At 39.3% G+C, this 60948-nt stretch overlaps 4 protein-coding genes, 1 long non-coding RNA gene and 1 pseudogene across 6 annotated transcripts in view; 2 read left to right on the forward strand and 4 right to left on the reverse strand.

Moving 5' to 3' along the window:
- The window catches only part of kcnt2 (potassium channel, subfamily T, member 2), a 26029-nt gene extending 14262 nt beyond the window's left edge, over positions 1-11767 (reverse strand). Inside the window, exons 1-11 of the mRNA XM_027030993.2 lie at positions 11673-11767; positions 10514-10593; positions 10210-10306; positions 7458-7506; positions 7174-7233; positions 4886-4960; positions 3972-4055; positions 3599-3693; positions 1514-1694; positions 1150-1314; positions 232-368 (exon numbers count right to left, since the gene is read on the reverse strand). Of these exons, the coding sequence (XP_026886794.2) occupies positions 232-368; positions 1150-1314; positions 1514-1694; positions 3599-3693; positions 3972-4055; positions 4886-4960; positions 7174-7233; positions 7458-7506; positions 10210-10306; positions 10514-10593; positions 11673-11767 (1118 nt within the window). The remainder of the gene's footprint in view (positions 1-231; positions 369-1149; positions 1315-1513; positions 1695-3598; positions 3694-3971; positions 4056-4885; positions 4961-7173; positions 7234-7457; positions 7507-10209; positions 10307-10513; positions 10594-11672) is intronic.
- Positions 11768-23603: 11836 nt separating this feature from the next.
- Positions 23604-26492, reverse strand: LOC118242974. The gene is made up of 3 exons (XR_004777142.1): positions 26477-26492; positions 24060-24122; positions 23604-23638 (listed from the first exon to the last, which is right to left on the reverse strand). It is a non-coding gene; the product is annotated as an uncharacterized LOC118242974 (long non-coding RNA).
- Positions 26493-27712: 1220 nt separating this feature from the next.
- zbtb41 (zinc finger and BTB domain containing 41) lies at positions 27713-37288 on the reverse strand. 2 transcript variants are annotated; one of them, XM_035536500.1, is made up of 11 exons: positions 37249-37288; positions 34547-35801; positions 34001-34208; positions 33668-33737; positions 32721-32868; positions 32484-32613; positions 30483-30578; positions 30141-30247; positions 29895-30000; positions 29504-29592; positions 27713-29377 (listed from the first exon to the last, which is right to left on the reverse strand). In XM_035536500.1, the coding sequence occupies exons 2-11, from the start codon at positions 35769-35771 to the stop codon at positions 28770-28772; spliced, it is 2787 nt and encodes a 928-aa protein (XP_035392393.1). In that variant the 5' UTR covers positions 35772-35801; positions 37249-37288; the 3' UTR covers positions 27713-28769. The 2 variants fall into 2 exon arrangements, with proteins under 2 accessions (XP_035392393.1, XP_026886800.2); XM_027030999.2 differs by having other exon boundaries at positions 37131-37277.
- Positions 37289-39107: 1819 nt separating this feature from the next.
- Positions 39108-43751, forward strand: LOC113590705 (annotated as a pseudogene).
- A 1784-nt stretch (positions 43752-45535) lies between these two features.
- Positions 45536-48059, forward strand: ahsg2 (alpha-2-HS-glycoprotein 2). The gene is made up of 7 exons (XM_027030990.2): positions 45536-45742; positions 46680-46790; positions 46876-46960; positions 47119-47276; positions 47377-47478; positions 47597-47665; positions 47781-48059. The coding sequence occupies exons 1-7, from the start codon at positions 45536-45538 to the stop codon at positions 48057-48059; spliced, it is 1011 nt and encodes a 336-aa protein (XP_026886791.2).
- Positions 48060-55031: 6972 nt separating this feature from the next.
- Positions 55032-60418, reverse strand: LOC113590710 (profilin-2-like). Its single transcript, XM_027030998.2, has 3 exons — positions 60090-60418; positions 58576-58768; positions 55032-57309 (listed from the first exon to the last, which is right to left on the reverse strand). Exons 1-3 carry the CDS (start codon positions 60216-60218, stop codon positions 57212-57214), a joined length of 420 nt encoding a protein of 139 aa, XP_026886799.1. The 5' UTR covers positions 60219-60418; the 3' UTR covers positions 55032-57211.
- Between the last annotated feature and the right edge of the window lie 530 nt (positions 60419-60948).

Consider the following 60948-nt stretch of genomic DNA (forward strand, 5'->3'; position numbering starts at 1 on the left):
GAGTATGCACTAATAGTCTAACTGACCAATACCATCATAGAGCCATTTAACAGCTCTTGATTTATTTAATAAAAAATCTAATTCTACTGAATGCCAATTTATGGATAATCCGCAAAAAGTAACTTCAATGAACAATCACTATATTTTATGACATTCTTACATTTACAAAAATCCATTCCTCTTTCACTCTGAGATGTTTCAGAAGTGCCAGACTGTCCTCCAAACACTCACTTGGACCTGAAGAGGTCTTGGTCTTTGAGGGCAGAGCCTTGCAGGTAGATGACCCTCTGAGACCACAGGGGGATCCGGAGCACCCGCCGCACTTGAGTGTCCATCTCAGTTGGGCATAGGATGATGACGTAGTGGTCCTGCAAGAGAGAGGCACTAATTGCTGGTTTCTGTAGAGGAAACCACAGCACTGCTGGCATGTCATAGCCTAATGAGTGCATCATTTTAGATGGTTTGATGGGTTGACTACATTCATGATTATAACCAACCCTTAGGGGCAGCAAATCCCTAAATGAGGGCATTATCGTCCCTGAGCCACAGAAATGAAAAACTATTAGAAGACCTGGAATTTAAAGCCTAAATAATACATAAACATATATAGTATAGACACTGCATCTAATATTTTTTTTCACCCACTTAAATTTGCTTGAGAAGTACCCATATGTAAAATACAAAATGTATATGTAATTATTTGGCAACATAAAATACTGTAATCAGTATTATATATTGTATACTTAGAAATGTTTTAGCTGAGTGATTTACAATAGCTTAAAAACACTTTTCATATACTTATGGAATATAAGAAATAAAACCAGCTTCCCCAATATATTACCATATTTTATTACAGTGCCTTTTATATATATTATGTAGGGGGGGAAATGGCACTAAGAAATACTAATATTTTTTAATTGTATTATTCATATTGTGTGTAATCACAGAAATGAAATGATTGGCAAATGTGCAAATTGCCATTAAAAATCATAACTTCAATTTTCACCAGTACCTTTAAGCAAATTCTTGTTTCATAATAAGGTGGCTTCCCTCGCATTTTACAACATCAAATCAGATGACTATGCAGTGAAAAAAGTGTTGTTTTCTACCCCACTTTGAAATTCTAGCTCCTGTAGTCAACTGACCAACCTGGAGCCTGGGGTGGGCATAGAACTCATTGAGGAAGTCCATGAGCAGTTCAATTTTGAGAGAGCTGACACATAGCACCACGTGCTTCTCTTTCTCAGCTCGGTGCCGGCTATAGTTCCCTCCTGACTTCTCACGTTCCATCCATAGGTAGGCCAGCTGCTCAAACTAGTGGGATCAGGCAGTACAGCATGGTTATGATATTTTATAGAATATGGATCATGTAACTATATTAGTATGTTATTTCAGTTATGCCCACAGTATTCCTTGGAACAGAAGAGACAAAGAGGCACTCTTACCTAAGTAGGATCCTTCCTCAGTGGGACTTTTACATAGAATCCTATACTGGAAGGAGTGAGAAGCTCACCTGGGCTGGAAGCACCACAAGGGCTACGAATATCATGATGACCACAAGCAGTTTGGAGGGCCAGATCTGGGGGTAGACATCTCCATAGCCCACTGTCGAAAATGTCACGATGCAGAAGTAGATGGAGTCAAATAAGTTCAGATTCTGCCCAGCACGCTCCAGGTGCTGGATACCACAGATGCTGCATTGGAAAGAACCCATAATGCTTTGTAGGGCAGGGGGTGTGGAACTTTTTCTGAACTTTTTAAAATTGCACTACTATTTTATTAATTGTCTAATTATAACAATTGTACTAACTGACTAAGCAACTAAAATTAATGTGAAAAAGAAAAGACCTGCTGGAATAAGTTTTCATTAACACTAACTGTGTGCTTTTCACACTACTGAATATCCCAGCTACCTTGTACTCCAAGAGTTACAAAAATCTTTATTATGTAGTGTCTCAGAAACCTTTGTTGATTTTTGTGTCAGCTCTTTAATGTTCAATAGATTTTTAAAAATTATTATTATGTGGTAGAACCTTGTCTTTTTGAGAACAGGCAGATTTAATAGACTAACAAACAGACGTACTGTATAGGCAATTCTTCAGAAAAAGCAAACCAAAAAATTCAAAACACCATTTTGGTATTGGCATTATGAGACAGTAATATTACAGCAACATTTATTCCATGCAATAAAATGACATCATGGTAACAGCTCTTAGGCTGTTAATGGCCCTGAGTACTCGAGAAATGAGGGAGATGATTGTGTCTCCGTTGGTGCTGCATTCCCCATAGTGGCACTCAGTTAACAAGGAAATAGCCACAGAAAAGCCACCAGTATTAAAAGCATGAGGATTCCCATTAGTGCGTGGGCTAATGGGATCATCATTGACATCACAGAGAGGTCGTTAATGTGAGACAAAAAATGACTCCTTTAAAATGAGCCTACTGAGGGGGGTTGAGGGAATAAGAGTCCTTTGTCCTGTTTCCATGAACCATCAAAGTCAGTCATTTGTTACCTTGTTGCTAGCACTCTGTTTTAACAAATCAGGCAGGTTATTTCTAGACCTTTGGTGGGTTTGTCTTTTTGCAGCAGGAAACAGACTCAATAGGAGTGATATTGCTGTAATTGATCAAAAGCATTAGCCAGAATCTACACTGAAATCAGAGGCAACTAAAACATCATTACAGTCCTCGTATACATAGCAAAGCCAGAGCAAACACATATAAAAGCTGCAATGACCACTCAGCTAGTTTTGATGAAATTTGTGGTTAAAAAATATGACCAGTTAGCATTGTTGAAACTCATATATAAACATAAGTGTATATGTCCAAAGCTATGTCCTACTATTATGTAACTAAAATAATTCAAGCTCAAATGGAAAATGTGAATCATTATCCTCAAATAAAATGAATTAACATAATTGGTGACACTGAGGATAGTTTAAACCAAATGCCCATTTATCTTACTGATACTATCAACATCAAAATAGGCTTTGAAATAATACAGAAATGAACACACAATAAAATGTTTATTATGCATCTTATAATTGCTGACAATTGTAAGCCATATTTAAAACAGAGCCAAGTCAAAGCTGCTAGTGGTTGCCAAGTTTAGGGGCAGTGGTAGCTCAGTGGTTAAACTACTTGATTAGTAATCAAAAGGTTGCCAGTTTAAGTCCCACAACTGCTAAGTTGCAAATATTGGCCCCTAAACAAGGCCCTTACTTTTTGATTGTGTTCAACCATAATTGTAAATCACCTTGCCCAAAAGTGTCAGCTAAATGCTGTAAATATGAATAATAAGTGATCCTGATTCTTCAGTATTTAAAACCTGTAAATAGAACATACATAAAGGTTGAAAAAAAAAACTATTGAAAGATTGCCATGTTTATTTATTTGTGTCCAGTTGTTATTTTTGTCTATCCAGACATAAGTTTACATTGTGGGTGTTAATGTGACTCTGGGGACTTGACGTGTACTGTGACCACTGGCTGTCAGTGTATGTGTGGACACATGTATGCTCTTCACCAACCACTCACCAGGTGAATATGAGGCAGAGGAGCGATTGACGAGGTGAATAGGAGGCAGAGGAGCAACTCACCAGGTGAATATGAGGCAGAGGAGCGTGGAGATCAGGATGAGGACCTGGTTGAACATGGCTGACTGCGTCCTCTGTATGGCACGATGGAAGTCATTCTGAAGGTACAGAAAGTGAATTATTTTGCTCAATTGCACAGGTTCAACATTTTTTACATTATGCTATATGTGAAATTCCTTCTTTGTCATGAAACCATTCTATTAACAACTTCATGTTCATGATCTTAATATTTTGGAAATATGTCCCATATATTTGTATTAAACTGTAACAAATAATCTTCTAACACAATACACAAACAGTATAGTACTGTTTAGTAATTGCATAATCTGCACCTATTATGTATATAATCCATCATGTCCAAAATCAGAGCACTCACAATCATGTTCTCCAGTGTATGTTTGGCCAGCCAGCAGTTGAGGAACACAGGGATGAAGAGGTACTGGAGGGGACTATATAGAAGCTGCCGGTAGAGGAAAAACCACAGGCTCAGCACACCTCCAGCAAAATGAACATTTTGGTAAAAAATAAGAGCCAAGAAATAACACCTGAAGGGTAGTAACACTTGCAAAGTCCTGCTCAGTACAATTTGACAATAGGTCAAATAAGGCACAACATGCTACTAGATAGATGTTCCTAATAAACAGGCATCCCAGTGCATCCCAGGGCACCCTAGTTCACATATATGTTCAAACAACTTACATTTTGCTATGTGCTCCACTGTTGGGAAAGATCTTTTTAGACTCCTCAGTTATCCCCATTTATTCCTAATCATCACTAACCCCCAAAACACTGACACAGTGGGATGCTGTAAAGAAGTAACTATTACTGTAAAATACTACAAAATGTGCTGTTTTTTGTTTGTTTGTTCACAGAATTTAGAATCTGGAAATACATAAAATAATGTTACACACAGAAATTTCCCCGGTTGTGATTTAGACCAGATCTGCCCTAATATGTATTACTGACCATTGAGAGTACCATGAACTATTTGGAATCTTTTAGCACCTGTAGAAGCTTGTCCCAAATGTTCTTTATATCTTATGTCTCAGCCTATTGTTCAGTTTAGTATAAAATTGTATGTACTTTAATATTTCTTCACTGCTGCTGTTCTCTTCCATGGCCAACTCTAACTACAAATAAACAATTTCCTCTATTAATTTATGTGTTCCCAGTGTTTACTGCAAATTTCTAGAGATAACCTATGCTGCAAGAACATGCAATATAATAATCCTGATATGCTATAACCCTGTCATTATGCATTGAAAAACTGAGCTCACAATCTATACTTACCGTTATCAGAAATGGCACCGTGTTTATAATCTCCAGGACAAATGTTATTCTAAGTATCCGTTCCAATAGATTTCCCTGGGTTAGGAAGGCAGAAATTAAGCAAATTACAAATTAAGCAGTCATCATGAGAGAGTTTAAATATGGTCCCAAGGTCACTGTGTGATTCAAAAAATAACTTCTAAGTACTTTATTGTCTGGTTATTTCATGCATCATAAGTGATATAATTTTATATTTTGCTCCTGGATGAGCTTCCTAAAAGAACTGTAGTATAAACATCAGTGAAAGATGACAGAGAAAATGTAAACTAGGAAAGTGATTGTTCTTTCATACACAACACAGTCTTATTTGTGAATCAGTACATTAGCAGCAACACCTAAAGCATTAACACAAACCACAAACACTGCATCAGATCTCTTCATAAGGGTTCCATAAGGGTCAGTACTGGGCCCCGTATTATTCTCATTATAGATCCTACAGTTGGGCACAGTTTAATTATTCATAAGAATCAGCTTCCATTGTTATGCATACAATACGCAGTTATGTATAACTGCTAATCCTGATGCCCATACACATAATACAATTTTAAAAACTGTATGGCAAATAACTTTCTCCTGAAGACTGAGATGCTACTGCTAAGACTCAAAACTGCAAGAGGCAAATTATCTATCTATTCTATTAAATCTTGATGGCCCAAAACTGTTGTAAAAACCTTAGGCATTATTATTGACTCTGATCTCTCATTTGACACTAACATATGTAATGTTGCTAATGTTCCTGTTGCATTTTTCCATTTACAAAATGTTGCTAACCTGACAAATATACTTTCCTTATCAGATTCATAGAAATTGGACCATGCTTTTATCTAATTAAGATTGGATTATTTTAATGGTCTTCTAATTGGATGCTCTAAAAGGTTATTAAAGATACTCTGACTGTATGAAATGCAGCAGCCAGCATCCTTACAAGAGCTAGAAGGTTTGATTACTTTATTACTTTTCTTTCAGTTTTACACTGCTTCACAGTTCAATTTTGAATTGGTTTGTTGATGTAGAAAGCATTATATGTTCTAATCCACCAGTGTCTGGTCCACCAGTGTCTGAGTGAACTCACTGTATACCTGCCTCGCCTTTTGCATTCTCAATATGCAGGGTTTCTCCTAGTTCTCCTGTAAGATTACAGCCAAGGAAAGAGCTTTATCATGTTAAGCCCCTCAGTTATGGAACCGTCTTCCAGGTTTAAATTGGGACTTGATTTCTAAATGCAGGCTAAAATCTTACTTATTTACTCAAGATTTTGGGTAACTTCCTGTATATCAAAGTGCAGACCCTGGGGTGCCAGGTCATGGAGTTTTCTGGTAATCTTATGTATTGGTGCTATCATCCAGTCATTTCATGTGATAACTCAAGTTTCTGACATTGATGTGGGTGGCATGCAATATATCAGAGAGACCTCAGGACTGTGATCACCCTCTGGTCCCACAGGACTGAGGTCACCCTCTGGTCCCACAGGACTGTGATCACCCTCTGGTCCCACAGGACTGTGATCACCCTCTGGTCCCACAGGACTGTGATCACCCTCTGGTCCCACAGGACTGTGATCACCCTCTGGTCCCACAGGACTGAGGTCACCCTCTGGTCCCACAGGACTGTGATCACCCTCTGGTCCCACAGGACTGAGGTCACCCTCTGTTCCCTCAGGACTGTGGTCACCCTCTGGCTCTCCCTGTTGGAGAATGCTGACTACTGGCACATCTCCTGTATATTGACTGTTTGTCTTTACAAATCTAATGACATCTTTCTGTTTAATTTCCATGTTATGGAGATAATGCTAACACTGGACTAGACCCGCTCATCAGTGACAAAGCATCTAAGATGATGGGAGAAAATGTCCCAGTGCTGCCAGTAGAGGAAATGATGCTGCCATATCCATCCAGCCACCCTACATACTGCAATGGATGCATAAACTGCTCGCCCACCCTAGATCCACCGGAGTTGCTGAATCTCCCACATCTATACTGATGTGGCTATGTGAACTAAAGATCATGTAATAAAGTATGCACTGTTAATTAGCTGGGTCCCCCATGAAGGATGGGTTCCCTCTTGAGTCTTGGACCTCCCAAGCTTTCTTCCGTAGTTCTGCTCAGGGAGTTTTTCCTTGCCACTGTTGCCTCTGGCTTGTTCATTAGGGACCTTGACCCATACATTTGTAAATCTGCTTTGTAGCAACTTGTGTTGTAAAAAAAAAAAAAGGAAAACATTCTTCATCACTCGTAGTCAGAGCTTCTTACCTTGTAACTGAGGTAGGTTAGCAGAATTGTCTCACACAGACATACGACTGCAACAACAACCTGCAGAGGCCACACATGCAATCAGAGGTCTCACACACAACATATTCAGAAAAATAACTTTTGCTCTCGGTCTCTTTCCCTGCCTTACTATAAGGCAATTTGTGCATTTTAGATGTATACTGGATGTTTCATTTCTGAGCTTAACATCCAACAGCAGAATACGGTTACACCTCCAGAATGATATCCACCTCAGCACATGACAATTGTGTTCATTTGGTTTTTACCTGCAAGGCCCATAAGTATCTATTACGTTTCACCCAAATTATTGGAGCCCTATCAGAGAGAAAAAAGCTTTAATTATGCTGGTAGACTACATCAGTACAGGTTATCCCATTTATTACATTCAATCAACATTTTTAATTTTTGTTAACACTTGCCAGTCTATCCCGAACAGGGTGTAATTTTGGTAAGTGCAGCCAAGGCTGTGGAGAAAAAAATGGGAAAACAATGGTTCTCAAAATACACAGAAATGCTCAACAAATGAACAATATAGCATCATAAACAGCCAGTGACAATTATTTATTTTAGTGTAATAGTGATTTGAAACAAAATCTTGATTTGCCATTGAAAAAGATCTTTGAAAATCAACCCAGGGATGGTGGGAAAAGATTCTAGCAAATTGCATGGCTGTTGTCTTAAAAGGCTGAAGTGAGCAGTTAACCATATCCTTTAGATATGGAACATCTCTGTCACACTGTGTGGGTAGCAGCTTGGAAAGATTGAGTTGAGTTCTTCAGACGAAGGAGAGAGACCATACCCACCAGGTTGTGACTTTTGACGCTGAGAGAAAATGGTTGGGAAGAAAAAATTTTTAATGTGTGATGAAACAAGCAGATAATTCATGAGGAGAACCTTATCAGAATGCCCTTCAACATGGTGGCAGGGATTCTCGTAAGGCCAACTTGGGAGGGAAAGTGTGGGAGTGGCTTTCTTTTCCAGAATTTGAACTAGGGCTTTGTAATAGCAACATGAGGTACATTGTTGTGACCTGTGGAAATGCTTAATTGACAGCACAAATGTTAATTTTCTTAAAAACAGAGCCTTGTGCAAATTATGGCTACAAGCGATACAGCACCCTGAATGCGGTAATAATACAGGTATAGAGCTAATTTTAAAAAAAATGGCTGAAGGGCCTATAATGACCATTTTCAGAGAGTGGACTACAGGAGGACCGTCTGAAACCTAAAGTTTAATCTACTGTTTTTACATGGCAAGAAACAGGGCTACAATCTGGAGGTAGTGTTCTTCTTGACTAAAGCTCTGAAGCTATTTGGCAAATGTAACGGGGCAACTCACTCTGTTGCATTTTTGGTAAATGTAACAGGGTGACACAAGATGAATTCAAAAAAAGGGTAAAAGTGAGTGGGCCACCAGCAGGGGCAAAGACCCTGGGTAACTAGAGAGGTTGAAAAACAAACCAAAAAGGAGTTGTCTCACAAATATGACGTTTTCATTGCTGGTGATGCAGGTGACTTATGCCAAAATGAATTAATGTATCAATGCATGCCATTTTTGAAGACAGATGCATTTACATTACAGACAGATACAGGTCAATGAAAATCATTAATATGAATCGTCAAAACAGGCAAATCCGATCTTAACAAAAATCGGAATTGAACAATATAACTTGTAATGTGAAGAGCCAAACTGGGAGAAAAGGAGGCAAAGAAAGGAAACTGAACAATTAAAGTTACGAGATCCATCCTATTCCAACTATTGTTCTGGCGGATGAATATATTTGAATGTTTCAAGTATGCCAAGGCAGTTGAAACAATTAGACCCTTTAGCCTTCTCGAAAGCCTTTTCATGAACAAGAATGTCGATGAAGTCATTAGGAGGAGCAGTGGTGTCTGTTTCAGCCAAGGTCTGTGTACAATACGTGTAATATAGATGCTGCAATTGATTGGAGCCTAATGGGTCCAAGTTTTAATGAATTAAAACGTTAAGAAGTTTTAACAAATTATTTGAGCAGTTGCTATAAAACTATGTGAGGTGCCTAGACATTCACCCTATAAGTGTTTAGATAGGCTCAAATGTGAAAAAACTTCCCCTTTTAAATTGAAACTCCTCACAACACCCCCATGGTGATGGAAGTAGTTTTTGACTTTGTGACTTAATGTCTGCCATCATTTTGTTTGTTTGTTTACTCGCTTTTTTACATATATCAGCACTGCTATCCTTGTGCCCTGATTACATCCCATATTGATTATAGTAACTATCCTCCTTATAATTATTTTTGTTATAAGTATTCTTATAAGTATTATTGTACTTATACAGCTGCTTGGATTGATTCATTGATGTATTGATACATTCCTGTTGTGATGCTTTTTTACCATGTGTTTGTAAAGTATCTTGAAAAGTGGCTATAAATAAAATGCATTATTATATTTTTATTAGTTAACAACATATTCCCTTTTACAGTTAAGGGAAAGTTACTGAAGTATACTTAAACATCTAACATGTCTGAATATAATTACCAATTATTAAGACATTTGTTATGTGACATTATGATAAATATCAGTAAGAGGAAGCTATGCCTTTGCTTTTTTGTGAGGTGACCATGAATAACATCAGTTCAGTTTAGTATAATATAAATTAGATTCTGTATAATAAAGCCAAAGCAGTTGCAGAGTACTTCCTTAGAATATCATACAATTAAAACAGCATCTCTTCCATCATTAAATAGCTAAAAGTCATTATCAGTGATTTCTTTTCATGTAAATCAGAGCTTTGAAAGAAGTGGTTGTTGTACCAATTAGAAGATGTTATTGAGCAGTAGATTTTCTCATCTGCTCCCCTCAGAATTCTGAAGCTATTATTAATCACTCAGAGCCTGATATCTTTCTGTGTAAGTACTTTTACCTTTGACATTCAAACTAAAATGTGGCAGGTAAAAATGGGCTCCCATAACAGGTCCTGGGAGAGCCACACAAGAAACAGCCTTCTGATGTGGCCATGCATTCTCGGTTACTTTACCATGTGTATTCTTGGGCAGAGTCTTCCAACACCCGATATATATACAAAATGCAGCTTAACAGCTTGAGTGAGAAGTGGAACAACTGTACTCTGAGACCTGAAAAAAGAAAATTGTGTTTTATCTGTTTACTGTTTCACTGTCACATCAGCAAAACAAAGGCATTATTCCATGGTGATATTCATATATCAATATAAATAGGTGAGTCCTATATAAGAAATGATCATGGATATTCTAAAATAGTGTGATTGAACACCTTTGGTGCACTATTTGACAAGATAATAGTACAGTTTACATTTGACTTACTTGATCTTTGATTTTTGATGAAGAACAACTTGAGTCTTTCTTTTAAAGTGTTCTCATTGGTACAGAGTTCAACCTGAACTCTATGGAAGTAATAATCATGAAATAATGGTGTAAATAATCATGAAATCACAGTGAATATTGTATTAAATAACTGAAATAAACACAGGGAAAATCAAAATTCACCAGCAGATCACAAAGACATTGTCTTATGCCTGATAATGTTTGCTTATAGTAAAACTGTTTAAAGCATTAATGACTATATGACAGTAATATAAATAGTTCAAGCCACTGTAACAGATGATATGCTCAACTCCAGAAAATAACCATAAAATGCTGATTTAGTTTAAAATATCTTTGAACTAAATAAAGGGTACTTCAACAGTTCATTTTAATCTGCAATGAGGGTAGAGTAACATTTGAAATATCCATTGCTGTGGCACATATGGATGCGGTTATAGCAACAACATCAGGAACCCTCATCAGTAATTGGTTATATTCAAGCTAAGTTCTGGCTTCACACAGGATCTGGGCATAGATCTCTAACCAGTGTCACCCATATACAGCTATTTAATCATATCAGCAGGATGAGGGAAGTACAATGATAGCTACACTACACTACTCTGCCAGCACACTTTATAGAAACATTATCTGGTAATATTAAGGTAAAAGGTCTATAGCTGCTTGGACCTGATATAACTCAATTGCAACATGAAATCCATGACCGCACAATATTAGACTAACCAATTTTATTTTTTCATATATATATATATATATATATATATGTGTGTGTGTGTGTGTGTGTGTGTGTGTGTGTGTGTGTGTGTGTGTGTGCATATACAAGGAAATAGATCATTAAATTTATCAGCTGTTTTCAATTTTTCCATCAAAGCATACAAACTAATATACCAATATATATTATAAATATTATTTTCTACACTGCCAAGTGTCTGAGGCATTAATAGAATGATTCTTTTTTTGTTTGTTTGTTATAACTGTACTATTATACATTTATTTATTATTAAATGTGACTATTATTATAACCCTGTTTAAAAAGATAAGGTAATTACAATGCGTAGAGTTTAATTGAAATTTGGCTGTTTGACTGTGATGCCAAGTTTTTTATAATTAGAATAATTCACGATTGGAGGAAAATACTTACTTGTTATTGTTTTGCCATGTCTGGTCGCCAAAGAACAAATCCTCCAACCTGTAGCTTGGAGGCAGGGGAAGGACTTCATTTTCAGCATCGACCATTTCGCTTTGAAGTGCAAATTCCTCTAAATCATCTCCAGCAGCGGGTTAAAATGAAAAACGCGGTTTTAACTTTTGCATGTCACATTTCTTCGCGTCTACGTGCAGGTACATAAAATTAGGCGTAGCTAGTTTCTAAGTGTACTGTTCAACAACTGAGACGGGCATCGCCTCCGGAGCTGCGGGATTCACCAGCGCCCAGTAACCGAGCACATTACATCACCGGGTTCTCCCGTTGTCACTAAATTTACTCCCTGGGAGAATACTAACATATGAAGTTGATCGTGTTCTTATTCGGGGCCAGAGTCTCAAAGGATTAAAGACTGATTCTTTGTCTTAATTAGTAGAAACTTGGATTCGGTGGCTTATCAAATTATCAAATATCAAACTGACACAACTTATTAGCTTTAAGCTTTCCCCGCCTTCGTCAAACTTGTTGAAAAATACTTCATTATATTTATTTGTAGTTAATTATATTTATTTGTAAATATCGTACGAATTTGATATACTTACAAACTAAACTAAACTAAACTATACTAAAATAGGGCCTAGAATAAAAGTATGTTAACTTCACGCTTTTGTCTCAACTTTTTGAAAATTCTATTACAGTAGGGGAGAGTGGGGTAAGATGAGACGTTTTTTACTCAAGTTGATCTATAGTCAAGGGAATATGAGACTATGGCAAGTGGTTTTAACATATAATGGGTTTCATCTGACTATTCGTAATACAATTTAAGATATCTATAAATGAGTTTTGACTAGTAAGAATTAGAATTTGACTACTGAAAATGACAATTAACGATATCTGTATTTACAATCTTGCTAGTAAGAAGGGCAATTTAAGATATCTAGTTACATTTTGACTAGTTAAAATATCTTTTAAGACCTATTCAATTATGTCAACAGAATCGTCATTTGAAGCGTCACAAATCCGAAATGATAATTAGTGTCTCGCTTAGTCCCTCCTAGCTTCCATGCTCCATGGTTTCCCTGTCGTACGAATTAGTTTGGTTCCATTGCTTAGTTTCGTTTTCTCCACTCCTCGTTTGGTTGTCCACGCCCGTCATTACTTTCACCTGTTCCTCGTTTCTAGGTTTGTTAAATTCATGTATTTAAAATCTGTCTAGGGGACTTTGTCTTGTCTGTATGGGTGTGTTTGGCCGTAAATACGTACTTCGTACTTGCTCTGTATGGGTTTTTTTGGGGGGGGGGGGGGCTTCTCTTATAGCCTGCTTCCCCCGTTTGCTTTCGTGTGCCTTTTGTCATGTGTTCTCGGAATCTCCATGTTGGCTCTATGACGCAGGGCTACCCTAACGACTCTGCATCTGCGTTTTCCCCTACTAAATCTCGCTCTTCTCCGTACATGCGTACATGCGCTCACCGTTACCAAACAAGGAGAGAGCAAGACTCTGGGACGAAACTCCGGCTGTTTCTACACAGTCCGAGTTCGTTACGTATCAGTGCCACCAAAGCAAATCCCTTGTCGCTGCGGGTACATGTCGTCGTCGTTCCCGGAAAAACCAGGAGCCCATGTATTTTGGCAACGAGGTCCCAGATAAGCGCCGAGAGTCTACCCGTCTTCACCAACGCTGCAGGGGGAGTGAATGTCTCAAAGGCATTACTCTTTTTTTTTTTTTTAAAGTACTAAAGTTCAGTTTAACAATGCACTTAACCTATGTAAAAGTATTTAAGAGTTGACTGCAATAATTTAAGCTATGTACTTGGTTGTTAGTCAGTATTTCCCTTACTAACATTAACTTTTTTTTTTCTGCATACTGGAAGACATGAGGTTGGAGGGGGAGGAAATCAATTTCAGCTCGATGGTGGTTTAATGTTTAGAGAACTTGAGTTTTTAATTAAGCCATCTGAGTTTTTCAAACAGCATCCAAGTTTACAGGACTGTTTAGTGTTGGTAGGAATTTACAGAAGAGTAAACCTCTAAAGAACTAGTGGACATCCTGGCTTGGCTATTGGATAGCTGCTGCCTTTTGGTGAGCCTAGCCTACACAATACCCAAAAGCTATTCAGATGTTTCTCACTTCCAGCCTTGGAATGACTGGGGGTGTTCCTTGCTCTGCCACACCTGATGGTGCTGATCTCTGGCAGAGGAGTTGAATCAGGTGTATTTAAGTGATTCACAAACACATAGTGTCCCTTCAGAAGCTGCTGCCAAAGCCCTTTCACAGTAGGGTCGGTGCAACTGACATCACGGAACGTTTCACAAAGCCAACATTACTGGATCAAACTGCTGACAAAAAGCAGGAAAAGCCTTCACCAAAAAAGTTGCTTCTGAAAAGGAGCTTTTCTGGGTGGCCTGTTGGGCAATGAAAGGCAGGGCAGTATTTGCTTGTTTGCAGTGACGAAGTCCTAGACTTGTGGTTTCTGGTAAGCAGTCAAAGGGCAAGTAAATACACTTGTTTTAAAGCTTTCCCATTTTTCAACTTGGTACACTGTTCTGAGGTGACGAGAACAACCACAAGAAAATGAGGACTGTAATTCTGCTTCTCTACATTTGGTCATCTCGGGCTGAAAGTGGTAAGAGCTTGAGTACTCCAGGCAAAGACTTCAATGTAGACTCTTGCAATTTTCTAACATTCTCTGCACAATTGGTCACAGTATTTACAATGTTTGCTGTAGTGACTAAATCTGTTTATAAAATTAAGTGATGCATTCAAAATGATTTGTGAAATATCAAGTATTTCCTGTTCAGCTTGTATGCATTATGCAGGTATGGTACCCTATTTCAGAAAGCTATTTATTAAACATGTGCCATGGGGGGATATAGCTGGACAACTACTTTTTTAGTTCAGCCGTAGCTATGCTCAAAATTCTATTAAATACTTTTTTGGAAGGGGTTGTTACTTGTGCTCTGTACATGTAATGTGGCAGCAGTGTCGGTTCTCTTTATACCTAAACAAATAAACTTGGTTCTGTACTGTTGGGTGAGGGGGACATTAACATTCTGTTCTTTGAGTTCTTCTGGAAGTGCTGCAATTTTTTTACTGAGCAAGAACACATTCAAGACCATTAAACTGAGTACTGATCCTCATGCACTTGCTTGCCTGCCTGATGTAATTAATGTTTTGTTTAACTTGACTGAACTACATGAATCACTAGTGTCTTTGCTTTTCCTCTGACAGTTCCAAAGCCATGTGTGCGCCCAGAACTTGAGGATGGTTTTTTGGTTCCTAAGAAGGATATTTATGAAAATGGTGCTCTTGTTTTTTATGCCTGTGACAAGGGCATGAAGCCTGCAATCCAATCATGGGTGCGAGTGCTAAAATGTGACAATAGCAAATGGTCACACACCCCTGCGTGTATCCGTAAGGACTCTTTACAGCACACAATTCCTTCAGTGTAAAATGGATGGGTCTATAGTAGAGCCTGACTGTTACATGAGTGTTTAGCTCAGTTATAGCTATGCTGTAACTTAATTGCAAAGTGAATTTTCAAACTTTTCTAAGGTTAGAATTTGCCTTGCCTCACACACGAGAAATTTGACACTTACAAACCATTTAAAACCATGAAGCTGTTTTGAGACAATTTGTATTGTAAAACATACCCAAATCAGTTTAAGCTGATTCAGTTTATCTATTACAGAATTGAAGTGAAATTAAGTGTACTGAAATTAAAATTCATGAATTGGGAGCTTCAGGTTCTTTAAACTGTTTAAGTAGAAGCAATATCTAGTTTTTCTTTTTTTTCCCCCCTCTGTTTTAAACTCCAAACCCCAAGTGCTTTAAGGTGTTTGTCCTCTATCCTAGCTCAAAGTGCATGCATTGCCACAGAGGTTCCACATGCTAAGCCAAGGTACCAGTTAGACGGGTGGTACTCTAATACTATGAAGGTTTATTATCAATGTGACAGAGGCTATGAATTTAGGGCAACGGACAGAGCAACATGCACAGATGGGAAATGGACATTACCTGAGTGCATACGTGAGTATACTTTCCCATGTCTGCAAACACAAAATGGCATTTAAAATCAATTGGTGAGTTTAATTATTAACATGCCCTGGCAATGTGTTTTTGAATGCAATTGTGCGGTCATTGAGCAAAGATGATGATTTTTTATTTTTTGCAGGAAAAGCTTATGTTTGTGATCCACCTCCCCGTGTGGACAATGCATTGATTTTAGAACCATACCAGGATGTCTTTGAACATAATCAAAGGGTTACCTATGCATGTAAAAATGGATATAAAATGGTTGGACATGCATATAGTTATTGTGAAGATGGAAGGTGGAGCGATCAATGCAGATGTGGTAAGATTCTCACTTCATGGTGGTATGTTTCTAAATATATTTGAATATAGACCTAATGCACTAAAGTCCCTCCATCAGTGTCTCTGTCCTGAACATACTTCATTAGTGCTATAATGACATTCAGCATCCATAGGGGTATCAACAGTGTTATCAATTAAATGAACAACTGGTTATTTTACCAAATGTATCTGTACACATACATTTTAAAAATGAGAGCTCCAAATATGTCCTAGTGGTGCTCTGATCCAAAACTGACCAGTGATGTACAGGGTACTAGGTGGTGAAATCACTGGGCAAAGTAAGAAGTGTAGTCTGTAAATCTTTAAAACACATCTCTTAGCCATGTGTACACGGTAACATGTATGAGTAGAAGTTGAGCGAATCCGTCTGCAAAGGGAGGCAAGTACATTTGTTGTAGAACGCTAGTTAATCTGAAGATCTGAGTGGAACGAGAAGCAGACCTGTTGGTTTTTTGCCAATGATCAAAACATAAAACCCATTTTCGTCTGTGAACAATGGTGGTGCAAGCCGTAAAGGATTGTAAAACAGAACTGGCTTACTGCCTCCTTGTGGCTTCCTGAGGTAGCAGCAGGATGGATCCTATGCTCTGCATAATTCTTATAAATGCAGGCTAAGGTTCTACTGCTTGGAGCTGAGCTTGAGTGTAGAGTAAGAAAACGACACTCCTGCACTGTGATGCGAAACTAAATGAAAATATGTAGTGACTGGTATCACCTGCTACTTTACAATCCTGAATTGGTATCTACTGTGCTACAGGTCAGATTTGTGGTAGTGTTGCAATGGTCACTCCAATCATTTTATTTCAAAGAAAAAAGTCTGTTAAAGGCCCCACAGCACAGAATGTCTCCATCAGGTAGTAGGAGCCAATTCTTGATGAGCCATTTCCATTGTCTGATATAAATGAAATATGCAGTGCTGAAAATGAATATCAGTGTTAAAAGGCAAAAGCACGGTAGTGTTACAGATCCGGCAGAACATCACTGCTGGAGGATATCCATCAAGTATTACTGTCAGACCCTGTGAGAAAAATGGCTGAAAATGGCTGAATAGCCTGAATAGCTTCTTCAATTGTTCAGTAGATCTAGAAACTGCTGAACTGCTTGCACTATATTATGGTTGCAGTAGAGGAGAGTCCAGCTCCTGAGAAAGAAAAGCCAACAGAAATATCAACGTTGCCTGGTGAGTTACAAGCATATTTGATGCATATTAAATTAAACAACTGAGGTTTTTATTTGTATCACATTATAATGGAACTCCAAAAAACAGAACAACCTTTGATCTAATTAAAATACTTTACAGGTCATAATGCTGGGACATCTGCCCTAGACAAAGGTATGTAGCTAATAGTTATTAACAGTTTACATCATAAATACTGAATAAAAATGTAGAACCCATGAGAGCTAAAAAAAAAAAAGTAACTTATTGCCATTGTAAAATGTAGCTTTCTTTGAATTATTTGATATATCCATTATATATATTTGATATAGGTTTTTATTTGTATCACATTATAATGGAACTCCAAAAAACAGAACAACCTTTGATCTAATTAAAATACTTTACAGGTCATAATGATGGGACATCTGCCCTAGACAAAGGTATGTAGCTAATAGTTATTAACAGTTTACATCATAAATACTGAATAAAAATGTAGAACCCATGAGAGCTAAAAAAAAAAAAAAAAGTAACTTATTGCCATTGTAAAATGTAGCTTTCTTTGAATTATTTGATATATCCATATTCATCCCTAATATTAAACAGGTATTGCATGAACACCAATATGTCTTATTTTAGTCAGACTTTGCGGAACCTATCCTGCTATCGAAAATGGAGATGTTTTTGAAGTACAAGATGGAAGGGCATTAACTGTTCAGTGTGCCATGCTTTACAAACTTGATGGACCAAAAAGCATAATGTGTGTTAATGAAGAATGGACAACACTGCCCGTTTGTAAAGGTCAGTTAAGACGTATGGCTTAACACAAATAAATTTATTTCAAATATAAATTCAACCAATTGGCTTATTTTTGCTTTTGGTGTCCCCAGCGCCATGTAAACTGGACCAGACACTATTTTATTATCAGCAAGCAGAATACATATCACATGGTGACCAGATGAATGGACACTGTACAAATTACTGGAATTATATGTATGTCATATGTAATAATGGAAGAGCACTCTACCGTGGATGTAAGTTTAACATTCCTATGCAACTTGGACAGGAATGTATTCTAAGCCTATTCAAGATTTCTCACCTCAGCACAGTTTCTATCAACTTCTTACTTACTATCACTTAGTCATCTTGATCAAAATTTGCTTAATTAATAAAATTCCCAGGGAACTTTTGGAAGTGCTGAGAACACTTTTGCACTCCTGCTGGATTTTACTGAGATTACCTTTGATTCACAAGACCTTGATCTCTGTTTAATTTGTTTACAGGTGGTCGTAATGACTGGGTAAGTACATAAACTCATTAATATAAAACATTTCAAAGGTTTTTGCTAAAACCTCTGCTATGAAGAGGAAAAATAGAGGCCAAGTAGAGTGTTAATTATTCCATTAGTTTACAGTACAATCCAGAGTGAAGTTTTTGTTTAAAACAGTCTTGTAATGGTATTTTAGATGCCTTGTTTTATCTTTTTATTATGACAGTGATGTCTGTGGCTGAGGGGAGATCTGAAACACAGAAATCTGTAGAGCAAGATTTCCAAGTCTGGAAGGCCAAGTCACCATAATGTTTTCACTATTTCATCAAAACGTGTTTCAGAGCAAAAGCTTTCAACCAAAATAAATCATATCCTAAATCAAAAGCATTGAAAATTTATTTCTTTCTGGGAATATTTTCCCTCTAGGAATTCCAAAATGTGGTATACATTAGATAAAGAACAGCAGGCGTCATGAGTGTTTTGGCCAGAGTTTCCCACATAAACAGCATGCAAAGGTTTTTCTTTGTTCTTTAGTCTAGAATTTCAAATGATACCTGTGTAGCCTTATTACATTTCCACAGACCATAAAGCTTTGGTTAAAAAACATTTTCAAGTACATCAGATAAACCATTTAGAAACAGTAATTCATTTTGTAAGAAGTAAATCAGTAAGAAAGTAAGTAATTACACCACAAAGTATTCTATAGTTTTTCACATGAATGTTTTGATACATTTATTTACAATCACAGTGCTTGTAAAAGACCACCTATCTAAAATGTCAATTTTAAATTTCATATTGATTTGCTTCAGTATGAATTCAATATATTATGCTGATAAATATGACAAATCTCAAAACCTTAAGGCATTATTAGTACTTCAAAGAGAATATATTATACTACCAGCAGTATCGAACACTTCAGGATGTTAATATATTAAAAGGGTAAGCAGCCAAATATTACACACTGTATAATTGGACTACTAAACACAGTGCTGGTTGTCAGAATACATTACATGCTCAAAAATGAATAGAATAAATGCAAATCTGCTACAATACTGTATATGTGACATGGTATTCATTTTAAGACTCCACAATGTTTGTTTACAATACTACCACTAGGTGTCACTGTGGGACTTGTCTGACAGCAAGGGAGCTTAAATGTTTAGTGCATTTCATCAGGCAGTGAGAATAACAGAGTAGGTGTCCTTGGTTGTAACAACCCCACACCATAATCCCCCCTCCACCAAACTTTGCACTTGGCACAAAGCAGTCAGACAAGTACCATTCTCCTGGCAACTACAAAATGCAGATTCCTCCATTGGATTGCCAGATGGAGTCCAGTGGCAGTGTGCTTTACACCACTGCATCCAATGCTTTGCATTGCACTTGGTGCTGTAAGGCTTGGATACAGCTGCTCTGCCATGGAAAACCATTCCATGAAGCTCTTCACGTACTGTTCTTGAGCTAATATGAAGGCCACATGAAGTTTGGCGGTCTGTAATGATTAACACTGCAGAAAGTTGGTGACCTCTGCACATTATGCACTTCAGCATCCGCTGACCCCGCTCTGTAATTTTACACTACCACTTCATGGCTGAGTTGCTGTTAATCCCAGTCACTTCCACTTTGTTATAATAACACTGACAGTTGACTGTGGAATATTTAGTAGCGAGGAAATTTCATGACGACTTGTTGCACAGGTGGCATCCTATCACGGTACTACTCTGGAAGTCACTGAGCTGACCCATTCTTTCACAAATGTTTGTAGAAGCAGTCTGCATGCGTAGGTGCTTGGCTTTACACACCTGTGGCCATGGAAGTGATTGCAAAACCTGAATTCAGAACAACTGAAATCTAGACCTTTTTTTGTTTTTAATTCTGCGTATGTATGTGTGTTGGGGTGGGGTGTTCTCAGTTTTCCACTACATTTTTACAACCCTGTTTCCGGTGATGCATAAAATACTAAACCATAGCAACTCCAACAACTCACAATATGCTACATAATTCCTACAATTAGTGACTACTTCTACATCCTACTGATCTCAGTTTTGGGCCATGGATGAAACCGCTCCATCAACCAGATGCAAAACCCCATCCAGCTCAACTTGGGTCCCTCATCCCCTGCAGTCTCAAGGTATTGCCATGCCTCTTGGTGCAGAGCAGCTTGCATGAGAGCCCACCATGCTCCTGTGCCACCAGATCCTTCTTTATGGAAAACACAAAAAATTACTGGAAAACAAGATGTCAACAATAAAAGGTGGGGGAATAGAAAACTGAAGACAGGGTGGAGACAGATAGAATAAAAATCTACATGGTTCTAACACCATGGGAAATGCAATACTAGGGGGCAAACAAGGAGTTTACAGATGTTTGATCCAACCTTTGCATAGTTGATAATCACTCCAGTGCACCAAAGCTGAGCAATACTGACAGTGTTAGTAAATAACACCTGGTAAGACTCAGGCAGTAAGCATAAATATCAGTGATTAATGCTCTACCAAGAGAAAATGTATATTGCTGGTGCATTTGTCCCAAATATACAACTAACCACTAGCTTGAACCTGCGCCTTTCCTTTGTTGTCACCATGTCCTTGAACAAAGTAAAAACATACAAGCAACCCCAGGAACTCTGGGGCATGATGCATTTCCTTGTCAATCAGTGCAGTCTCTATGGAATTCCCCAGAAGTGCAAAAACATTTAGCACACTTCTAGGTTTCCTGAGATATTAAGTACATAAACCCCCAACTGAGAAAAGTGACAAAGTAATAAGAATTAGCAAGGTCGTAGTAACTGTGCTGAATTAAGAAACATTGGATAAATGTTTATCACTCTCACAGTCTAAAAAGTACTTTGAGTAAGTTGGTTAGGACAGGAAGGGATACATATCCTCTGTAGAGTGCTTTTCCACTATGGCATCTGACATGCATATAATTCCAGGAACTATGACAGTAAACACAGTAAACAGTCCTCTCACTGCCATGTTTTCTGTCTTCCAGTTGACTATAATGAAATAATCAGTAGTCCATTTTATATGACGCATAAAGGGGACATAAAGAAATTAATACTTGTAACGTCATTCATTTATTAGTAATTTATTAGATTATTATGTATAATTATATTGTTTATTCGTTATATAAATACATAAGTAAAGTGTACATTGTATATTGTGTCACAGAACGTAACCCGTCCCACTGATCACGTGGTTCTGGCCGCCACGTACACTGGGAGTTCACTGTTAAATATTCGTTGTGAGTTGTTGTAACCACGCCCCCTTGTTAGCACATACCTGCTTCCGGTTCTTGGGTGCTTTTATGTATGTATTTAAACCCTGTTTGCGTGTAGTTCGGAGTTGGTCATTGTTCATGTTCGTTGCCTGTGCCTATGTTCACGCTGCAATGGATGCTACATTTTAGTGCCGTTAACTTGTATTTGTTTTGTACGTAATAAATGTCTGTCTCCGTCGAGAGAGGTCTGTGCGTCCTGCTCCTTACCCTGCGGCATTCGGGCTGTCATAGTAAGTATATGGAAAAGTTTGTCTCGTGTGTGTTCGACAGCGTTCTTCAATGCTCAGCTGCTATTAACTCTCTGGGCACAAGTTATTCTCTGTTGTCGCAGTAATTAAAATATAAGTACTAAAATTGCAGTGCATTACACTAGGCTTCTTAATGTGGCGGTATTATATGCCAAACAATTACTAATCTCACTAATAGCTTCTGTTTTGTCTACATCTCAGATTCATTCAGATTTGTCAGCCTAACTTTTTTTTTTTTTTTTTTACATTAAAACTTCTAAATGACACCTAATTACCATACTCCATGGTTTAGTGGTTACTGATACATTATCAGACTTAACACATGAAACTTTATTTTAATTTATTTCAAGAAGATGGTCTGTGCCAAACACATTTGTGAAAATTAAACCGATGTTCTGTGGAAAAGAAATCAGGCTCCAGATTTCATTTGAAATCTTACACTAAAGAATCAAGGAAAAATTATTACTGCATACATTTATTGTGGAGGTTATTACAAAGGACAAGTCTTTAAAGATAAACATGCTGTCTATGGGGGGCCAGACACTCATGAAACCGTCCAATGTACACCACATTTTGGAATTCCTAGAGGGAAAATATTCCCAGAAAGATATACAATTTTCAGTGCTTTTGATTTAGGATATGATTTATTTTGGTTGAAAGCTTTTGCTCTAAAACACATTTTGATGAAATGGTGAAAACATTATGGTGACTTGGCCTTCCAGACTTGGAAATCTTGCTCTACAGATTTCTGTGTTTCAGATCTCCCCGTCAGTCACACCTCAGCCACAGACATCACTGTCATAATAAAAAGATAAAACAAGGCATCTAAAATACCATTACAAGACTGTTTTAAACAAAAACTTCACTCTGGATTGTACTGTAAACTAATGGAATAATTAACACTCTACTTGGCCTCTATTTTTCCTCTTCATAGCAGAGGTTTTAGCAAAAACCTTTGAAATGTTTTATATTAATGAGTTTATGTACTTACCCAGTCATTACGACCACCTGTAAACAAATTAAACAGAGATCAAGGTCTTGTGAATCAAAGGTAATCTCAGTAAAATCCAGCAGGAGTGCAAAAGTGTTCTCAGCACTTCCAAAAGTTCCCTGGGAATTTTATTAATTAAGCAAATTTTGATCAAGATGACTAAGTGATAGTAAGTAAGAAGTTGATAGAAACTGTGCTGAGGTGAGAAATCTTGAATAGGCTTAGAATACATTCCTGTCCAAGTTGCATAGGAATGTTAAACTTACATCCACGGTAGAGTGCTCTTCCATTATTACATATGACATACATATAATTCCAGTAATTTGTACAGTGTCCATTCATCTGGTCACCATGTGATATGTATTCTGCTTGCTGATAATAAAATAGTGTCTGGTCCAGTTTACATGGCGCTGGGGACACCAAAAGCAAAAATAAGCCAATTGGTTGAATTTATATTTGAAATAAATTTATTTGTGTTAACTGACCTTTACAAACGGGCAGTGTTGTCCATTCTTCATTAACACACATTATGCTTTTTGGTCCATCAAGTTTGTAAAGCATGACACACTGAACAGTTAATGCCCTTCCATCTTGTACTTCAAAAACATCTCCATTTTCGATAGCAGGATAGGTTCCGCAAAGTCTGACTAAAATAAGACATATTGGTGTTCATGCAATACTTGTTTAATATTAGGGATATATATAATTTAAAGTTTAATGTATCAAATAATTAAAAGAAAGCTACATTTTACAAAAGCAATAAATTATTATTATTAGCCTAAAACTACCATTTTAAATATGAATTACATATGAAACTACTACTAATATGAAACACTACCAGCAACATATTAATTGGCTTGGTTCTTACCATGCCAATTCTCTTGTGTAACCTTTGCTTTCTGTTTTGCTTTTGGTTTCACTCTTAGATCAATAAATCTCATATGAGTATGTATAACAGTATTTACTGTGTTTCACTCGTTTTTTTAAGGAAGTAATCTAATTTTAAAAACTTTGTAAAAATTGTTTATAAAAGACTGTGATCCCATGACTTTTAAACTTGTATCTCACCAGTCTGCAGTATCCTTTCTGTTGGCTCTGGATTCTCAGGAGGTGGACCGTCATCTACTGCAACTGTAATATAGAACAGACATTTTAGCAGAATTTCTAGAACTGAGTGTGTCTGAAAAACTCATTTGGGCCATTTTGCTCAAATACAGGGGCTGACTGCAAAAAATAAAAATAAAAAATCAATGGTCTAATGTGGCAGAGGTTAAAACCGCTCTCTGCTGAACTGGCTCTGTGAGCATTAGTACTCTGCACTAGTACTAATGCTCTGAAAAGACACAACGAACATTGGTGTTAGAGGTCAACTTTTCGTGGAAAAGAATTTTCATAAATTGTAACCGTAGAGGCTAGGCAGGATGCAGGAACGAGCCGAATGTAACAAAGTGATGTTTATTAACACAAAACAACAGACAATGTAGCACACAGGCTAACACAAGGGCAAACACCGACAACATCCACAATTATATACACTCACGATAACGGCACAAAACGAGGAGCAGGTGTGATACACGGGGAGGGCGTGGCAATAGAAATAAAACACACACACACACACACACACACACACACAGAGACATCTGGGAGGAGGGGCCGTACCACGACAGAGCTCCTCCCCAACGGCACCACTCCCGGCGCGCCAGCCTATCGGACTACGGCCTCGAGACCAACACCAAACGGCGGCGCCGGAGGACCGAGCAACCCGACACGGGCCAGCATGAGCAGGACAGAGGAGACGAAGACAGGGACAAAGATGACACAGACACAAGGAAGGGCACGCTGAGGGGTACAGGCACAGACACAAAGGGAGACAAAGTGACAGGCACATTAAGTGTGACAGTACATGAACAAAATTATACAAAGGGGTGTGAAAAGGTCCGGGGAAGCTGGCAGGAGCCCCAGCCGGGCAGTCGTTGGCTTGGTTGAAGTCTGACTGGCCTGTGGAGGATCGCCCTTCGCCGGTACAGGTGGCGGTGGCTTTTCTGGTTTTGGGGCAGACGCCTCAGGAAGCGCACCAGCTGTTTTACCCATCTTGGGGGCGGGCATTGGTGACGCCTCCTTCTTGCCTTGTTGAAGCTTGCACGTAGGCACTGGAGCTCTGGGGCTGTGTGCCTTAGGTGAGGGAGTGTCTTCAGATGATGCCGCCGCCGGCTCTCTGTAAAAAACGTGGGGCAGCTTGCTGACTCCAACGCAGCATGCCTTGGGTGGAGCCTGGTGCCGGAGGCTCGTCGCTCTCGGAATCTGCTGACCACGTGTCCATCATCGAACAGTGATCCTCATGGAGGGCCTCCTCTACCTCCATTGATGGACCCTCCAGGCTGTCGACCTCCAAGTCTGACCAGAGGCTGACGTCGTGGTGCTCCTCACTTTGTCCGTACTCCCCATAGCCCTCCCGGTAGTCCCAATACGGATAATAGGACCCAGCGGAGTCCAAATCTGGATACTGTTCATAATCGTTCCTGTTTCAGTAGTCCATTGAGAGTCTGTAGGACTCCACAGAGTCTGACCCTGGACTACACTCAAGGTCCTCCCAAAATCCTCCAGGAGCACTCTTGCTTGTTGTAACAGTATAGAGAGTGCCCAAGAGTATGGGGGGTTTCCCCACAAGGGCTGGGGAGAAGAGGTTACGCGTGTTCTTCCCCCTCTTCTGCTTTTTGCTCTTCTTCCCTGGCATCCTTCGGTCGATGTTTCTGTAATGGTAGAGGTTAGGCAGGATGCAGGAATGAGCTAAGTGTGACAAAGTGACGTTTATTAACACGAAACAACAGACAACGTAGCACACAGGCTAGCACAAGGGCAAACACTGACAACATCCACAATTGTGTACACTCACAATAACGACAAAACGAGGAGCAGGTGTGATACACGGGGAGGCCATGGCTATACGAATGAAAACACACACACACACACGGAGATGTCTTGGAGGAGGGGCTGTATTGTGACACAAATATAAAGTGAATCATTTACAACTTTCAGCATGTTGTACATGTAAATGCTATTTATGGTATTTATTTAAGCATTTGGTAAGAAAAATATTATGGTCATTAACAAGTTACATAACCATTGCATATAATATACACATGTCTCTTTAATAGGTACAGCTGGTGCACCTGTATTGTGGGTGTATTAAATAGGTGTACAGTTACAGGCTGTAGCCCGTCTGTTGCCACACAATTTGTCAGCCACCCTGTGCCTTGCTAAAACTACTCAGTTAATGCTACACAGTTTCTGATGATGCATAGTGTACAGTACAGTACAGTACTAACTCCAATGATAACTCTAATAACTCAATGCACACGCAGTCGTTATAACTGAATTACTACTAAATTTCACAAATATTCTGATTGATGGCATTTTGTGTGTAGTGACCAGGTGAGCAGTCAAATGTATTTAAAAAGACATACTATGAAGTAAGACAATCTTACCACAAATAGGTGCAGGGGTCCACTCTTCATTCATACAGTAGTTATGCCGATGTCCAGCCAGTTTATATCCTTTTTTACACATGAAGTCAACTCTGTCAGTATGCTCAAAAACATCTTGGTATGGTTGTATGATTACTGCATTAGCAACAGGAGCAGGAGCATCACAAGTGCCCAGTTTTCCTGAAAAATTAAACAACTCCTCTTTGCTTTATGCCAAGACGGTGCTATGCGTATTGCTGATACGTACTGATAATCAATTACAGTGGATTTTCAATGATATTTTTTAACACATATGCAAATCTACACTCACGTTTACACTCTGGTAGTATCCACTTCCCATTTATACACACAGCCAACTGCTTTCCCACAAGCTCATAGCCTTTCTCACATGCATAGGGAACCCTGCTGTTATTAGAGTACCATCCTTCTAACTTGTGCAGTGGTTGAGCATGGGAAACAGCTGGTGCAGCACATTCACTTTCACCTAAGAGAAGAAACAGAACAGGTATTGATGTGTTTCATGTGACATGTTTCAAATTACAGTAACACATTACATGAAAAATCCAAATCAGATGACCTTTGAGCTAAAACAGCAACTAAAAACAAATTGTTTTTGTGCCTTAAAGGTTCGATTTTCATAACTTTGCATAGTTAATAACATTTTTTCAACATTCAAATACTGTGCATGTGACAGCTCAGTGGTGGAGAAGGAATATTAACATGTGAACAACAAAAGCCAATGCTACCTAAACAGTGTGGGGTGTGTGACCACACTCCATCGTCACATCTGAGCACCCCCCACCACGCATTGGCCACAGGTCTCGTGTTGGCGTCACAGCCATAGAAAATGCTTGAGCCATTTTCATAGTTTTCCTGCTGAGGGACTAAAAAAACATGCCTGAGTTTTGGACTCTGACAGTCTTTGGACCCTGTCAAAGAAAATACAGATGCATCAGTAACTCAAACAATTCTGTCTCAACTGTGCTGCTGTTACATGCATGGCCCAGCAATGACTATAAAAATACTAGAAACAAGAATATACCCAATCATTTTTTTAATTAAAAAAAGAGTAATTGTCCAGCTATATCCTCCATTTCACTTGACCTGTTTACACTTTACCTGTACGTCATGAAATAGAGACACGAGACAGTTTGTGAGCAGGGCTACATAATGCGAGTAGACTGACAGGGAATACATTCATATTGATCATTTTTAAAAAAAACAAAAAAAAAACTATTTACACAGAATAGGACCGATTTATTCACATCCACAAGCATTGTACTTTGTGACATTCATTTCTAAATGGGTTTCCAAATGACAAATTTTATTTTATTTCATTTTAAAGCAAACTGGACTGCTCCAAAGCGCTTACCTTTCACAAACTGACATGACCAAATGCAGAGAATCAGAATAATAATCCTCATTTTCTGTGAGTTTTTTTCCCCTCACATCAGACCCCAGTTGTAGCCTCCAAGTTAAAAGCATATATGAACAACTGAAATAAGCAGTCTCAATTATTTGTCCATTTGACTCTTTAAGTCAACAAGATTTCATCATTTGAAATTTCGTAATTGTGTATGCTGGCATGCCGTCATGTTAATTTCAAACACTTTTGTTTTTTTGGGTTTTTTTTACATTATTTATAGAAATCTAAAGGTTTTACCAAAATGTTCATACCTTTATATGGTATTCTATTCTGTCTCAATCAGCCTACCAATGGCTTGAAATCGAATCTGTCCTCTGTTGTCAGTGTGTCCAAAGTGCTCATACCCAACCAGCCCCAGGAGCTGCGCGACACAATGCTTTTTAATTACCTGTTCCCACCATTGTAGTTTGAAACTGAAAGAATCAGTGGTATACCTCCTGTTTCTCCTTCACTCTAAGCAAGGTAAGATGAATCATTTTAAAGCTGAAAAAATGTATCTGTACCAGTGGCTCAAACCAAGTGTTTATATTATTGTTGCACAGACATTGACATTTTAAAAACAGTTCTCACAAAGATCAAGCTTTTCCCATACTGCAACATACCAGAAAATTACATATCAAAGTAGTTCAATTGCACTTTTGTGAACAGAGTAAGACTCTGCCTTAGATAGATGCTACCTTTAAAAATTAACAAACCTTAAAACACATCTTAGAGGCCTTCACTGTAATTATAATACAGTGCTTGGTAGCAAAACAATATAGAGAATTGCATTTAAAAATATAATGCCAGTAATGTTCACTGACATGATTACAATTCACAATACTGCATGTTGCTCATTGGTAAGAGCATCAGACTGGCGGATGAGGGCTAGTGGGCATGCTCAGGAGCGGCCATGCCCTGCACGGCTGGGGTGGAGTCTAGTCCCAGCAGTGTGCCCAGGTACGACTGCTCCCTCGGGTCCAGCATCTGATCCGGCCTCACAGGGTGCACGATGTTAGCCGGCTGTGGCGTGAGTGTGTATTTTTCCAGGAAGACCAGGTCAGCAGGTGGCTGGTAGGCGCCTGGCGGCTGCTGCTGCTGCTGCAAAGGTGGCAGGATGGTGTGCGGTGCCCCGTGGCCAACCAGTTCAGCCTCTTCGGGCATCTGGACGGGCACGAGTGTGACGGGCACGCACACATCAACGGGGGCGCCCTGCAGGGCAGCCTTGGGCGTGCCGTGGTATGGTTTTGGTGGCTCAGCTGAGGACATGTGGCATGGGGGTTTGCCGCCTGACTGATCGGGTGAGGGTTGATTGAGCGAGCGGGCACTGTGGACGTGGTCCATGTGGTACTTTAATTTGTCCTTGCGTTTGAAGGTGGCACTGCAGTGAGAGCAGTTGAAGGGACGCACATCCGAGTGGATGACCATGTGCTTGGTCAAGGTTTTCTTGATCCGGAAAGTTTGGTTGCAAATTACACATCGGTGTGGCTTTTCACCTAACGGAATCCAAAAAACAGCAAGAAGAACAAAAGCTTATTTTTAGATAATTTTAGATCAAGAGGAATGTCTCTTTGACAATGATAAAAGTAAAGCACAATGCATCAAACAGTGACCCCTTTTACCTGAATGAGTTCTAAAATGCGTCATCAGATTGGTCTTCCCTCTGAACTCTTTCTTGCACACTTCACACTGGTGCACTAGAACCTTGTACCTGCAAGTTTGGAGAACACTTAAAATCCTTGTGCATTCAAAATCCCGACATGTAAGTTTAGGCCTATTAATCCTGACAGCATAAGGTCAGTCTCTGCAGCTGTAAAATTCCTTAGGAAATAGTGAAAGTGATAGTGATAGTAGGAGGAAATCTGATACCCATTTATATTTTTAAATTGCCCAGGCCTTTGACTTAGTCCAGCATGATCTCAGCATGTAGTTCTTCCATTTTTTCCTGATTTCTGCAGAATAACCCTGTGTTATTTTGTTTGGTGTGCCAGTGTGCAGTACGCAAGTTCTTACTTTCTCCAGACCTTCTCCCCAAGGTGAATACTTTTGTAATGAACGGTCAAGTGATCAGCCCGCCTGAAGCACTTTCCACACTCCTCACATTGGTGCGCCCTCTCCCCTGGGCAACACCAGAGACTGACATCAGGGGCATTTTAATCATTCTCTGCTAAACTCTTGTGTCAAATGGAACCACAAAATCAAATGGATCAGTAAGATGCTAAGGAGGAGAAAACATGAATGTGAATTTTTTTGCATTACCAGTGTGTATTTTCCTGTGTTTCTTTAGATGATCATGACGAATGAAAGTTTTGCCACACTCTTCGCATTCGTAGCGCTTGTCATTATGGTGGACACGAAGATGCAGCCTGAGGAAGGAGGAAATCGAGCACACGTTTTACTGTCGCAAACAGAATGAGCGGATAATTACATTACACTTTCATAAGGCTTCATCTTTAGTTTCGACTAGATTTTGCTTTTATTCACTTGGTACAGCATTAATACATAAACGCATGTCGGGTTTGTCCCCACAGCTTCACACAGAAGCTTTGTGGAACCTCCTGGAACACATCAGACCCACCCCTGCCCCCATGTCCCCCAGACCTGTAGGAGCTGCCATGGCGGAAGCTCTGGCCGCAGATGCTGCAAAGGTGTGGCTTCTCCCCACTGTGGATCCTCAGGTGCTCCCTCAAAGTTGTTCTGAAGTGGAGGTGTGAGGAAAAACAAACAAAACAATACACTGCCATGAAAAGGTTCTGCTGTTTCTAAGGCTTCATTGTGATAGTCTTTAATGTAAATACAACTAAAGAGTTTATAGTTACAGCATTTAGCTGACACTTTTATCCAAAGCGACATACAGTTATGAGTGAATACAACTTGAGCAATTGAGTGTTAAAGGCCTTGCTCAGAGGTCCAACAGTGGCAGTGGTGGGGCTTGAACTAGCAACCTTCCAATTACTGGTCATCTAGCTTACTAATCAAGCTACCACTGTTCAGCACAGGTATCATACAGAAGAGTATACCACACCGTTGTATACAACACCATTATATTTCATTAAGTAGTGACACAGTGCTTTGCAAAAGTATTCCATTCCCTTCAAAGTCATAATTTTTCTGAATTACAAATTACATTTAGATATCACCACACCCCTAGCTGGTAGCCAGCCAGTCCCTCTCGTTCCATGCACACCTGTCGCGACACTCATTCACTTCCCCAGTCTCCATCTCTTGTTCCTTGTTTATTTCCCCCTATCTAGCTTCCACAGGTGCCCTAGTCCAGTGCTTCGCACTCACAGTCCTGAAAGCCAAGAGCCAATACGGCATTGCAAAATTTTCTGAGATTCTCCCGCTACGAAATGTCTTTATTTTTGGTTTGTTTGTTTAAATAAAGCCTTGTTTTCTCTCCATTCATTTACATCACGCTTATTCATTACATCTCACAAGATACAGAGTGCTAAAATATCAAATAACTGTTTTTCTATTTCTCATTCAGAATTTCATCAGATGTTAGCAAAATGTATAAAATGTATAAAACCTCCGAGGAAATCAGAGAAAACTGCAGTAAGAGAAATAAGCAGAAAATAATGAGATATAAACTTCCCAAATTAAGCATGTATTTCAGATATTCTCAGTGATCATTTGCTAGTCCTGTTCAGGCTACATACCTATTATTTTTTGTTTGTTTCAATGTTCACGTTCAAAGTTCAAAGAGGTTTTATTGTCATTTCAGCTATATACAAGTACACAACAAAAATGAGACAATGTTCCTCCAGGACCATGGTGCAACACAAAACAACAGTGCAACAGACAACATGCTACACAAGTGCAAACAGTCCAATATAGTGCAAAAATGTCATTAAATAAACAATAATAAATACAGGACAGGACAAATTTATTTATTTTCCTATTGCATTATTATTAGTGTAGGCATACTGTATTGTGAACTGTAATCATTTTTATTGTGTTGTACTTGGCTATTCAGCATGAGGTCATTGTTTTGTATTACATACATAAACTCCTCAATTTAATGGGGCCCCAATGACATGATTTTATCAGTCCATTTAATTGGATCAGGAAAAGTGAACATTTCAAAACTAGCATGGAGTCAGATCTAGACTGCACTCTATAACTAAGAATAATGAATCCATGTTCGCAGTCTCTACCATGACACAGACAGTGCTAGATGGTCATCGGTTAGGTGAATAATAATAATAATAATAATAATAATCAATAATGTTTTATTGTATAACAATTCATTAGAAGACAGAGCATTGCTAAATGGCATCTATATATAAAAGGCTTTTAGTTATCTGACAGAATTGCCATATATATAAGCACAGTATTGACATATGGAACTGTGGAAATGTGGTGTGAAGGGAAGCTAAAAAAAAAAGACATTGTAACGTGAGACCCTCAAACAGTCATTGACCCATTCAATTTGTGTCTGTAGTTAATGACAGCTTTTCCATAAGGAGAGCTTTTCCAATAAATAAATAAAACTATTTTGTGAGACACTTGCGTAAAGGAAGAAAATAAGCAATACTCTGGACAAAAGTCATCATCTTCACTACTATGATGATGAAAACAAAGGAAGGTCTCTCTCACCTCTCGCGGACAGATTTCCCACAGAGCAAGCAGGTCCATTTCCTTTTCCCTCCATGGGTGCATTCAATGTGCCTCTTACGGTTACCTGTGTCATTGAACTGTCGTCCACAGATGTCACATGGGAAGGGACCTGGGGCCAGGCACAACCGGAAAACACACAACTGCTACAAGCTCTGGAAGCACCAAGCTTTCTCTACTGCTAGGAAAGCAAATTGAATAACTACAAATGTTCCTTACCCAAATGGTATTTTTCTTGGTGTTTCAACCGGGCAAAGCGTGACTTGAAGTAGTCATCACAGTAAGCACATTTAAAGGGCTTGTCCTGAGAATGTAGGATCATATGTTCCTCCAGGTGGGGTCTACGAGTGAAGGACTTGTGACATATCTAGAAAAAGACCAAAAGTACATCTACAACTACATATAAGACCAAAAGTACATCTACAACCACGTACAATACCATAAAGTATATCTACAACCACATATAAGACCATAAAGTACATCTACGAACGCATATAAGACCATAAAGTACATCTACAACCACATATAAGACAATAAAGTACATCTACAACCACATATAAGACCATAAAGTACATCTACGAAGGCATATAAGACCATAAAGTACACCTACGAAGGTATATAAGACCATAAAGTACATCTACGAATGCATATAAGATCATAAAGTACACTTACAACCACATATAAGACAATAAAGAACATCTACAACCACATAGCTACTGCTATTACAACTAATAATAATTATTATTATTATTATTATTTTCTTTATTAGAATGAAAACCATTCAACTTACAACACTGATAAGCCAGAACATGTTTAACCTGATTTAAAGGGGATACTAAATGTGTATATTAGGAGACCCTTCTCTCACTATTAGATCTTCTGGCAGTAATTTGCTCATTGTACCTCAGCTTCTATGGGTGGGAGGGCATTAGTGCCATTGCACTGAGACTGTGGGCTACCCTCCCCCTATTGCTCCATGACTGCTCCTCTGTTAAATCTTTCAAATCTAAGTTAAAGACTTACCTTTTCATTTAACACTATTCTACTTTCTTTCATTTAGTTTTTTTTCCCTTGAGTTATTTGTGACCTTGGGCATGAGAAATCTGTTATATAACTGTATCAAGCACACAAAAACTGTGACTGCAGCCAGGCAGAAAACTACGTACGTCACACTTCCACCCTTCACTTTTCCTCTTCCTCATATTCATAAAGTCCTGAACGTGGTCAGGATGGAACCTAAGAAAAAAATTTAAGAAGAGGGTGACGATAAAATGTAAACGTCACACTTTATCATATGACATTCAAACCGGTCTTCATTTCAATACAAGAATTCTTTAGTTAATACAAGAACACCCTCAAAACCTAAAATCTAACTTGAGTTAAGTCACAATAAACACTGTGTATAGGTGCAGATTTGAATGGCATCTGTACTGTCATGTGCCTTTAATAATTTACTGATACTAGTTAGATTTCAAATAACGTCCACTGCCCATCCTTACCTTTTGACATGTTTGCTCAGGGTCTTTTTGCTCGCATGAAGTTTATTGCAAAAGGGGCATTTATGGTCCTTCCTCTGGACAGGAGCATCACTAGTGTGTTTCTTCTTGTGCACTGTGAGATTTGACTTGGTGGAATAACACTGGAGACAAACATCACACTGGAATGGTTTTTCTCCAGTGTGGACTCTGGTGTGACTCTCATATTTTCCTATGGAAAAACATTGAAAGCAACAGTCTAGCAATGACACTATACAATCATTCTAAAGTCAAACACACCTAAATACCTAAATACAGATCTTGATTTTGATTTTTCACTTTTGGTTTAATTACACAAATACCTACAATTCAATTTTAAAAGGTTTAATTTATCAAAGACAGCAATTACGTGCAAGAAACCAACACAGCTTACTGTTAATGACTGGTTGCTAAAGTTGAGGTTAATTTGTTGTGCTAAATGCTACTGACAAATTGGACGACCAGTTTTTGTTGTTTAACCTCTGTTCTCCAGCATATTGGATTAGAACATACATAGGACAAGACTTTTACCTATACGATCAAATGTCTTGTCACACTTCGGGCATTTGAGGGTCTTTTTGCTGGAGCTCTGGATGACCACTGGAGCCAGGCCCTCTGGGTAGACATGACCAGTGCCATGGACCGCTGGAGTGTGCGTTACAGCCAGATGGCCAGAGCTCAGTCCCGCATCCTTGCGTGAGGTCATTTCAAGAGCTGGGCTCTCCTCAGGCACCGTGTCGTCCGCAGGATCCTTATGCCTCCTGCTCACCTGCATAGGGTTGGGAGTCTCTTCTCTGCTACTCTGCTGCAGTGGTTCCCCCTTCTCCTGCTGATGATCCTTCTCCTCCTCCTCATCTTCCTCCACTTCATCCTCTTCAATAGATATAGCAGCTTCATTTGCACACACTTCCTGCTGTGTGCTGTTCTCCACCATGGGGATCTTCTCGGTCCCCTCGTTCTCAAACTTGGCTGGGGTCCTCCTCTGACGGGCTGATCGACGGGTGCCGAAGGGAGGAGCTGGTGTTGTGACGATGGTTCCTGGGGTCTCCTCTACCTGGCCGTCATTGCTGTGCATCTTGGCCATGTGGTTCTCCAAAGACTTTCTGTAGCAGAACGTCCGGCTGCAGAACGAACACTGAGCCTCACTGGAAACCTGGCACTTCCGAGTGCCTTCCAATGAAGATGCCTCAGGTTCCTCCTCAACCGGCCGCTCCTCCTCTGCCTCCTCTTGCCCTTGGGCTGGGGTTGCCTCCCCTGCTAGAAGATTCACCGCTTCCATCATGTCAAAGAAGCAGGCAGCGTCTGTCAAGGAGGGGATCTGGGTTTCCTGCACCTCAAACTCGGATGTGTAAAGGAAGTCGAGCAAGTGCCCAAAAACAGAGCCCTCCACATTATCAATGGCAACGTGGTCTAGCCCCGGGTTTTCACTAAGCTTGGCATGGAAATAGCTGCTGCCGAATGCCAAGACCACCTTGTGGGCACGGTACGTTTTCCCACACACAGTGACCGCTATGTCACAAAACGATGACAGTGCCTGCCTGTCCTTGTTTAAGAACTTGAGGAAGCAGCTATCACTCTCGGAGATTCGCAGGTACCGTTTTCCCTGTGTGGCCTTGGCAGTGAATGGAGAGTCAATACCACTCCTGACTTCACTTTGTTCTACCCGGCCAATGGATGTTGTCATCTCAGCATGAGCATTCACTCTTTGCCTCACCATAGAATGACGAGGTGCATTTGCTTTCTTTTTCACCTTCATGACTTAGGAGAATCTGTTCATAATGGGAATCTAAGTATTAAAAGGAACAAAATATATAGTTATAGCTGGCCATGTGCTTTGTGATCTTTTGGAAGCCTGAAGATTATAATACTATTATTATTATATGTATTTAATTCAATTCTAGTTTGTTTATAGTGCTTTTTACAACAGGTGATGCCTCAAAGCAGCTTTATAGAAATCAGATTTACAGAGAATAAAGGGCCAAGCCCCTGAGCTAACCAAGCCAACAGTAGCAAGGAAAACTCCCTAAGAGACAAAGAAAGACACGTCTGGTTCTCATCTGGTCAACACCGGATAGCAAAGTAATAACAGATTGATTAAAGTTGCTTTTTTCCAACTTATAAGAGTAGTGACTTAAGAAATTACTAACAATCTTTTATCAGAGGCATTCAGATTAATCAGTAAAAAACAATGAGTAGTTCTAGTCCGTCAGTGCAGGATTCTCTGAAATAATAGTTTTAGAATAAACTCTGAAATTAATTTTAAATGTGCTTTAGGACAATATCTTCTACTATTAGAGGTGCTAAAATAGAGTGGTATGAAATTCCTTGCAAAAGACACTATAAGAATAGAACAAAATGGTCAAATATCATGGTTTAAGACCTAAATGTGAAATGACATCTGGTGCAACATATTTGAAATTGTACACACAATCTGTTACATCCAAACCACACATTTAACCTAACTTGATTTTTGTAGGCATATTTAGTGAAGAAACAAATAGGCCACAAAAGAATGTGCTATACACAATACACTCTTACGATAGTGATGCTCACAACATACTAATAAATGCATAATAATAATGTCTTTTCGAGTGATCTTGAATGCTCAGAGATTTACTGATTTACTTGGCTATTTGAAATGCGTTTTAAGGTTATGGGTCGTATGGTGTTTTAAGACAACAAGCATTTACAAAGACGTTACACACGCCAGAAATTCAAATCCATCTCAGGAGCTCTCCAAATAAAACTGCAAATAACCCGAATGATTTGACGGGACATTTAGCTTAGGCCTATAGCAACTTTTGTTAAAAATGAGCTTCGAAAGTCATTGAATTTCTTAGCTAGCTAAGTACATGGCAGGCCAGCCGTTGTTATACGAGACTGGGGCCGGTAAAAGAAAGACGCATCCGTCATTCGTCATCACAGAGAAAAAAAATCGACCGAGACACTTTCATTTGCATCCGCAACTGGGGACATCTCTGAAACCACGAGCTACCCCTTGCGGACCCCTCACCATGGAATCCAAAGGTGTCCTAAGAGGAGAGTGTTGACAACCGACCCTACAATGCCCTTTGAAAGGCTGCCATAATGCTCAATATATCTCTTTAGTTCCTACCTTGTGAAGTAGCTTCCCTTGATATTTTGTTACAGTTGTATTATCTTTGTCTGTACAGAAACAATACAATGCGTATTCCAGAGTATATACTTAACGAACAAAAAGGTTTTCTACAAACCAGAGGGTGCGCCACCTTCCCACATTCGATACGCTTGACGTCTCAATAATCTGCTTTGTCATTGGATGGGTTTGTTTTCTCTGTTGCTGTATATTTTCCTCTAAATTAATACATATATCAGTGTAACTCTATTGCCTTTGGTAATATTAGTGCTAAAAGTATTATAGTATTGATAAATTGGGATCTGTAACAAATGTGTGTTCGAAAACGAAAGTGCCTTTGAAAATTACTGCGTCCCATGTGGCATTCTGGGTAATGTAGTTAACGGTAGTTAGCGCAATGCGGGCCCATTTCCAAAGAGGGGATATGCGATAGCCTACATGACCAGGACTTCAATGTAAAGTTTCAGTCAAGTTTTGGAAAGATATACTTTTAACTCATTATACATTTAAATCATTAAATACTTTTCAATCATTATGTAACCAGTATTACTACTCATTTTTGAGGTTAGTGGAATTAGTTATAATGAGTCTTCTATTTCATGTTTTGATTAGCTATAATCATCCTTCTATTTCACGTTTTGATTCCACACCATTGTTTCCAGCTGTGTGGCAAGTATTGGTAATTTGTGTAGCGTGTTTCAATGATTGACCTAAATAAATATGTTTAATTCATTAACTAATTAATAATTAGTGCCATGACAATAAATTCCATTGACCATTTTGCATGCGTGTGTGTGTGTGTGAGAGAGAGAGAGAGAGAGAGAGAGAGAGAGAGAGAGAGAGATAGAGAGAGAGAGAGAGAGAGAGAGAGAGAGATTGTGATGTTGTGATCATTAGATTCATTATTGACTGCACATTTTCTCAACATTTTCCAAGGTTGCTTTGCTTGACCATAGCAGGATGGCAGATGCCTGGATTTGAATTCCAGCAGTAGTAAAAAAGGTACCAAGGAAGAACCAGACACACCATGCTGCGTTTGACTTCATTTTAGTCTTTTTATATTTTTTCCATTGTTATTTTAACCTGTAATGATTATGCATTGGGAGAGCCCTTGCTGACACCCAACTAATTTGTTGACAAATAGGTCTCCAACTAAGTAATCTAATCAAATATTGACAAAAGTCATGTGTGGCTCATTCTTTTGCTTTTTCCAGGTAAAATATTTACTGCATTGTCTTTGCATTGGTTGTGAATTATTTGCTTGTCCTTCATTTATGACAGTACTTGTTGCTGGATTTGGCATTAATAAAAATGAAATCACAGTGGTTTAATACTTATTTCATGTAGGGATTGGATTTTCTATTAAACAATATGACAGCCACAGTGTTAAATTGATTACTGTAATTGTAATGCATTGGTGGAATAACTTGTGCTTGTAGTCCAATGGAGATGATTTGAAATTAACAGATTTTGAAAAAGTGGATACTGTATTGTAGTTAAATTTAAAATATCATAGTTTGAATATGACTCTGGAGCTTGGCATCTCTTTATGACTGTAGTTCAATGGCTAATACAATTGCACAACTAGATCTGAATAAATCTTGATAAAGCAACTGAAATGAAGTAATTGATTACAGAACCATAGAAAGAACCATGGGTCATATACGCATATACTGTATTCTGGTTTGTGGGCATCCAAAATCAAACACTAGAATAAGAGCAGAATAAAATGTTAGAACAAATAGAATAAAAGTAGTAAGGACTATAACTCCTTTGGTATTTTTGTCCCTCTCCTAAAAGATCTAAATGTCAATGTAAAATTTTTGGTTGACTTTTCATATCAAAAATGACTTTTTTCCAATTGAAAGTATTTAGCAGATTCATCAGTTCATCAGATCTCAGTTTGAAAGAGGCAATGTTCTGAATTTATGGCAATCAGGTGGTAGTGTTTTAACTAAATATATTACACTTTGAAACATGGCACAGGTAAGACACCTTCCAGCTCCTCCCCCACACATTAATGTTCCTAACAGGTACTCTCAGCTGTGTGACACCAAATCATGCCAGAACGGTGTTATGTGTGTGAGTCAGAAAGGTGTTTACCGATGCCACGACTTCCAAGAGCTTCAAGACAGACACCTTTTACAGAAGTCAGAACTGCACAGTGGCACTGCTGGGCTGAATAGGGCCACTTGCTTTCCTTACCTCAGCAGCAGAAAACACCAATACAGGTATTCCTTCCAAGAAGGCTTCACAGGGCAAAAGTTCCAGACCTCCACCATCTTCTCTTTTGAGAAAAGAGGTTTACTCCACCCTAGAGGATGCTCTAGTGCCCCTGAATGTGATTCTGAGCTTCCATACGGTCCAGAGTGTAGGCACTCTACTATGGTGCCAGTTGGAAGGGCAGGTCCCCACGCTGCAGTTGCAAGCCGTTTGTTTACACCACACACTGCGGCATATGTGAAATGCCAAGCCAGTCAACCTGGAGCCCCCCCACGTGGTGGCCGACGGCAACTGGCACATGGTGCAGGCCACCTTGCATGGCTACATGCTGGGCCTCAGTCTGCAGGATGCTTCCTGTGCCCCAGACACATGCCACAAGGAGATGCATCTGAGAGGGGCAGAGTGGGCCTCGGTTGCAGAATCAACACATCGGCACTATCCAGAGCATCTATATTGGTGGAGTGGGGGAAGAGCAAGCCTGGTCAGACTCCTACTTCCTGGGCTGCATCCGAGACGTCCACATCCAGGCCCAGTTGATGGTGCCGGGGTCTGGGAGCGCATGGCCTGTTAAGCAGGTTAATGTCAGTGTGGGCTGCAACAAGACAGATGAATGTGAGGGCAGCCCATGTTGGAACAGAGGCAGGTGCATCAGTCTGGGATGGAAGAACCACACGTGTGAGTGTCACCGACCATACGAAGGGTATGACTGCTTGGAAGGTGAGGCTATGATTCAGAACAATGTAGCTTTGCAACAAAAATACTATTTATGAACTTTATGTTAGAGTTAAGATCAAACAGGACATCAGCAGCAATTCATTCTCCTTTGCTAAATTGTAATATTTCTGGATCTTTACAGAGTACATTTCTGCCCGCTTTGGGACTAAAGATTCAGAGAGCTATGCTGTTTTTTCTGTGGAGTATGATCCTGGAGACACATTCACCGTGTCCATGTTTGTCCACTCCAGACATCTGCATGGCTTGCTGCTGACTCTCTCCAACAGCACCAGCCTGTATTTCCACCTGTGGTTGGAGTGGGGAAAGGTCAAAGTTCAGGTGGACATCTCCGATAGCCTTCAGGGCCACAACAGCATCAGTGATGGTCACACTCATCTTGTGAGCATGGATGTGGAGAAGGCAATGCTGTCTCTCTCAGATAATCAAAACACATGGTAGTGTAGCCATGCAGAACCTGTAGGTGCAAAAGTGGGATACACTGCATGTCAGGGGTCTGCCAGACCGCCGGGCCACATTAGACTCCAGGTGCCTGCAGTTCTTCCTCATCAATGCCCCCTGGCACATGGTGGAGGTGACACACAGCTGCACTGGCAATAACTCCAGCAGTGTAAGCAATCAAAACTATGGAACTAAATCATCAAATGAAGTCTACAAATTAAACCTACAAAAAAAGAACAAACTGATAATGACCCTCTGCTGTTGCCTTACAGAAAAAACCCTGTCTGATACAGCAGGGTAGCAGTATGAACAGGTGACGTGGTGTGAGCTGTCTCCATGGCCCTTGAAATGAATTACATAGTTTGTGTCAATTTTAGTTCTTGGGTGCCTATTTCCACCTATAGTTCCAAATAGTCCCACAAGTTTCCAAGGGGACTGACCTTGTGATGATCTTGGAACCAGACCATATAGATTTGGCCCTGTAAATTCTAATGTCATCATCCTGGAACATAGGAATGTTGGTGTCATTTTTTGCTTTGTTTTGGTTTTTTTTGTACATGGATTTTATTTGCTTGGACATGAAGCACAAATGGCAAAACATGGTCAACCAGAATTCATTTATAGACCTGCTTATTTTAAAAAAAGATGATACTTCAATCAAACCAACATAAGGCATTAAACAAGTTGCTGCTATTGATGTAAAATATTTTGTTTGTGTAAGGCTATTTTTTTTCCCATAGAGACTACACAGTATGATTGCCTTAGTTTGATTGCATAAATCAATTATGATTGTCATGAGTTCTGGTAAAGGTACAAAGAATTTGCAGGGCCAGGGATTATCCCACGATGGATTAACCACATCATAATGTGAACAGCAGAAAGGCACCTACATGTGGAGGTATACACGTCTCAGACAGTTACATCTATTAAGATATAGAAGTTCAGCCGTAGAAGTTGGTATCACCAAATCAAATCCACAAATGGGTTCTTCCTACTATTGACTCAAGATAATTCGCAAATCCAGGCATCTGGAACTAATACATCTGCCAATACGTCCTGAACCTGAATTATCCACTTATAATAGGTATGAGTATATTATATATCTTAACGGATATAGAAAATGTGCATGTGCATTGAAACAAATTTTGTGTCAATTTGTCAGGGATATAAGATCTTTGTGTCATTGCCTCAGAAAGGATGCAGTGAAGAAGATTGTCTGCATCCTGAGAAAGAAGGTGCAGCATAAGGCATTTCTCATGTAAGAGCAGAAAGCTTATGTTCATATCTATGTCTAATACACCTGATATCATTTTGTCAGATATCATTTAGCATTCCCTCTATCTGCGGCTTGGAGTGAGTGGGACTTAGCACAGATTTATGTTGAGCAGCACTATGGCCCTGCAAAGCTGGGGAAGTCATTACCTCTGTCTTGTCAACATTATAGGTGTTACAAATGTGACTCTTCATGAGGGTGACCCCGTGATCGCATACAGAGGCAATGGGACATTCTGCCGGCCCCTCCGCACTATCTTACTGGAGTTCCAAATGAGGAGGCACAGCAGCTCCCTTCTGCATGCCGATCATGCATCCGAGTTCGTCACTGTCTCCTTCCAGGACAGATGCCTGGTGCTGGAGCTGCAGGGCATAGTGGGCATCCTCTGGCTTTGGGTGTGAGGCACAGGGGCAGTGAACGATGGACGCTGGCACGTTGCGGTACTAAGCATGAAAAGCCCAGCAATGTAGACCTCTGCCTGTACCATGGTCCTGGACCATCAGCTGGATAAGGCCTCTGTCTCATTCACAGCTTTTGGAGATCTTGACTTCCTAAGAAAGGGTGTGGACATCCTGCTGGAAAGCAGGGGGCCCAAGGCTGGAATGAGTCTGGAGGAATGCCTGGGCTCTGTGGAAGTGGGCGACCTTTTACTGGCGTCCTATGCTGAGGTGAACCTGCACCTGCCCAGACTTCAGAAGATGTTTGTGAGGCTGTCAGGGGCTCCATACCTGAGCTGCCAGGGGGCTGGAGTCTGTGATTTCAATCCTTGTCAGCTTGGAGTGAGAACCTCTTCGACCACTTCCAGTACCAGTGTGCCTCTAGCTTGAATGGGTCAAGCTGCAAGACCATGGTGGACCCCTGTGCCCCAAATCCTTGCATTCATGGCACCTGCAGCGCAGCCTTCACAGCTTATGAGTACCTGTGTGAGTCAGGCTATACTGGACGAAACTGTGAGCACAAGGTGAATGTGTATGTCAGACACAAATGCCACAATTGGGGCATTTGTCTCCGTGGCCACAGATGATATGCCTGCCTCTGCCCTAGGAATACAACTGGGCCTCTGTGAATGTAAATAAGACCATCTGAAATGTCCCCAAAAAGCCCTCTTCTTTTCTTAAAACAAAATTAGTTTGAAGTCACGTAATATTTTTACCTCGATTTCAGTTACAGACCTTCCGTACAGTGACAGGATTCCATGAGTTAACCACCTTTTTTAATGTGATTTCATTATTTCTACATAGTTTACTTTTTACAAGTGGAAAATGATGACTCAAAACAATTAATCATTGATACCTGATTGCTCTGAATACTGTGAATATTCATAGGTTCACCAAGTTTCCCAAATTGCCAGTCTCTGTCTGTAGGATTGAGCGGTGGAACTATAGCTGTTTCAATGGTGGGAACTGCTCATCTGTGGAGGACTCATCTGACTGCCTGTCTGGTTTCACTGGACAGTGCTAAAAAATTGATGCAGTAAAGTAAAAGCAATACAGTGGAATTCATCATGCTGCAATTAATCTGGACAAAGATGTGTCCATTAATAGACCATCAGTAATGATCAGTATTGGTCAGTATTTTTAGTATTTATATAGCCTTAATCTGGTCTTCAGTTATTTTTATCTTTAAACAATCCTAGTTTTCTGACAAAATAGTCCTTATGGGTGGGTGTTTGAGAGTTGACTGTTTTTTTCCCTCTTTTTGTAGGTGTGAGTCAGAGCTGGACAAATGTATATCCAACCCATGTTAGAACCAGGGGTACTGTCACAATCTCATTGATGAGTTCCAGTGCATGTGCAAGATGAGCTACACCGGTGAGCAGTGCCAGATCGACATCAGTGACTTTTATCTTTACATATTCCTCCTCGTGGCAAAACATTTTCCAGCTCCTTGCCTACCTTATCTTGCAGCTGGACGACAAACCCGAGTTAGACTGGAATGACCATGATGAATAGATTCTGAGTTCGAAAAGAGCAACAAAGGGAGTTTCAAACACTTAGAGTCTTTGTCATCAGTGTGGACCTTTAGCATGTGTCTTTAAGGGGTGGCCATGTTTAAAGAACAGCAGGTATGATTATAGAACTACTCATTTACGGCAGTCTGACCTATGCTGGCAGACTGTGTGTCAGAGCAGAGCAACACTCTCTGGGGATGGTCTGGGAGAGAAAGTGGGGGAAAAAAAACATTGTGTTCTTAACAAAGTAAATAATGTAAAGAGAGAATATCAGTTTTGGTGGATTAGAACTATATATGTATGCTGTAGGCTGTAATCCATGACTAAGTATTAACATGAATTAATGAACAGTTTTGTCTTTCTAATACTAATTAAAACAATTAGACACAGTGCACATAGGGTCATGCCTTTTAGAAACCTTTGAATATTTGTCAGTTTTTGTGCCTTGAAATTATTTGCTTTGTTTCTACTTATTTATTCATTTAGATTTTTGTTTTTATTTTATTTTGTTCAAACATGCAGAACGAAGACATTCATGCAGATTCTAACTTTTGAGATTTTTTTTCCTCAAAATGTAAAATCAGACAAAAGTCTGAACAAAGATCAGTGTGTGTGTGTAACTTTTAAGATATTTTTTAGGTTGTTGAAGAGTATCCTCATGTTCTGAATACGCATGGCCTGTGAGGTCGTCTGTTTACTTTGGCCCATAATGTTTGCGCAAAAAAAAAAAAGTCATATTTAAACCAGTCCTTTTACCTTGAAAGGGCAGGTGAATGAGTTTATGAATGAACAGAGGTGAATGATCCATTTCATAAAATGGTGCCCCCAGCGATGCAAAATGGAAACTAATGAGTATAGATTCCGATGAATGCAATCTGATTTGTAACCTGCTAAAATGATATTAAATGTTTAAAAACCATGTTCTGGGATCTGTCTAAGGATTAGAAATACCTCTCGACATTTGGTCAGCTGTTTGTTTAGAAAGGTCACTATCCTTTGAACTGTTAATGAAAATGCTTTTTTTAATTTAGGAAATTAAAATATGTCCTCATTCTTCATTCAGTGTAAGACAACTCTAAGAAGGAGAACCAAGAACTGGAAAAACAATGAAACCCTAGTACTGTAACAAATAATATGACAAATACATTGCATTCTTCTAAATGTGTGCACGTCAGTAATGATCTGATTTGTGTATTACAAAACCAGACCTTTTCCTCTGATTGTGAAAAAGGGGTTATATAAGTATGAGACACTGAAGTCCACTGGCCCTGGATGTTATCTGTGAAAAGGGGAATAAACGCATTGCCTGAGACCTGAATTGACCCATTAAGCCTCATGCGTCATAATATTTACCCTGCCTGCACTGTCAGATTAGAGGGCAAGAGCATCTGCCCTGCAGAGAAAAGGGGGAGTGCTCTCTTAAACATGGAGAAAAAAATTTCCAGAAGTATTTCAAACAAGTAAGATTTGTTAGGGGAAAGTGCAGTGGATGCAGTGACCCAGTCGATAACTGGATATGTATTTTCCTCTAACCACAGATGGCCAAAGTTTAAAAACACCATGACATCCCCTCATCCTATTTATCCAAGGCCACTCAGTTTGTCCACATTAAACAGGAGTTGCATCCACCCAATTTGCCCAGACTTCCTTGCTTGCGCAAGGTCAGTCAAAAGCGTTCATGTTTACCTCACCCACGTGATGTAGGGTGTGAGGCATATATGACTAATGGAGCATGCACTTGGTCACCTTTTGCTGAACAAGAGTGCTCCTTTTGCATTCTTTATCATGAAACTCCCAGTGATACTTACAGTTTTAGGGATCGTGGTGCTGGGAACATGGGCTCAGCAGCTGCCCAGTGTCACCCTGCCACCCTGTGACTCGCCGGAGGCTGAAGCTGCTGCCCAGGTGGCTCTGGAATTCATCAATGGCCAAAACACACATGGTTACAAATATGCTCTGAACCACATTGAAGACATCAGGATAACTACAAAGGTAAGTTGGTGAAGGTACAGGATTAGGAAGAGGGGAGTGTACAGCTGGAATGCACTGTCAGAGAAATGACTTTACAAGCTTGCTTTACCACTTTAAAATATTTTTTAATTTACTGTTCTAATATTACAATTCATCTGACTATCAAAATCCAGAGAAGCTGTACTATGTGCAATAATACAGGCTTTTAAAACATAATACATTTTATGGGGGGGGGGGAACACTTCAAAATGACAGACACTGACTGGACAAAATGTGACTGACAGGATCACCCACTTCTTATGAGAACAAAACAACTGCATTCACACAGGGGAAATAATGCTACAGATTGACCAGTACATTTCTTGCACTGATTCCTTTTCCCTCCCTGCCTATCAGCTATTTTGCACAGGCATAGGATAGTAGCAGAGGCTGTATTCATGTTTCTGGTGTAGGGGCTTTTGAGAATGATTTGGATGTAGGGTATGCAATTGAAGAGAAGGGTGGACTCTGTGGCTAAATCTGGTAGATGAACTGTAAAATCTCAATCAAAAAAGCAAAAATGTCTTGCAGTCCTTTTTAATGTACCTCACAAAAAGTACAGTCTAGGTGGGGCAGAGGTTCTCATTTTATTAATAATAAACAATTTTAAGAGGCCAATCAGGCTGGTCAGTGGTTTACAGTGGGTTGTGGGATGAAAAATCTGGGAAGGAGAAGGTGTGCCAAATATCAGAAAACAAATCGCATGAGAATAAGCAACTTAAAAGCAAAACACATGAACCTACAAAGTACACATTAAGGGACCATTCATAACTTACTCTACAGTATTTCCATCAGGATTATACCCATACTGAAATAAAAAAGAATAAATACATCACCTATACAAATAAACCATTTCAAATAATTACATTATAGCAATATTAGGAAATTCAATTCAAATAATATGTTTGTCATTTCACAGGCAGATGGAACGCAGACATATCAAATGGAAATAGAGTTTCTTGAGACTAAATGTCATGTCCTAGATCCCACACCTGTGCCTCAGTGCCCTGTTAGACCCAAGACTGAAATGGTAAACTACTTGTCTGATTATTTTTTCCTCTGCTTTTTTTTTTAATAGGCAACCTAATGTCTTGTCTATCTCTCCCTCCCCCCAGGCAGTTGAGGCTGACTGTGATGTAGCTCTCTCCAAAGCTGCTGAGGTCATGTCTGTGGTAGCATTCAAATGTAAAACAGAAGCAGGTCAAATATAAACGCTTACTTAAAAATATGGATACAGGTTGCACTTAAGAGTGCATAGACCATGTGCTTTTTCCAGTACTGCTTGGGAAGCATTTTCAAACATCGCAAACATCGCATTCATGTGCTGTTCATGCTGCCTTTATTATCTTTATGAGCAGAATCTAACGAAGATATCTGTTTGGGCTGCCCAAGACTCGTCCCGCTGAATGATACTGCTGCCAACCAGTTTGTGGTAGCATCTTTGGAGGTCTTCAACAAAAACCACACTTTGAATGCAACATTTGCACTTTTTGAGGTTGGAAGACTCACATCTCAGGTAAAATAAACAAATAAAAACTAATGAAAACTACAAAATCTGTGATTTAGTAACTTGATTCCATCATATTCAATTTTTATTTAAATTCTTATTTTTGCAGATTTTGTCTGGTGGGCCTAAATTCAAAGCAGAATATGCCATCATTGAAACAAATTGTACAAGTTCTAACGGTATCTGTGTTCCTCTAAAGCACACTGAAGCTGTAAGTATGTTTCAAACAAATACAGGATCATAATATATTAGTTGCATGTCTGTGGTTTGACCTGCATTGCTGGTGAAATACGTTGTAGGTTTTTTATGTTTTTTTTCCTTCCCCATAGCGCCATGGTTTCTGTCTTGCTGAAGGTGTTGGCCTTATGAAAATTGACTGCAAAATCTTCCTTCCTCTGGTAACCACTGTTTCCCCCACATCATTTGAGTGGCTATTTGGCAATACATATGTATTGATAACAAGAAACAGTTTTTGTCAAGTTGTTCCCCGAATTGATTTCTCTCCTATGACAGGCCCCAGCTGTGGATCCAGCCACCAACGCCACTGTGCTTGCTCCTGCATTTCATGCTCACACTGCTGGGCCTGGTTACACACCTACCATCCATGCTCTGACACACCACAAGCTGACTCCCTTGCATGACCCCACCACCAGCGGTCTACTCTCTGCAGAGTCTGCCGAGTCGACCGAGGTGGTATCAGTTGTCGGGGTGCCTATTGTGAAGAGGGAGGTGGTGGTATCAGACACACAGCCACAACCTCACAGATGCCCTGGGAAAGTCAAGTTTTTCTAAGTCAGACCCCATTCAACTCTTAATTGTTCCATAGGTTTGGCTTTCAAAGAGGCAAACGCTTGGGTGGTTTTGTGCCATCAGCAGGCTGAAAACTGAACTCACCAGTATTTCTGGGATAAATGTACTGCCTTGAATGTGAGCAGTACAGTTTTCAAATGGTGCTAAGACTATTTACATCCAGGCAATGTATGACCTGTACCATTTTAATGTAATAAATATCCATTAACCTGATATTTTGCTCTCTCTGCATGACAAAAAAAAATAATGTTGACCCAGTATTGCTTAAACTTTTAGACAAACCAAAGCATTTTCACCATCTCAACTAACCTGTGTAACTTCAGCACAGAAAAGAAAAAACAAGGCTGAGCCCATCATTACTAAATCCACAGTACCCAAAATACTGCAGGACATCTGTGAACACTCATGCTTAACCATACTGTTAAGCTAAATGAGACTCCACATCATACTCAAACCAACCCAAGAGACAGAATAAGACTCAGACTGCCTAAACCAGTTCTGCATACACCTTGGAGACTTTTAGGTGCTGTAACAAGCCCTTATGAGGTGGTTTTTAGTCTGACTACAGTGCCTACACTCAAGCTGCAACTAGGAATGAACAGTAATCATCAGATCCTCCACACATAAGGATTCTACAATTCAGATTACTTATCTTATTTGGCATTGTCCATATTTAGTGTACATTGAATATTTTTTTCTGTAAAGTCTGGTTGTTTTGAATGTCCACAATCAGCCATAATGCACACAGCATAGGACTGGAACAGATTGACAGACCAGAACTCCACATAATAGATTGGCCAATTTTTTATTTTCTTCATTTTACCTTCACAGGTTTAATCATTCACTTGTCTTTGGAGGGGATGGGTGGTAAATCATCAGCGCAGCATACAGGTAAAAATGATAGACACAGAGGTCACAAACTATCAGGTTGCTGGTATGGACATGGTAGCGCACTAGAACTGTTTGGCTAAAAGGTGATACAACAGACCCTGGTTTTGCTAAATGGTCCAGCAGCTAACTTTGAAAGGAAGCCTGGAGAAGTCCTCAGAGGATCAAGAACCTGAGCATGTAAAAGGTACCTTGAGGCTGGAAACATGATTCTAGTGTTGAACATTTGGCACTATCAATGACTCCAAGGCTTTGCTTCAATAGTACAATGAATTTGACATCTCATTTTGGTGGCTCAGGAAAGGAATTAAAAACAAGGGAACACTTACTTGGGGCATTTTACCTTGCAAGACTGATATGGGGGGAGAATCATGAAGGGTTTTGGATTGTTCTTTTCTAAAATGGGGAGAGATGAATGGAGCCTTTCCTCAAAAGGGGGTAATCCAGCAGATTTTAGAAGCTTGATGGGTAGTGGGATGTCAAACTCTGGCATTACAAGATGATCTGATGGTAAAGCTACAGATGCCTGTTTGTAGTTACTATTTGCACACAGAGACAGGCTGGAATGAAGAAACACTGTATTCAATAGGGTGTGGACGTGAGGTCAAATTTCTAATTGGCCCAAATCTAGAAACAGGGTCAAAGTTATGATAAGGAAATCCATAATGGTTATGACTAGGTTGATGATAGAACATTGATGGTCAGTTAGGGTACAACGGAGTTGCTGGGCAGCACTGCAAGTATTCAATTGGTTCTGATGTTTGGGGAACATCCCGGTAAGGAGGCTATGCAGCCTCTGGCATTTTGGTCAGGCTAAGGGTATATGAAGGTTTTTACCTTTCACCAACAAATTTTTAGTTAGGGCAAACTTAAGAGCCTTTATGACCATTCCATTATGAGAACAGGAAGCTAAAGGAGGACTTGGAGCCAAGTTCAGAAAGGGACAAGACATTTTAGCAGGCAACCATCACAACCAGAGGGGTAGAACATGAGCATTCCACTAGGGGAGAAATCAAAAGTTAGTGCAAAAATAGCCATTCAACACCTTCAGCATCTCTCTCAATGAAGGCTACATCTTGCAAAACCGTCTATATATGAAGGCCACAGCCTGAAGGTATCTTCAATAGCAGAAGTGGTAGGAAGTTGCCTGCAAAAGACAAATCAATTTCTGGGAAACCAGCAACTCAAGTAGTTACCAGAAACCAGTTAATTGTAAAGGAGCGTCATACGTCTGTCTACAAGCAAACCATAATCAAAAGCTGTAGTTTTTCCAGATATTTTCAGCATCATAGGATGTTCAACACATTCCACGCAGCTGTGGCACTACTGGGGAATTAAGAAAACTTGCACCCTTGACGGTTTCCCAGAAGTGTTGCAGCTTGGAAACCCAAAACCAAATAAATGCAAAAGGATTTCAACACACCCCTCCCCTCATCAGATCACAAATACATATTAAACCAATTTTAATACACATGGACTGCATGACAGACTTTTGAACCTTCAGAAACAAAAACAATCTTACATAGCATTAATTTAAAGTGAAGGCTGCACATATAAACTATCCTCTATAGCTTTTTCAATTTAGCCCTTTGTCAGGATTAGCCTACTCACTGGCTTGGTCAAACTGATCACCTTTGGATCTCTTCGTGAGCCTGGTTAAGTCCTCATAAGTCCACCATTTATACATTCACCGCCAAGTCCAATGAGCAATTTTCCAGAGTGTACCTTCAATTCAGGCTTCTCATTGGTAACTCGGTCAGCTAAAAATCGTCCTGTGTAATCGTACTTCAAAAACCCACCGAGTTAAATGTTACTTTACCTCTCAAAGCAGCACAGTGTCTACGAGGGCTTACCCCAATAACAAATAAACACATTAGCGTCAGATTCGTTCCGTTCTGCGCCATTCGCTCAAGAGCACACACAGAGCGCTACAAAAGTTCAAACGATTCCTAAACTACCGTTTGTAATTTACACGCGCCAATTGGGAAATTTTCAACACATGCTGGATGTCTATTGGAAACGCAGTTCAGCGCCGAGTCCGATGGGTAGTGCCGTGTCATATTAAATTAAGTATGTATACAAGGCATAGACAGGTTTATTTTGCTTTCTTATAACGGTTACCTAACGACTGGCATAGGAAATAGAGCATTATTCAAATTTGAGCACGTTCAATCACTTTTGTATGCAAGCCTTCTGTCTCTGGTACAAAAGAAAATGTACATTTTGTTCTCAGCACCGACCGTTCCTGAACAATTTAGCTAAATCAGAATAAGTGAGAATGTTACAACTTACCCCTAGGTTACCTACTTAGAACATTCGCTACAAAGTCTGGTAAACTGATACAAACATAATTCAATGCAATTTTGTGTTCCTTGAGCCAAACGAGCTTTCCAACCTAAATAAATATAATATCTGCATGTAGATAAATATTATTAGTGAAAACGTGTCAAACTTAAAAAACAAATCGAACCGCAAATAGCAGGATGATCTAATTCATTTACATGGCATGGTTTTTGATGACCTGTGGACCAAAATAAATTCGTATGGGGGGTATTGTTCTCATTGTTTCTTGTATAGGGTAGCAGACAACACACCCTACAAAACTAATTTCATGGCGGTAGCATTAAGAGCTGCTCTTCCGACACCCCAACAGAATCACGTTCCGCTGGAACCTGTTTAACTACATTTTTTAAAAATAAATAAATAAATAAGAATCAGTGTTACATTTTACCCCACGTTAGTAGGAACCCTGCGCTCCCTTGGTGTTAGTTTAGTCAAACTTTGTATGAGAATACTTTTAGTTTTGAATTAACCAATTTTCTAACTGAAGACAATATCCTTACATGTTAAGATAAAACAATGCAATCTAGTAATAAACATTTTAAACGTTATATAGTATTCCCCATTAAGCATGTGTTCCTTGCCAAAACTGTTTTCAGCACAATATATAACAAATGCAAACTTTCGCAGTTCTAGCATGAATGCCAGAATATAACCAGTAGAAGATGAAACAGGTTTCACTCTTGTATATTACTTAAAGGAACAATACATACTGTACAATCTTGGCCAAAAGTTTTGAAATTAGCACAAATTTTGGCTTTCACAAAGTTTGCTGTTTCACTTTTTATGGTGGCAATTTGCATTAACTCTAGATTGTGAAGAGCGATCAGATGAATTGCAATTAATTGCAAAATCATTCCTTGCCATGAAAATTAACTTCTATCACAAGAATTACTGCATTTCAGCCCTTCCACAAAATGGTCTGCTAATATCATTTCAGTGATCTTTTCATTAGCTCAGGAGAAAGTGTTAACAAGGACAAGGCAGCTGATATCACTCTGTCATGCTGAAATAGAAGAGCAGACTGATTGCTTTTAAAGGGTGGTGGTGGTTGAAGTTTGTTAACACTTTGGCACCATGGCTAGGAAACTCCCCAGATCTCATTCCCATTGTAAACCTGTTCTCAATTCTCACAAAGGGTGGATAAACAAACACAAACTGTGATCAACTCCAAACACTGATTAGGCAAGAATGGGTTGCCATCAGTCAAAACTTTGCCCAAAAGCTAATATCCAGCATGCCAAGGTGAATTGCTGAAGTCTTGAAGGGTCAATACTGTAAATATTAAGTCTTTGCTTAAACTGGATGTATTTAACAATGGCAAGTTAAATAAACTTTTGAAATGCTTATTATTGTACTTCGCTAGATCATATAAACATCTGACAAAAGGATCTAAATATACTGAGGCAGTAAACTTTGAAAACAAATTCGTGTCTCTCAACTTTTGGCCACAACTGTATACTGTGTAGTACATGGCAGGCTATTTTGAACAGATAGGAGTTGTCTACTCTATTACTTGCAAAATCAGCTTTACATTGGAGAAACCAAGATAAATCTTGCTGACCATATCGATGAATACTTTTGGACCATCAGAATTAAGAAATTGTCATTTCTAGTGGCAAGGCATTTTAATGTTAATGGAAATCGGCTTAATAACATATCTGCTTGCATTGCCTGTTGTTGGTATGGTAGCAATGAAGTTAGGAAACTCCAGACTACAGAGCATTATATATTAGTCAAACTTAGCAGGTCACAGTTGTAACAGTGACCAAAATCAAATATTACTAGAGTCATAGCATGCAGGATCATAAATAATGTGTTTGAGATGGTCAGCTTCTAAAGTTCATGGTTTTAAAACACAAATAAATAACATTTATCCCACATCTGTTTTGACCAGTTTGCTACCAGTTAATACCTTTATAGCCATGCAAGCAATAGAAATGCTTCAGTATTTAGATAACATCACTGCCCCAGACAGAAGCATTCAACGCAACATTCAGAATGACAAAAAGCAACTACATTTACCAAACTTAGTTGATGCTTTTATCCTTGCCCAACAGGAGCCTAACAGTGGCAACTTAGCAGTGGTGGGGCTTGAACCAGCAACCTTCTGATTACTAATCAAGTACCTTAACCACTGAGCTAGCACCTATATACTGTGGTGATATAGTGTTGGTCATGCCCAGTTTTCCTTAATTCATTTACATGTGTAGACTAGCATATGGGACACCACAATGTGACATGCATGTGCTCAGCATTAGTCAGCATTCAACATGAATGAATGAAGTTAAACTTATATAATGCCTGTTTCAAATCCCAAGGATCCTTTACAATCACTGTTTTTACATCTAGTCAACACACCGGTGAGAAACAGCAGCAAACTGTACACAGCATACTCTCAACCAGAAACCACAGCCCCCTGGGGGACTGCATTAGGTGCAGGAAGGTGAGAGAAGATAACACCCAGAACAGGGTGCCATCCATCACATGGCATACAGGCATACAGTAATAAACACCCACACACTCACACCAGGACAATTTTTAGGGTAGCCCATTTTTACATAACCTCCATGTTTTTGGAATGTGGGATGAAACCCACGCAAACAGGGAGAACATGGAAATGCCACTTAGATAGGGACACAAATCTGAGACCCCAGTACAAGCCACTGTGGGATCAACACACAGTATATCCTCACAGGTGCAGGGCAGAAAGCAAACAACAGAGTAGATGTAACAATAAAGCTAGGAGATGCAATGGTGTGGTAGTGTTGTGGACCTAGGGTACGAAATGCAACTGGCATTAATGGCTTTTGTGCTGGATACTCCAGCCAAACACTGCCACCTGGGGCGATAGCTTTTGTGCTAGATACTCCAGCCAAACACTGCCACCTGGGGCGATAGCCTGCAGAATGACCAAAGCTATCTAAATTATTTAGTCATAGATTTCTGTTAGAATAGCAATTAAGCAAAGGTAAGCAATGGTATGTTACTTTGCAGGAGTCACCAATATAAATGGTTATAGAGCCACTTAAATGCCTATATACCATTCATGGTTGAGGGAACAGGATCATATTGAATGCTATCCAGTATCTCCTTACCTTTTTACATATTTATATTGTTAATTCATTAGTGTAGATCAAGACACACACAAAAACACCTTAATTAAATGGAGATAAAATCATGACATTTATTCTGTGCACCATTAGGGTCTTTACAATTTTATGAATGAGACAAGCGTTGAATGTCAGCATTAATGCTGCAATGTCAATGATCTGCCACCCAATATTCAGTCAAAAGTGGTTGTGTGGTCTGCCTGATAAGTTTGTAATTTACACAGCTGTACAATTTGCAGCTGTGCAAGATGTTTCTCAGTTAGTGAGAATTTCAGCTTTTTTAGTTTTACTTGCATTTACATTAGTGATTTTTCATTTAGAATGCCAATTTCTTATTTGACATTTTTACATTTAAAAATACACTAAATAGCATCACTTAGAATTTTTTCACACTAATATTTTAAGAGGAGGAGGTGAAAACTAGCAAAACTAGTTTGACAACCATTATACCAGGGAATACGCTAAATATTTATTTATAACAAAATGCAAATAAAAATGAAGTACAAGTCCTTTCTTTGTAAGTCTATAAATGCAGCAAACATTATGTCATCACATCTACACAGAGCCCTTGAACAGCCTAGGACTCAGGAACAAAAAACAACAAATCCACTCATTTCTGGTTGGAATAGATTTATTTGATCTGTCTGTAAACAAGGTGGTTATATCATGGCATTTTCCACACAAATTGAGTTGTATATCAGCTGGTCAGGTGTATTCAGGAGTAGGAAAGAAGGGAGCAAAAAGAACATGATTTGATGTTTTAACTTTAATCTACATTTTCCACAAGCCCTGCAGTTTGAATTTAGGCCAAATATCCATAAAATGGGTGCCATTTATGAACTGACTCCTTAGAAGCCAGCAGTTTAAAATCCATCTCACAGTAGCAACAGATCATGTCTACATTATGGCACAGGATACAGTTGTTTTTTTTTTAATCTTTTTGGATCAAGTATCCACAACAACTGACTAGTGGTCTCTTCAATTAATACCACCAAAACTCAAAAAAATTAGTGTACACAGTTTACCTCAATGTCTTTTTTGCTCATTTAATGAAGTATTTGTACCATGCTGACATTTGATACATAGCAGTTGAGTAAAGCACAAGGTAATGAAACTCCAAATGATTTCCTGAAAATTGCGGATTAACAGAGATTTAGTGTTCAACATTTTGAAGTGACCAAAGTTAGCAATAAGACTGCCACTTCATCTATTCAAGACATTCATGAGAACTTCAGGTAGTTACCATTACAGCTTCCGTTTCCCTCCACCAGACATTTAGGCCATTAATAGTGTATAATCATGAAGTTAATGTTATTGTTTTTGAAGTGCTGATTTTAGCATTTTTAAAATATGGCAACAGATGAAGCTAGCAGTCATCCTTCAAAATTTTGTAGTGATTGTTAATTCCCCCCCCCCCACCCAAATGACAAAAAAATTGGTCCTATCAGGAAACAAACGGACACAAACCCAGAGTTGCAATAGGAGGGCAGTGATTAAGAAATAAATCACTTGAGCTGGCTAACAGTTCTAAATGGTTGAGCTACAGCAGCGATGGAATGTCCTTACAGAGTCCAGGTAATGAAGGCCCTTGACAAGTGACTTTTACCAAGAACTTGTAAATGCTGATCTGCCATCATACTCAAATGTTGGGGAGAATTTATAAAAAAAACAAAAAAAAACAAACAAAAAAAAAACCCACAAACAAACAAAAAAAAACATTACACCAAGGACTTACAAAAGCACATCTGAGTACAACAGCAAAAGCATGTAGGGATGTAGGACATTTTATATTTAAAAAAAAAAAGAAAAAAAAAAAGGGGGGGGCGCAGAGTTATGGTAGTCATAGTGTGGTGGATGGCAGGGTAGGAACGAACAGAAGCAAATTACCTGCTTGGATCAGAAAACGTGAAGCCACCTGTCCAAATGTACATATGGAAAGTTCGGACAGAGGTATAGGAGCTAGTTAGTTATTTGCTGGGGAGCATGACATTAAACTAAAAAGATATGCATGCACTTTCTCCTTCCAGTCATGCTAAACATAAGGAAGACTTTTTTTTTTTTAACTCAGCAAGGCTCAGAGCACTGGAGAGGCTTAAGTGTAAAGATGGACCACTAGTGCCTTAGGAAAAAACACTTCATTAGTCAGCAATCTAAAGATCAATGTAGGTGGTCCAGTTTGGGTTTTTTCTGTAATGGTCTGACTATGTACAGTATGGTTTAATTTTAAGTCTTCATAGAACCTGCATGCTTGTTTTTCTGTGGCACTACAAGGGTGGCAAAAGGGACAGGTTTGCTAAATTATAAAAAGAGGATAAGTGTCAAGGAAAAGATTCACCAAAAAACAAAAAATAAAAATAGTAATGGGGCAATGATGGATCTGCTAATTGTAGTGTATTTAGTGTTTTAAAGGTGACAGAACAGGGTAAGGGTAGTGGATGTTAGTGAGCTGCTGTGTGGATGGATGGGTAAGAGCCACTTCAGTATCCAACCTTCCTCAGGTACTCACACATGGTATACATTTTCTTGTCCTCCGTGAATACCTTCCTTTACCATGACTACAACCAATACTGGAGTACATAAGGGTGGGGGAGGGGGGGAAATAAAGACAACTAATGAACAAACTTGAAAAGAAAGAAAAAGTCTTTCCCCCAGTAACATAGGGACATTATAGAATCTTAAACCATTCTTCAATTGCTATTAAAATTTTCCAAGACATTTAACTGCTTAAAGGAGAAAGCTTAACAGCAAACCTCACTTATGTCCCTCAACTGATACTAAACAAGTTTAATTACATTAGAACCCCGAATCCCTCAAGTATTTCGCCATCGAATATGCCTTCTTATTCAGTCCACCTCCATGGATCCCTTCTTTGCCCATTACAAGAACCAAGACTGTAAGAGAAGAAATTGAGAAGGTGTTGAAGTGGTGTGGTTAGGGACAAAAACAAGAGAAAGGTGCATTTTAATGAGAAAAATATAGCACGCGTGATCCATTTCTAAAGAGAACAAAAAATGAACACGCTTGTCCAAAAGGTGTCCATGTTGATTTGGCAATATTTTGGTTTCCAACTAATCACACAGAACTTCTATTAATTGCTCCATGAACCACAACTAATATCTCAACAAATGACAGAAGAATCCTAGTTGATATGAACAGCTGATTATAGCAACATTTGTTTGCACTAAACATTAAACCAATAACTAGATAAAAAGTCAACTCCTCCCCCCTTTAAGAATTAAACATTTTATCACATTCAGATCACTTATACAGCAGCCACAAGGATCATATGACATGAGAAGCCAAGTAATGCTCACATGGTTTATTCCTAGACAAATTTGCAACAAACATTGCTATAATAATGGCGATGTGCAAATTGACATCAGCCAAGCGAATACATTTCTGGGAGTCCAGAATTTCAATCTTGATAGTTTCTGTATTATGTTAAGAGCTACTAATTCCATTTACAGCCCCCCTCCCTACACATTCCTGAAAGCAGTCTGCAAGTTTACAAATGTTTTGGGAACAGATTTCCAGAGAATATAATTAACTGACAAGACATGGAATGGAGTGTTTGGAATGGAGTGTTTGAACAGGAGGGGGTCATTAGTGTAGCAAATTGAAGTGCAAAACTTGCCACTGGAGGTATTCTAGGGGAGACCTAAGGGCACTAAGAATGCAGGGAAATATCTACTTGTTTGTTTAAGGACATCACTGCATTCACCTTTTTAAATATATAAACAATAAATAAACTTCTATATTAATTGCCTCAATATTGAGAAGGCAGACATGTGCCCACGTTTTGACATCCATTTCACGCTGATATTGACAAAATGAGAACCACAAAGACAGACTGCATGAACATCTTGGCATAGAGGCAAAACAGGTAAATGGAAAACTTAAACATAAAAGTGTGGTAAGCAAATCCATATATAAGGCAATACATTAGCACCACTGGTACTCCCTGCCCTGGTACAGGAGAGTCAGACATTTTAATTGTATGTATGAGCAGGGACGATCATATTTATTACATTTTTATATAGTCACATATTAAAGTGTGAAAGTCTTCAGGCTTGTTTGCCTGTACTTACTTCTAAGGTGAATTCCTCAATCCCATGCAAAACAAGTTTAGTCATTTACAAATACACAAAACAGTTTACCTCTTGTAGCTCTGCCTACAGCAACATTGTATGTCGGCTCCCCACTACAACTCTTCGTCCTGAGGTCCATAGTACAGTCTCCATCAACAAACAGGCTGTCTCTGATCACAGAGCACTTCTTTTTCCCTAGGGTGAGCCCACAGGCGAAGAAGCTCTCTCGGTCTTTGCCGATTAGCATATCGATTTCATCAGCCTACAATTAAGGATTGCAGATGAGATTAACCAGTACAATATTAATTGGTTCCTAATTAGATTAAGTGTACCATACTACATGTAACCAACCAACCAACCCCCCACCCCACAGGACACCTCAAATTTGATCTTAACCAGTTTAATCAAATCAGATATATAAAATTGCCAAAAAACAAACAAAAAAAAAAAATCGACCCACAGTTGATTCCATGCAGTGTGTTCTGCACATCACCCCCTCCCCCCATTATGTTGGTGTACATAAGAACAGCATTACCATAGTCTTAGGCAACCAAAACTGAACGTTACACATTTAAAAAGGCTGACTGATGGGGCACAACCCATTAGGGCTACCATCTCAATTTTTTAAACGAAAAACGAAAAGACCGAATAAATGAGCGAACAAGACGCCATCTTTGAAACCGACGCGGGCTGTGTTCCTGCAAGGGGGAGACTATACGGGCGCCACTGCGCTAACTTCCTTCAAGCAAGGCCTAACTCGAAAGCGACCGGAGATAGAGGGAAGGGGTAAAAAGCAGCCCGTGTCCAATGATTCCATGAATCTGAAAAACCATAACTAGGACGTATACCGTGATTATAATTCGTCACATTTTTAAAACATTTAGTTTAACATGTGCTAGCAAACCAACAGGTGAATAAGGCAATAAAAATGTGATTGTGTCATAGCCTGCTTCGATAACTTTCCCACTTTCGAATCAGACATCAACGGAAGAGGTTTTAGTTGATCAGCGTTAGACCAGCTAGACAGATTTTTTCACAACCATCTTTTCTGTTTCTGGAAATTCAGCTTCACGACTGCTATTAAAAGACGCGTATTCCATTTGGCGACAATGTATTGTTTCTATAGCATTACGGAAAAATAAGAGCAAGGCCTTTCCGTAAGATATCCATCAGCTAATCCAGCCATCGCTAGCTTTTTTACGTTCTACTGCTGAGTGGGCCTACATAGCTAGCTGACATGGTAATTCATAAGAGCGAACAATATATTTGTTGAATTCGATAGGAACATCTAGTTCTTGTATCCAAGAGAAAACGAGCGTTTTTACGATACTAATTATAGCAAGATGACATTCCATTGTCATGCAAGTTAATATTAACGCTGCTCATGTAGCTAGATGGCTGTCTTTGTAACTACAGATCCAGTAGCTGAGGCCGGTTCTCCGATGCACGCGTGCTAGCTAAACTAGCTTGCTAACCGGAACGTGGCGATGGGACCATACAAAGATAGTAATCTAGCCCCGACCCTAAACGCTTTTTGTTGTTGTTGTCGTTTTAAATCAGTAATTGTAATTTTGAAGTCTTACCGTTATACCGCTAAAAACACCGCCGGTTATACATGCCCAAACGTATTTGGCGTCTATATAACCAAGAATGGCGGCTTCCATGCAGCTGCCATCGCCCATCAGGTTATCCACGTAGCTTTGCCAAGACATATTTCTGTAATTTCTAATAAGATTTAAGCTTTGTATAGACCCTTGGATTTAAGACAGAAGTGCTATGGCAGCTGGCAGGTCGTAAGCTAAATCAAGTTTCACGTCTTCAATTGTCTCCAGAACGTTACGTTCTAACAGATCTGGGTTTGGGCAGGGAAGAAAGCCGATGAAATTAGACAACGCCTGGGTGTAGTCCGTGCATGGATCACTCCGCGCAGCCGTGTACGGTTCGGTCATTTTTATGGTCATCTATGATGGCGGAAGGGAAGAAAACTACCAATTAATTAGTCCCTTTTTAGCCTCTGTACGATCAACTTCAAAACCTGATTTGTAGTATTTTTTCTGAGGCACAGACAATTTCTGAATTCGCACTATATTACGGTGGAATGATTTTCGAGTTTAAATCGTGGGATTCAACAATCCCATCAATTCTTACTTGTTTTACAAAGGAATGGTTTTTTTAAAAAGAGATTTAGCACTTCTGTTTGTCTAAGAAGGAATAAAGGATAATTTTAACAAAAACATTAGATAGGATAGGATACCCTAGGTCAAACCTGTCTGCACAGTGTTGCTCCAGAATTTAACAAATCTGTATTTCACCCTGTATTTATGTTCCCATTTATATCAAACAGTGCTGCAGTACAGGTTACATGATATCGAACATACTATGCTTAGCTTAGCTGAACCAATCTTTAAAAAGTCTCTATATTTTGCCTTGAAGACAAGTGTT

This window comes from Electrophorus electricus, chromosome 18 (assembly GCF_013358815.1).
Source record: "Electrophorus electricus isolate fEleEle1 chromosome 18, fEleEle1.pri, whole genome shotgun sequence".
Lineage (NCBI taxonomy): Eukaryota > Metazoa > Chordata > Actinopteri > Gymnotiformes > Gymnotidae > Electrophorus > Electrophorus electricus.

What these genes read in the sequence shown, in the direction of transcription:
- zbtb41 (XM_035536500.1), bottom strand. Translation starts at nt 35,771, where the DNA reads ATGAAGGTGAAAAAGAAAGCAAATGCACCTCGTCATTCTATGGTGAGG. An exon ending in CCAAGAAAAATACCATTTGG is followed by an intron (nt 32,614 to 32,720) that starts GTAAGGAACATT and finishes GCCTGGCCCCAG; the next exon opens with GTCCCTTCCCATGTGACATC. An exon ending in GGGAAATCTGTCCGCGAGAG is followed by an intron (nt 30,579 to 32,483) that starts GTGAGAGAGACC and finishes CCTCCACTTCAG; the next exon opens with AACAACTTTGAGGGAGCACC.
- ahsg2 (XM_027030990.2), top strand. Translation starts at nt 45,536, where the DNA reads ATGAAACTCCCAGTGATACTTACAGTTTTAGGGATCGTGGTGCTGGGA. An exon ending in TTAGACCCAAGACTGAAATG is followed by an intron (nt 46,791 to 46,875) that starts GTAAACTACTTG and finishes CCCTCCCCCCAG; the next exon opens with GCAGTTGAGGCTGACTGTGA. An exon ending in CAAATGTAAAACAGAAGCAG is followed by an intron (nt 46,961 to 47,118) that starts GTCAAATATAAA and finishes CTTTATGAGCAG; the next exon opens with AATCTAACGAAGATATCTGT.
- LOC113590710 (XM_027030998.2), bottom strand. Translation starts at nt 60,218, where the DNA reads ATGTCTTGGCAAAGCTACGTGGATAACCTGATGGGCGATGGCAGCTGC. An exon ending in GTGTTTTTAGCGGTATAACG is followed by an intron (nt 58,769 to 60,089) that starts GTAAGACTTCAA and finishes CCTTAATTGTAG; the next exon opens with GCTGATGAAATCGATATGCT. An exon ending in TGTAGGCAGAGCTACAAGAG is followed by an intron (nt 57,310 to 58,575) that starts GTAAACTGTTTT and finishes CTTCTCTTACAG; the next exon opens with TCTTGGTTCTTGTAATGGGC.